The sequence below is a fragment of the Nymphaea colorata genome, chromosome 4 (assembly GCF_008831285.2).
Source record: "Nymphaea colorata isolate Beijing-Zhang1983 chromosome 4, ASM883128v2, whole genome shotgun sequence".
In the NCBI taxonomy this organism is placed as follows: domain Eukaryota; kingdom Viridiplantae; phylum Streptophyta; class Magnoliopsida; order Nymphaeales; family Nymphaeaceae; genus Nymphaea; species Nymphaea colorata.
Genome location: NC_045141.1, coordinates 4,840,399 through 4,912,487, shown reverse-complemented (window position 1 = coordinate 4,912,487; position 72,089 = coordinate 4,840,399). Strand labels below are relative to the sequence as shown.

General features: G+C 37.4%; 1 protein-coding gene across 1 annotated transcript; it reads right to left on the bottom strand.

Annotated features, from left to right (window-relative positions):
• Positions 1-46,372: 46,372 nt before the first annotated feature.
• LOC116252596 (disease resistance protein RPV1-like) lies at positions 46,373-54,468 on the bottom strand. Its single transcript, XM_031626965.1, has 7 exons — positions 54,262-54,468; positions 53,948-54,003; positions 50,288-50,521; positions 48,510-48,961; positions 48,072-48,370; positions 47,131-47,254; positions 46,373-46,743 (listed from the first exon to the last, which is right to left on the bottom strand). The coding sequence occupies exons 1-7, from the start codon at positions 54,466-54,468 to the stop codon at positions 46,373-46,375; spliced, it is 1,743 nt and encodes a 580-aa protein (XP_031482825.1).
• Between the last annotated feature and the right edge of the window lie 17,621 nt (positions 54,469-72,089).

The window sequence follows — 72,089 nt, the reverse complement described above, 5'->3', positions numbered from 1 at the left end:
GAAAGTTTTAATGGGGACTTTACTTTGAGGCAGTGGGTGGCTGAAGCGTTTCGCTTGCAATTTCAGATGTCATCGATGGTCATCTTCTGAAGCAAAATAACAGCGAAACGGTGTCAGATCATGCTGCCGAAGGACATCTTCTGAAGCAAAATAACAGCGGAACTGTTCTATATGAGCTGCTTGTCATGATCATGGAGACGGGGTTGTCATGTTCAAGGAAAGCACCAACTGAGAGAATGGGCATGAAGGAGGTGGTCGCTAGGCTTTAAATGATACGACGGAAGGCTTCCGCTTTGGAAGAATGACAAATATAAACCAATCCTTTATATGTATAAATTGGGATCCTTATTGGATCCCACTTGAATATTGGACCCACAATTTTATTCAGTTATGAAATTGCATGACCAATCTAAATCTGTTTGCTCCAAATTTGTGGATCCAAAATCAGGTGATCAAGTGGCAGCTGAGCTTAGTCCAACCGGATCAAGTCCGGTCTCCAGAATGGAGAATTCCTAGTACCACCAGGAAGCATCTCACATCTCACAAAAATGCACACAGTTCTTCCATGATAAACCAAATGACATAAAATTATTACCCTCTAAAAGCACATTTATGCTTGCCTATGTTTTCACGCCTGATGACTCTAGAATTAAAAAAAAGAAATGAAAAGAAAAGAACAATGTACCTTCCTGCCTGGACGACATCGCCTCCCTGCCTGGACGGCTTCCTTCCTGGCCCGATGGCGAGTGGTCAATTTAAGTATCATATTTGCTAGCATGCATTCTACTTATTCGATTGATTCTAGAACAAAAGTCTCATACTTTTGGGAAGATTTTATGAAGTTTTTGTGCTAGAAGGTTCTTGGATCGACCTAAAAGGATTTTCATTAAAACCTATCAACCTTTGAGTCAATCTTTAACTGAAAACCTCTGATTTCTATTGGCTTGCGATTTCTCCTTTTACAGCAGAAAATCTTGATTTCCAATGCACAATTCAGTTTTCCAAAGATTGAAAATTAGTGATTTTGCTTGAAAACGGTTTAGGTAGAGCTAGAGCGTTTTTGCATCAAGAAACGAGTAGAAGTGCTTCACATTTGATCGGTTTTGGAGAAAATCCAGTGGCTGGTCGGTTATTCTGCTTTTCCTGCAGCAAATCTTTGATTTTCAGTACCAAAATTGGCTTCCCCAGGCCGATTAAATTGAGTTTTTTTTGGCTCCAAAAGGGCTGAGAAGTGAGTTTTGATAGGTTTTCGAAACAAGAATAATCAAAATAACCTAGAACAGGCAGGATTATGAACCAAACCACAAGGCTGCTTTCACCAGCCAGTTTCTTTGAAAAATCGGTGAAAAGATTGAAAACTCCTGCATCAAATTGGCACTATTTTTGTTTATAATTTGCTGTTTTAGTTACTTTTATATATTAACCGTATTCTCCTTTTCAGATATTCATACACTCGGATTTGAATACGAATGAGAGAAGGTCATATCCGAATTTGTATGTGAAATCAGAATTCAAAATCTGGTTCCAATCCGAATGTGACTTTTATATTCATTTATGAATCTGAATCTGAATCTGGATTTGGAACTCAAATCCAGCTGATATTCAACATTTGCACTAATAAGTTTTGGATTTAACATCTGCATTTTTCACTCACGTGGAATCCACTGTTTGTTTGAACAGTGGGTCATATAGAAAAAAGATTTGAGATCTGAGTGGATCTCAGATCCACGGGCAAATAAATTCCTCCTATTGGATGCCAATTCGAGTCGGATATCGGGTAGTCTCCAAATCCTTTGTCACATATGATACTGGAATAAAAAATAATTAGTGATTTGGATTCAAATCTGTCATTGATTCTGAGTTCAAATTCAAAGCAAACCTGAATCCAAAAACTTATGGAACTCCTCTAAATGCTCATCTAACTTTTAGTGGTGCACTAAAAGCACAAGTTTAAATTTCTTTGTTTAACAGCAATTTATGTAATACAAGCAGTTACTTTATTTAAATTTGAGCAAGTTATTGTTAGCTTTTCAATTTATGTTGCAACGTAGAAAAAAAAAACTGGAATCTAGCCTACATAATAGGCTACGGATTTTTTTACTCGAAATAGACTTCAATATTGCTAAATTCTAGTTAGGCTCCGGCCACGAGTCATTACATAAATGACATTGTAGGTGGAAACTGTCTCAAATGAGTTTCATTGGATAACTTGTCTTAAATGAATTGTCCAGTGGAAAACTGAGGCATGGTTTTCAAACAGTGTTAAGACAAAAATTACAATGAGAGAAGCGTGTCCAGGTTCTACTGAAGAGATAAATCATTGTCAGAACTTGAGTCAAAATTTACCATGAGATGTTTTGTCGACCCCTACAATGTATATTCATTCTTGGCAGCTGAGCTCAAAGGTCACTGGAATTGGAACGCCGTCTTCGGTTAGAACAAGAAAACATAATAAAATAAAAAGAAATTTCAAGAAGACTGGAGAATAACTAGTGACATGAACAACCATTTTCACATTAGAAAAGTGGGGAAATCTGCAAAGATGGATGCCAATGGATTCAATTTAAATAAAATATATTCATGGCCGAATTTATATCCAAATTTGAATCAGAATCCACAATCTGAATCTGAATTTTTTTCTCATCCAAAATCAGATTTCATAATTTGAATCTGATCTAAATCCATTTTTTTCATCCAAATCTGAATCTGAAATCAGATGTCACAATCAGGATCCAACCTGAATCCTATTTTTATATTCATATATGAATTTGAATCTGAATCCATATTTTGAACTGAATCTGGCTGATTTACAAACTGTAAGAGCATTGAATATAGAATTTTATTTAAACCTAAGTCCCCTCTGGATCTGATCCGCATTTTTGTATATTTGAATCTGAACTGAATGCGACTAAATATAACTAAATCTGAATCCATTCGAATATTTATGCATATATGAATCTAAATCTAATCGGATGTCATTTCTTAATTTCCAATCCCATCTCATGTTTTAGTTGGTTAGTAAATTTATTTTCTTCATCCAAATGTTTCAGGAGCAGTTGGCTTGGACATTCCATTCAAATCAGACATGTTGACATCCTTAGGTTGAAGCTTCCCCACTCCAACTGACATGTTTCACCATTATAAACAGGGGACAAGTCCATTTGTGTGTGTTATGTGGATAGAGCTGTAAAACGAGTTGAGCCAACTCAAGCTCGACTCGAATTTGCTCTGTTAAGCTCAAGCTTAACTCAAAACTCACGATTATAAACAAGTCAAGTTCGAGTTTCGTAAAATTGATTTGATTGAACTTGAGTAATCCATTTATCTAGGCATTCTTTTGAAAATTTTCAAACTTAAAACCAAAAAAAGAAATCAGGTTAAATGGGGAGTTGGTAAACGAGCTTAAAATAGTCATGCTCGAGCTGTGGCATGGTCTATCAAATCGAGTTCAAGCTGACCTTGTAAAGTTAAACTCGAGCTCGAGCCAAGCTGAACAAAGCTCAAATTTGACTCAGCCCATATATAGCCCTACAAGTGGATCAAGTGTGTGCTGAAGTGGTGTGAGGTACCTGTGTAGTGAGAGTGCTCACGGCATGAGCAAGTGTCAATGATTCACTTCTTAGTTTTAATTTTGACAGCACTCGAGCTGAATGTTTAAACTCTTGGGTGGCTTCTTCCCTCAAAACGGTATAATGAGATCATTCTCCTAAAAGATGTTCCCTTCATCCAACTGACCTCAGAATGGTGACAATTTGTCCCTGTGGAATTTGTCTTGCATAAGTTGTTCTTCCTCATGCTAGGTCAATAGATCGAATAGGCGGCCCCCAGCAGTCAAGTCAAAGGTCCGGGTGCCAAATTACCCAAGTTAGAAAGAGGAAAAAATGCCCTCAAGAATTAGGGAAAAAAAAAACCCTTCACATGGTTATCATGAGTTCAGTGTACCCTCCCAGATTTTAAGAAATGTAAATTAACTTACCCTTTGGAAGTCTAGAAAAAGGTTGAAGTTTCCTCTTTAAATAAATGTAAATTTAAACTTAGAGTGTTCTTTAAAGGTTGAAGTTTAAAGACAAAAATTTCTGACTCCACCACTGCTCTGATTCAGCACCTTGATATGGAGTGCAACTTGTTTTTTTTCTGGCTTCGATGTCCTTTCGACTACAGGTCCTGCTAAATGAAGGAAATTAGTGAGTCATGCTGTCTTAACTGCATGGGTTGGTATTCCATCTTTTTATGTAAACAGAATTAGATACTTGTGCAGGGATTTCGGGTGAGTGGGAGTTTGCTCTCAAGAAATGGATCTGCTGGAGGGTAGGCATTCGAACTGTTATTAAAAGAAGCACAAGGGTAATGCTCTCATTATTTTTCACCTTGATACATCCCTTTTGCAGTACAAAGGGTTGATGTTATGGGAGGAGTTCACCATAGTCTTCATAAGGATGTGATCAAGGCTTTTTGTAAATCGATTCCCTTTAAGGCTGACCAGGAATGTGATCAACCCCCTGAGGCTCTGTTGCAGGGTACTATTTTTCCACGTTTAATTTTTCAGCATTTAATCCAGAAGAACGATACAAAAACGAAAAAGTAAAACTTTACCCTGATGCACAGGATTTCTCCTGTGCATCAAACGGGACCTAAAAGAAGCCAATGCTCTCACTATTTTTTACCTTGCATGTCCATACATCCCTTTGCAGTACAAGAAGTTGATGCTATGAGATGAGTTTTCCATAGCCTTGATAAGGATATGATCAACCACCTAAGGCTCTGTTTCAGGGTCCGCTTGGATTATGATTGCATTTCTCATTCTTTTGTATACTCTCTTCTGCTTCTTCCTACATCATTCGTACTGTTCCCATCGTCGCAAATGGAAAGACTCAACCTGTACCAGGGCTTCTTGTGCTGTGGGATTCTCTCTTACAGAATATGTTTGGATTATTCTTTTTCTCCTCTGATGAACTTGTGTTCTTGGTCGTTGCCCTTATTGTCTCAAACTTGGGAACAAAATTAAGAACTTTTGCATTGGAACATTTCAATCAGTCTTTGAGATTTGAAAACTGTGGTCAATAAAGTGGTTATGACAATACTTTGCAAAAAAAAGGAAAAGAAATTTTGAAAATTTCTGCAAATCAATGGAAAAGTCGAAATTTTGATTTTTTTCCTACATGCTTAAGTTTTCCAAATGTCACATTATTAGCAATTGTTAAACATTTTGGCTTTTTGAAAGTTTAGCAAGTAAAAAGTATAATAATTATATTTTTCTGTTATAACTATGACTGAAATTCCAAATTGATGGGATTCCTTGAAACTTTTGGTGGCCTATCAATTCAGAGCTTTAGATTTAGTGTCTTAGCTCATCTTATCACTTTTGAAAGTCCCTATATTACTTGCAGCAGTGAAATCTTTTTTCCATATTGAAATAAAATGTGATAGATTGGAGCTTCCAATCGTCAAATTTAAAGGTCATGGACATTTCACATCATCCAGACTTTGCATATGACATCTAACAATAATAGATGGCATGAATAAACATGACTTCCTTAAGGATTTCTGTCAAATTTTCGTACCTTTCTTTGACAGTTTAAATTTACATGCACCAAGGTTGATCAGTTGATTACTAAGCTAAATAAAAAGTGAAACTAGATTTATTAAAAAGAACTAGCATTTATACTGTTAACAGCCTCTGCTAGGAATTCGTGAAAATTTATAATCTGCAATTTTTTAATACGAAATATGCCCTATATATATATATATATAACAACACGAAGTTTTAAACGGCAAGGTTATTATTGAGTATAATACGGCGAGCTTAAAAAAATGGAAAAAATATGGTAAATTTTTAAAAGTTTTAAAAAAATAAAAATGAGTGAAAAATAAAATAAGAGAGAAACTAGTAACACAAACATGAAAAGATAAATAGATTTGCAACAAATAAAAAATAGAAATTGAAAAAAAATGTGGCATTAAAAATTTTAAAAAATGAAAAAAGTGAAAAAACATAAAAAAAAACGTTAGAAACGGGTCAAACGTATTTTTTTCATTTTTAACGTTCTTTCCAAAAAAAATGCTGTCTTTCTGGAGTTGTGATTGGATTTGGGAATAGGGATGTTATTATATAAGATTCAAATGAGATAAATCTTGAACTATATCTGTTTTTTTGGATATTCACATATCCACATTCAAATTCTGATTCGAATACAAACAATGAATCTAAAATCGAATATCACAATCTGAATTCGAATTTTGAATCAATTCTAGCTGATTTTCAAAATGTAAGAGCATTTGAATATAAGATTTTTATTTAAAATTAAATCCATTCTGGCTGTGAATCTGAATCCAAATTCAATTGGATATATATGTACATCCAAATCTGAATCTGAATCCAGTCAGATGTCGTTTCTTAAATCTGAATCCAATCCAATTTCTTAATCGGATATTAATTTTTTTTTTCATATCCGTTATTTCTTGAACTGGTTTGGTTAGATATCCAATTAAACTCAGATACATTGACAGCCCTAATTTGGGGGAATTGGCTCTATATGACCCTTCGGCTATCATTGACCATGTCGATTCAATGACAAATTCTAAAGTTCTCTTTGTTGAACTTTCACAGGTTATTTTTCATTTTAATTCTCCATGCTTTCTAACTTGATTTTGTATATGCCAACAATAACAGTATGTAACTGTTCCATATATTTGTCCCAAATATTAGGCAGATTTATGTAATATTATGTTACAACATTCCATGAATCTCTCCTAAATATCGTGGCAGATACATATAACAATAATGTCCTGTTGTGATTACCAGACGACCCCTAGTTCCTGCTTTGTTCCTAGAGCTTCTAGCATGAATCTTTGATCATGGATTCTTTCACTCGGATAACACGTTTAAGATGCCTATTTTGATGTTGGTGTTTGTTGGCTTGCATCATCTACTTATCTTCCACAGGTATATATGATTTTGATAGTTATATAGTGTTATGTGAAATAATTGCTTATTTGTGTGCTTTAACGTATTGATGCTAGATTTTTGTCATTCCAGCAACATAGGGATCCAAATACTAGAATCTGCATGTGATGGTCAGATCAACTCAGTGATTAATTATCATATATATTCTGTATAATCAATCACCAGGTTTGATTACTCGCTTGAAGCAAGATATGAGCATCAAAAATATATGTGAAGCATACTAATTGTGCGATTGAATTTTTATACTTATGTACAGGCCTGAATGTGACAAAAAAAATTTAGGAAGCACTTTGATAAAATTGAAATCCATTTAATTGACTAAAACATCAATACAATATGTTACGAAACGTTGCAAAAAAAAAGCTCATTAAGTTCATCTTCTTTGGTGCTATGGTTTTTTGGGTTTTGCCAAAATCATTAAGCTATGTTAATGCTTCAAGACATGACACCAGTGACTATTAAAATTCCACAATATCTAACAAGATATTATATATCAAGCCAAAATTATTAGTAGTAAGTTAGACAGACCCCACAGTCACTACACACCAGGGACGGAGGCAGGGGTGCCGGCAGGGGCCTTGGCCCCTCACCATCAAATTTTAAAAACTTCAAACATTGATATGTAAATTTCATAAATTTTAGTTTAACTTATAAAAAAATTTGAAAAATCCTATTTTGGCCTCTGTTAAAATTTTGAAACTATAGTTGGGTTCTGACACACAGTCTAACATATACAGCACTGATATGCTTGTGCAAGTAATGTTGATCTTATTTTTCGTGTGAATTTAAATATTTGAGTACTAGTTATGCTATAAGTCGCCTAAGAAATGAATGTCAAATAATATGCTTTTTGGCTTCTTCAGTCTTATGTAGAAATTAATCTCTCTTTTCATCCACTTTAACTGCTAACGTGTTTCTGTGTGTTTTGGCTTGTTTCCTTTTGTGTGCTTTTGAAGGATTGGGTCAATTCTTCGGAAACATCAGTGTGAATACTAGCATTAATCTGCTGTTCTTTCTGCATCGCACAGATTGATTCTGCTTAACAAATGTAGGGGACCTAATCCCCAACAACATAAATTCTACTTTTGACTAACAAGGTAACACAATGAAATGACAGAGAGCATTTCTTTAACTTCTGTTTTGAGAAATTTGGTGGTGGTTCTGCCGTCGACTGCTGAATGTCTGTTTCTTAGTCCTGATCAAGCAGCAACTGGATGCTTTACTTGCCCCAAATTAATCCCGAAGTTCTTTCATGAACTCAAAAGTTCCATCATAACCGAGAAACCATTTCTAAACTAGGTATTATGCATAACCAACAACTTGGTTGAACTGTTAAATTTCCATGGAATTGATGTTTATCCATGCAAATGCCAACGAAATTCCGTTTCTATCTAAGTTTTTGAATTTTGGAGATATGTGAATGGTAATTATGGCTATAACCAGCTGCTTAATATATATATATATATACATATATATATATATATATATATATATATATTTGTGTGTGTATATATATATATGTATGTATATATATACATATATGAAGATAAAGATAAAGATAGCAACTTTTTAAGAAAATATTAAAAACAAGGGAAAACCACGTTTTTTGTTTTGATATTCTTTTCAAAAAAATTATCTTTTTGCCTTATATACAGCAGACTTATTTTTTGTGTTTCATCACTGTTTTTTCAAAAAAAAAATGCATTTTTTATTATTATTATATTTACTACCTAATTTTGGTTGTTATCTCTCACAACCTATATGTAAGTGGTGGTTCTCGTCAGCCATGAAAATGTTTTCAACTACTACGTTGAATAGTTGAATAGTCATCGATGAAACTGCCAACCTACACCATGAAAGGAGGCCCTACAATATAATAATACTACTACTATTATTATTATAAATTCAAAATGAACGGTAGTCTGGGGAGATGAATTTCATATTTTTTAAGGTATAGTTAATTAAAAATATTCAATTGATATTATTTAAAAGTAACACAAATTGACAAAATAAAATACAATAAATCAGACCTGTTTCAGTGCTGCTCAGTTGATGAAAGTAGAATTGTGACGGTAATCACAATATTTGTGCCAATAATGAAATAGTCTCAGACTTTCTTTTGAAGAAATCACCACCTTGAGCTAAGAGATTTTGTCCCTCATTTGAGGAAATTTGAATTCCAACAACTGGGATTGTTGAATAATTGAGCAAGGACTGGATCAGATTAGCTAGAAATATTTTTGGCTTGAATCGGCCGGTTGCTTCAAGTCTTCGCTAAGTCAATTTGATCCAGTCTACCTGTTTTTTTTAAAAAAATTGTTTTAATTAGCTTTTTATACTTTTTAAGAGAATATGATTTTTCATATTTTATGTTGATTCACAAAGAAGTCATTGACATCACCGGATCGGCTGACAACATGGAAGTTGCTTGGCAACTTCATCCACTCGTTTCAAAAGAGCATTTTCACAATGTCGCAATCTGACCATGAAGGCTAGCTGTGTTGAGTGTCCATTGATTCAAAAATCAGATAGGAAATTAATTGTTGACGAATGAGATCGAAGGTGGTCAACTCGACGTGTTGTTTCGTTATGCGTTTCTTACTAGTTAGAAAAGTTTTTTCTTTATTATTAATCAATTTTCATATTCTTTGGTTCATTTTTTTCTGAAAGAAAATTTGAATTTTTAAATTTTATTCTTTTGCTGGTTTGCGTCTAAATCCTTTAGATTATATATTATTTATACAAAATTATATTATACATTGTGCGGGATCTTATTTTACTCTAACGCTGAAACTTAGATGATATTTAAAATTACAATAACTTTAAAGTTATATTTTTTTTCAGTTTAGAAAAGTTTGCAAGTCATGTTTTTCATATTATTCTTTTTGCAACTTCATGTTCACCTATTTCCTTTTTTAAAACCATAAAAAAACTAACAAAAAATATGGATTATAAAACGCCGCTTAGAGCTATTTTCTTTTTCATTAAATACAAAATGATGTTTTATTGTATTTTGGTACTTCTTATTTGTTAGCAATGGAGATGAGGTAATTATAAGGAACAACTATTGGACAGGCAGAGTCATGGTGGTGAAAAAAAATTGAGGGCTATATTGGAGGTTGTGAAGGTTGAAAGGCTGTAGGATGCTATACAGGCAGCCGTCGTTTACATGACAACAAAGATAGTTGGGCATGGGATGTGGAAGGCGCGTGGGGGCACAAAATGTTGGGCATTTGATAATCATATTAATAACTCTCATTCTTTCTCTCTTTCGCTATATATATATATATATATATATATATAATATATATATATATATATATATATATACAAGTGGGACATGAGCATAATTAACTATGACCCCGTCAGAACGTGTGGCTTTATGGAGTTAGTGTTGTCAATGGGTTGGATCTAGCCCAGATCATTAAATCTGAATATTGAAAAATAAAAAAAAGATATAAGTTAGATTGGGTCTCAATTTGGATTAACCCATGTAAATCAGATCCAACCCGGATATAAGAAAATTTGGACTCCTTAAAAACCAAGAACTGGCCATCGTGGTCCGCCTGATTGTGACCTTTGAAAATTCAGCTTTTGAAACGAGTGGATAAAGTTACTAGCCAACCTCCATGTGCTGGTTGATCCTGTGAATTAAACGATTTGGTTGTTAATCAGCACAAAATATGAAAATTATATTCTTTTGAGAAATAAACAAACAACCTATATAGGATAATAAAAAACAATAACTTTTTTTAAAAACAGATGGACAAAATCAAATTGATTAATAAAGAACAACTTCTTTTTGTTTAAACACAGATGGACTAGATCAAACTGATTTAGCATAAATTTGAACGAACCAGCCGATTCAAGTATTTTTTGAAAAAAAAATGCCACACCAAAGAAACACTTTTTTCCATTTTTTTCTTTTTTACCATTTTTTAGACATTTTTTCACACTTTTTTATTGCTAAACTGCTCGTTTCCAACTTCTAATTTTTATTTGTTTCTCATCTATTTATTTTTTTAAATGGCCTACCATTCATCTTATTTTCCTTTACTTTTAAATTTTACCCAATTATTAAAAATTTCCACATTTTTCCTATTTTCTCCATGCTAACCATATTATATGATAGAAAAACCTCGCCATTTAAAAGGTAGAAAGCATATCTATGACTATGGTCGAAATCAGTTTGGGATATCTAGGAAAAAAAAAAGTTCAATTGATAACTTTGATTTGGGATTGAATAGAGTTGAAAGTGGTAAAGGGAAACAAGAAAGAGTCTCATTGATGCAATCATCAGCCATGCCCCTCAATTTGGAAATATGAAGCAATGTGTTCCAAAGCAGTTAAGACCCGAGCCTTCTACCACTTGAAAAAAGAAAAGGACAAATTTTCTGGAAGAGAATCTATACATAAATTGAAGACCTTGAATTCCTGCTCATGCATGTTCTGCATAACAAATTGGATAGGCATGGCAACCACCGGTCGGTCACCTCATCCACTCGTCTTTCTTTTGTGTTTTTCTGCCTTCACCTTGGTTGTGGTTCTCGGCCAAAGGGAGGTGCCCTCCGCCCTTGTTTCTATTAGCAACGTGACTGATCAATTTGCATTGCTATCTTTGAAATCCCTTGTCACTAAAGACTTTCATAACGTGTTATAAAATTGAAATTCCAATATCTCTTTCTGCGAATGGAATGGAGTTTCATGCAGTCGTGGTTCACCAAGGATAGTTGCTCTGAACCTCTCCAGGAAGGCACTTGAATGTACTCTCTCCCCATACATCAGCAATCTCTCCTTCTTATGAGTTCTTAATCTTACAAATGATAGTTTCCATGGTCATCTTCCCATAGATTTTAGTCTCCTCCCTCAGTTAGAAAATCTATCTATAAGAAAAAATAATTTTGAGGGGTTGATCCCACAAACCCTGAGCCATTGCCAAGGTCTCCAAATATTGTCACATCGAGATAACCAATTCTATGGAAGCATTCCGGAGTTCCTAGGCAGTTTGCTGGAACTCAAGTGCATAAACCTTTATGGTAACAGGCTCATGGGCACCATTCCAGTCACTTTTGCCAACATCTCAAAACTGGAGTACCTTAATATTGGTCAAAATCATGTGTATAGGAACATTCCTTCTCAGTTGAGAAGCTTAACCCACTTAACATTCTTTAATGTGGAAATGAACAATCTCACTGGTACACTGCCTGAGAGCTTGTTTAACCTTTCTGCTATTGAGTTTTTGAGTTTCATGACTGTTTGCATCCCAAAATTTTTGGTTGGTTTTGGACTCCTCCAAAAAAATGAGGTTTGTTTTGAAATAAGAAAGAAAGAGACTCGTCCGTCGGTACGAGGATCGACCGTTCCAGTGCCTTTACCGGGAGTAATCAATCCAAGGGCTATGTTCATCATTGATGCATTTCATTTTAACTTAAACATACTTTTGATTCTATATGCGGTGTTGAAAATATTGAAAGTTTGATGTTTCAAACTTTTGAAAAGATTCTTGAAGAGTTATTTGAAAATGTGAAATGTTCTGGGAGAAAAAGTAGAATTAGTAAATATCATTTGAAAAGCTTGTGAAATCATTTTGAAATCACTTTAGTGTTCTCTTAAGACTTCAAATAGGTTTGAGATTTTGCTCTAATTCGGTTACCACTTAGTTAGAGCCTCATCTCATCTTGCTTAAGTTCTTTTGGAGAGGTACTTGTGATCAGAAGTGAAATAAAGTGGGTGGGAATGTATGAATGCATTGATCCTACATGATTAGAAAGAAAAATCATTCATTTCTACCATAACATTCATCTAAGAGCATTCCTACCATAACATTCATCTAAGATTTTTGTTTTGATAAATATCATATATAAGATGGAAAAGTTTTTGAAAATGGAATGAGGTTCTAGACCATCAAGCATGGTTCCAATATTTGGTCATTACTTGGTTTATGGTCTTAATGAAGTTGGTAAATAAAAAGATCATGAGAGAAGAATGTTAAAAAGAAGACAAGAGATAGAATACTCTCATGAAAAGAAAAGGAGAGCGATACAGAAAGACATTCCTATATGTGTATATACTATTACATATACACAAATATGAAAGCTTAAGAGAAAAAGATGTATTGATTTGAAGAGAGATAGAGGATTTAGAGAAAAAGAAAAATATACATACGTATATATGGGTATGTATAAGAAATTTCGTAAGGAAGATATTTGCCTTAAAAAGAAGAATAAAATATTCGAAAGGGAGGAAATAGAGCACATGTGCATACGCATTCATGCATATGAAAATTTATAAAATAAAAAGTGAAAGCATAGAAAGAGAAAGATGGGGGGTTCATCATGTGTGCATAGATGTATATAACATGTATATACATACGTGCCTTCACAAAATGAGAAATCAATGAATAACCTAAAATTATCAACTTCAAGTTTAATGTGGGCCGGAGAGGAGCTTGGACTCATGCAAGAGTCTAAGCTAAGTCTCTAAGGCCGCACTAGAAAGTTTCATTTGAAAATGTTTTGAAAAATATGATTTATATATAAACATAGAATGTTATTACTTAGTTTAGTACAAGGGATATATTTCTTCCACCGTTGGGTATGGAAGAAAACAAGCAATATGATGAGGTACTCGTTAGGGTTCTTAATGGGGTGATTATGAAGGAAACTAGTGCAAAATGACATGCAAATGCATATTAATATGTACATTTTCGTGAGGGTTTTCCCAGGTTGGACATGTCTCAACCTCAAAAATTAATATGAAGATTAAGATAAAGAACCTCAAACCACACTCTCATTGCCACCATACATTCACAAATAAATGGAAAACAAAACAACTATGCATGGATAATATATAGACAATATTCAAAAAAAGAAAGAGAGAGAGAGAGAGAGAGAGAGAACGAGAGAGAGAGAGAGAAAAAGGGAGAGATAGAGAGAACGAGAGAGAGAAAAAGGTTCAACTAGGAGGAAGGGCATAATGTAACTATGAAATGAAAGATCATCTCATCTTTCCATGCTCCCGGTGCACTTGAGCATAGTATCTTGTCTATAAAAAGAGGTTGAGTGCTATCTCCTATGTCAATGAGGAGATGAAGATGAACAGGAAATGAAGAAAGAAAGACAATGCTATATTCAATAAAAGAGAAACATGATTCAATCATGAAATTAAAGATCATCTCATCTTTCCATGCTCCTGGTGCACTTGAGCATAGCCTCTTGTCTCTAAAAAGAGATTGTGTATTATCTCCTTTGGCCAGAAGAAGATGAAGATGAGAAGAAAATGAAGAAAGAAGGACAATGCTATATTCAATAAAGAGAAAAAGATGATTTAATCATGAAATGAAAGATTATCTCACATTTCCATGCTCCCGATGCACTTGAGCTTAGCCTCTTGTCTCTTAAAAGAGGTTGAGTGCTATCTCCTTTGGCCATGGGAGATAAAGATGAGAAGAAAAGAAAATAAGAGGGAAATGAGAGGGATGATGATTACATACCTCTAATGAGAAATGGCTTAAGAAAATGAACAACAATGCTTGAAATGATCTTGGACTTACCTTGAAAGAATCTCCAAGATAATGAAGAGGATGTCTCCAAGAGAGTTGTAGCTTGCTCTAAGTTGGAGAGGAAGAGGAGAAATGGAAAGAGGAAGAGGGAGAGAGAGAGAGCTCAAGAGAAACTTTAAGTCTTGAAGAGAGAATATTCTGGGGTTTCTCCCTAGGGCCACTCTTCCCCAAGAAGGGCGAAGTGGGGGGGATTTATAGGGGATATTGGACCCAAATTTTGATTTTTTTTTTCATTTTATAATATTTTCATCCGAATTTCACATAATTTTGAATTATTTTGAAAAAGAAATGGTTTGAATGAGTATTGATTGCCCATTAGACCTGAAAATCACTTTTTCAAGTGTAGGGAGGGCAAATGCCCACTCAAAATGACCCAAAAAACACCCCTAATAGCTCTTTTTTTTTAAAAAAAAAATTAAGCTCGCGTGTCTAAGAGGTTGCTGCCGCGACAGCACAGTTGGCCGATGCGCACAAGCGTGCGACAGCATTGTCGCGTGCATAAGCACGCTTGCGCAAGTGACAAATTTGTCGCACACGAGCTTGCTCAAGAGCGAGCGCATGTGGTGCGCTCGCTTGCAAGCACACACAGCACTCGCTTGTGTGAGTGCATGGTGTGCTCGCACGCGTGAGCTCTCCCTCCCCCTTTTTTTAAAAAAAATAAAATAAAATAAAATCTAGTAAAATGAAATAAAAATTCTGTTACATAAAAAATATTTTTTATTTAAAATGTAAAAAAAGGTTTTTTGTTGAAAATGGACGGCCGATTCCATTTCGAGTCACTTTGGACTCGTCTTCAAATCCAATTTTCGTTCAGTCGCTCGTTGACTTGTTTGAACATGCAACTTGGGTTTTAAAACACATTTTGGCGTGAGAAATGTGTTTTTAAAACAGAGGGAAGGTCCGTGCACGCGCGACACTCAAATTTTGTCGTTTTGAACTCGATTTGAAATTATGGGTTTGAAATACTCGATTTGGATCTTCCAAATTTTAGCTGTTCCCATATCTTTAGATAAATTTTCAAATGTTCTCATCAACTTATTTGAAAAAATAAGTGTCTTCACCATTTATATTAACATAAAGCCACAATGATATACACCTTGCTATCTCACATTAAACTATAATAAATGCAGAAAAAACCATCTAACTACAAGAAGGTCCAAACTTTGACAACTTATGATATTTGGTAATCCATGGACAAGAATTTTGGAAGTGGAATGGAGGGAGGAAGGGTGTTCGAAAATGGCAGACCTTCTCGGGTTTCTGATAATCGATCACTCCATGGTAAATCCTCGACGAAAAGATCATGGGTGGAATTCTCTGGTTCTCATCATCAAGATTTCAGAAGTGGATGTCGAGCAACTCTCAATTCAGATGATAAATGGAACATCAACAATCAAGATCGCTTCAAGAGTTTGGGAAAAGATGAAGCAGCCCTTTCGTTGGACTGTGATTCGCTGTTCCATTGGAAACTTATAGAAGAATGACATTGCTATCGAAACACGCCTCTGGGATTAAGACATTGCTATTGAAATCAGACTTTCAGACAAGGGATTGACAGAAAAAGTTTGCTATCAACTGACTCTATTTCATAGATTCACTTTTAAGCTGTTTTACACTTTCTTCATTTTTCTTACGATTTTGCATGGAATGAATGAATGGGAAAGCTCGCAATTTCCATTAAACTTTCGTAAAGTGCCCCCAAAAAGAAAAGAAAACAAAATTGAAATTTAGTAAAGGAGTTGAAGGAAGTGAAGATCTATCATTATGTCAGGAGAGCTAAGGAGTGGCAGGGAGAGAATAAGGAAAAAAAATTGGGAAAAAATGATTTAATAAAGGAGAGACCCAGATCAAAAGCAGAACCAGAATTGGGGGATAACAAGTTTCGGTTTCTCCATAGGCAGATGGAAGTTGAAAATGAATGTTAGACCCAGAAAGATTGGAATGTAGAGATTACAGGAGACCAGCAGTTGCGGAGTAACTAGAAGACGAACCAGCTGGTGGGTGGCGAGAAGATAGAGCAGGAGATGGAGAATCAATTGATAACAAAAGAATCAAGGGGAGAACCGTGAGTCCATATCAGGTTTGATTTAAAAAATAAATTTCAGGATTCTTGTTGTTTGGATGGAATGAAAACTAGCAAAGAAATGACTGGTTTGGAGAGTGAGGTTATGGTGAACAACTCACCACCAGGTTTGTCAAGGAGAGAAAATGGAAGAACAGCTGGTAGAAAGTGAAGACAGATTGACAATACTTCCACACAGGGAAACTTGGTTCCAGAGTAATGAAGACAGGTTTGAGGCAGGAAAAGGGGAAACAGAGTCCACACCAAATATATCCAATGACGACACTCTATTACGGAAACATCCAACATTTATTGGCTAATGCAGTTCCATTTTTCTTCACCAGTTTGTCAAGGAGAGAAAATGGAAGAACAGCTGGTAAGAAAGTGAAGACAGATTGACAATACTTCCACACAGGGAAACTTGGTTCCAGAGTAATGAGGACAGGTTTGAGGCAGGAAAAGGGGAAACAGAGTCCACTACACCAAATATATCCAATGACGACACTCTATTACGGAAACATCCAACATTTATTGGCTAATGCAGTTCCATTTTTCTTCATCATTTCCAATAAATGCTTCAATTCTGTGGTCAACTAGAAGTACCAGTCCTCCGGCAGCTCCACACATGGAGTCATTGCTGGGCTCAAGCTCGAGTCGAGCTGTATAAGATCAGCAAAAGGTTGACTCGATAGACCAAAATCGTGGCTTGAGCTCGACTCAAGCTGTACAAGATCAGCAAAAGGTTGACTCAATATACTAAATCGTGGCTTGAGTTTGGCTTGTTTAAGTTCCTTTACCAACTCTTCCTTCAATTTCTTTGTTTTAAATTTGAAAATTAATAGAAAAGCTAAATTAAAAAAAAAAAGAGTCAAATTCATGTAACTTGAACTCGACTCCTTTATAAACTTGCGTTTCAAATCAAGTGTAACTGAACAAGTTTGAGTCGAGCTTGAGTTAGCTTGACTAATTGTACAGCCCTATCTAATCCCAAAGAATTTGGTAAGTTGATAGGAACATTTGAAAGTTATCTAAATATATGGGGATTAGAAGAAAAGACAAGATATTTGCACTGTTGATTAAGACTAAACTTCTGCTAGTTACTAAATAGCTTACGTATAATTACTAAAATGAAAAGACTAAAAGCAGTTTCCATATAAACAAAATAAATTAACTCATTAATTTACATTATCCGCCACTGTGACAACTTGAAATAACATACATACATGGTTAACTATGTACTGACCAGTTATGCCCTTTTATTAATGCATAAAATCATAAAAGATTAAAATCGATGTTGTTTTTACTTAATTATACAATGATTAGGTGAGAAAACATAGGCGAGCGTATAAGTTCGTTTAAAAGGTACTAATTATATATATATATATACATAGTTTTTTATCATGGTAACAACATTTTGGCTTTTATAATACCAAAAGTGGTGTATTTTTGTGAGTTGCCAAATGCTTCCTGGTGGCACTAGGAATTCTCCATTCTGGATCTCGGACTCCATCTGGTTGGATTTCGAACGAAGTCCCATTGCTGACCTGGCCATCGTCATGAAACATCACTAATTGGGCTTGCGAATCCACTTTTATTATGTATGTAAATGGATTTAGTAAGTTCAATTACCACTTGTCCTGATTTTGGATCCATTTTTGGTGCAGAAATTTGCAGCAAACGGGTTTAGATTGGTCATGCATTTTCATAAGTTGAATGAGAATGGGAGTCCATTGTTCCAGTGGGATCCAATAAGAATGTGAAATGATACATATACATATGTTTGTCGGATCTGAACTTGTTTTGAAATTAGGATAGGAGATAAAGACTCAACTGATTTGTTTTCATAGCAGCTAGTGGAAGGCTAATTCCAACCTTATTAGACATATGAGGTGAAGAAAAATGGAACTGCCTTAGCCAATAAATGTTGGGTGTTTCCCCTTTTCCTGCCTCACCCTATCCTCATTACTCTGGACTCATGTTCCACCTTGTGAAAGTATCATCAATCGCCTTCCCTTTCCTACCAGCTGTTCTTCCATTTCTTTGCTAGTTTTCATTCCACTATTTTTTAATGGAGGAGAAAGAATCAAACCTGATGAGGACTCACGGTTCTCCCCTTCGGTTGTTTTTGTTATCAATTGGTTCTCCATCTTCTTCTCTATCTTGTCGTTACTCCGCAATTGATCTGGTCACCTGCAAATCAATCTCTGCATTCCAATCTTTCTGGGTCTAACGTTCATTTTCAACTTCCATCTGCCTATGGAGAAACCGAAACTTGTTATCCCCCAATTCTGGTTCTGCTTTTGATCTGGGTCTCTCTCCTTTATTAACTCCTCATTTGTTCCCAAAATTTTTTCCATATTCCCTCCCCGCCACTCCTTAGATCTCCTGGCATAATGATAGATCTTCACTTCCTTCCACCCATCTTTCTTTGCCACAGCCTCTTGAGAAGAAACCAACAATTGTTTCACTCTACACCGACTTGTCATACGAGTATATATTCGCTATGATAGGCGAGGAAATTTTAATATTACTCACATAGTCAATTTCTTCAAGAACAATTTCTCCCTCTATCAATTCCAATTCAACCTCGGATTTTGGACTGAAATCCATTGCTACCTGCACACAAATTCTGCAAGCCCCATGCTTGACATCAATTGAGTATGGATGTCATCTTCCATCGGTTCTCCCTATAGCGCTCAGGCAATAGCTCGGAATGTGCTTCGATTCAATAAAAATACTGGAAAATTGGGAACCCTAATCCAGATTGGCACTCTCATATTCTCCTCAATAGATAAGGAACACCTTGGATCCCATCTGCTGTCAACCATCACTCTTCCACCCAGTTTCCATTGTCCCCTTCTAAAAACTACCCTGAGTTCGTCCTCACTGTGAACCCTTACAAGAAAAGCATACCTCCCTAAGAAGGAGAACTTAGGGTTTGCATCTTGTCTCCATGAACTTATCAGATCATTAGCAATGTAAGCATAAACAATGCTCTTCTTCTATAAGTCTCCAATGAAACAGCGAATCACAGTCCAACGAAATGGGTACTTCATCTTTTGCAAAACCCCTGAAGCGATCTTGATTATTGGTGTTCTATTTATCATCTGAATTGAGAGTTGCTCAACGTCCACTTCTGAATCTTGATGATGAGAACCACAAATTTCGACCTACAATCTTGTCGTCGAGGATTTACCAGGGAGAGATCGATTATCAGAAACCCGAGAAGGTCCGCCCTTTTCAAACACCCTTCCTCCCTCCATTCAACTTCCAAAATTCTTGTCCATGGATTACCAAATATCACAAGTTGTCAATGTTTGGACCTTCTTTTAGTTAGATAATTTTTTCTGCATATATTATAGTTTAATCACTCAACTACTACGTGTCTAAAGCTCGCAAGCAACAAAATCTGCGTACGCATATGCATCAATTTTCCTTTTCCTAGCTTGCAGGCTGCATTCTGTCTTTTTTCATGTTCGATCAATGCATATAAATGTCTATCTACATGTTCATGTTCATGTGTGCAACCCACTGAATGAGGCTTTCGGTTGCACAAATTGTATCTCATATTTTTGGTGGATTTATGCTGTTTTTTTAACACTTGAATGGAAAAAGTGATTGTCTTAAGCACTATGATGTTTGGTGAGCTTTAGTTTGAATAATTATTCTGACTTTGCTATTGTTTTTTATACATGTAGGATGACAATGTCAACTATGTTTATTTTGAGTGTCAGTGGTGTGAATGTCCAGTGCTACAAAACGGGGTGACCAATCAATGAGTTGAAGCATAATAGTTGTGATAGTACTCTTAAGGCACTAAAAAGCAAAACTTATACCCCTGGGGGACAAGAAATTGATTAGGAGCTTCGGCTCTCTACCGAATCGTAGGTCCACTACACTCACCCAGATGGTCAACGAGCTTTTTACTTGGCAATCGCATTTGGGAATGAACTGGCCAACAAAATGAGTGAGAATGCTGTTATCGCTTTCAATGTTGTTAATTTCAGATAGGGTTGCTTCCTCTCCTGCAGCAGTGAGAACCAAGCCAGGTTCTTTGTCGAACCAGGTCAAATTCAAGGTTCCATTATAAGCCGAATTGCCTAAAGGCCTAGTTTACTATCCTCAAGTGTTTGATCACAAAAAACCTTGACATGTTTTCGATTATTTTCTTAAGATCTCATCCTTCTCCTAGTCCAAGTTTCAACTTGCACACCCACAACCAGCACATAAAAAATATAGTAATTGCATCTTCAAACTAGAAGAAGAGTGACAATAAATAGTGCCTATTGGTAACTGCCTCCTACCCCAGAAATCTAATTGTACATATTGATGTAGTTGAATTATTCTTTTGTCATTCTTCAAGTCTTCTGTCGTATCCTTCTTAGCCCTGCAACCACTTCCTTCATTTCCATTCTCTCATTTGGAGACTCCCTTGAACACGACAAGCCTATCTCCATGATCGTCATCAGCAGCTCATTCCTAGCAGCTGATCGCTAGCTAACTGTACATGTTGAACGACTGATTCAAAATAGGAAAGGGAATATAAGATCTCATTCTTCAGCCATTAACTATCCGATTTTTGAATCAATGGAAGTTGCTAGACCATGATGGCTTGCTGGCTGTACATAAATGGTTGATAAAATTGACTTAGCGAAGACTTGAGGCAGCAACCGGCCGATTCAAGCCAATAATATTTCTAGCTAATCCAATCCAGTCCTTGCTCAACTATTCAACTATGCCTTCATCTAATCAAGCAACGTAGTAGTTGCAAACATTTTCATGACTGACGAGAACCACCACTTACATATAGGTTGTGACAGATGACAACCCACAATTAGGTAGTAAATATAATCATAAAAACCCATCTTTTTTTTTTTGAAAAAACAGTGATAAAACACCGAAAATAAGTCCACTAAATAAAATGGCAAAAGGATATATTTTTCTTTAAAAAGAATATCAAAACAAAAAAACATGGTTTTCCTGTCTTCTTTATTTTTTTTTCAATTTTTTCAATTTTTGAGAAAGTTACCATATTTTTTTTTGCATTTTTTGCTTTTTATTTTTCATGCTCGCCACATTATATGATAGAAAGACCTCCCTGTTTAAAAGTTGACAATTGACAACTCTGGTTTGAAATTAAATAGAGTTGAAAAGCATACATTACCGTACCCACCCACATTTGATTTCTTTGAAAAAATCAAACAAATATTGTCCTCGCGTTTGGAAAGAAAGAGCATCTTCCTTGATTTTTCTTCACGCGCAATGAAATTTTAGATCCATTACCAGACCCACCCACGCTTGATTTCTTTGAAAAAGAAGCCCAAGTCTTTTTCTTTTGTATTGTTTCTGCACAGACTAGGACCCTACAGTTTGCAGCATTGACACGGACTTATGAAAAAAGAGCTTGAGCACAGTTGAACCTCTAGCGGCGAATATCTAATTAGGATCCAATGAAATGCTTGGAGGTAGGTGAGTTGTAAAATATGACAACTATGTGCGTTGGCCTTAATTATCGGTCAAATTTCATAAGATATCTGTCAAATTCAAGGACATGTTAGGTGGGAGAGGCAAGAAAAAGACTCATGCATGAAATGTGAAGCACATTTCCAAAGCAGTAAACCTTCAACTCGTGTTCATGCACGTATGGACTGGCATGGCTATCACCAGTTGCTTTATCTTTATCTTGATTTTTTTATATCTTGCAATGGAGAAATCAGCATTGTTTTAATTAACGCTGATATTCATGGTGATGTTTGCCAAGAATTGACTCAATCCTTCAAAAGCACACAAAAGAAACAAACCCAAACACACAGACACATGTTAGCAGTTAAAGTGCACAAAAAGAGAACTTAATTTCTACGTAAGACTCAAGGAGCCAAGAAACATATTACTTGACAATCATTTCTTTGGTGACTTATAGCATAACCAGTACTCAAATATTTAATCCACGAGATTAATAAGATCGACATTACTTGCACAAGCATATCAGTGCTCTATATATTAGAATGAGTGTGTCAGAGGTGGAACCAGAAATTTTTTCGTTGCAAGGATCGAACTATAGTTTCAAAATTTTAACAGAGACCGAAATAATTTTTTTAATTTTTTTTATATACGTTAAACTAAGATTTATGAAATTTACAAATCAATGTTTGAATTTTTTAAAATTTAGGGTTGGGGGCCAAGGCCCCTGCCGGCACCCCTGCCTCCATGCTTGGTGTGTTATAAATGTGGGTCTGTCTAAGTACTATTAGCAATTTTGGCTTGATATGTAATATCTTGTTAGATGTTGTGGAATTTTAATTTTTAGTGGTATTATATCTCAAAGCATTAACATAGCCTAATGACTTACCCAATAATATAAAGGCAAAAGCCAAAAATCAACAATCGAAAATCATGGCAACAAAAGAACATGAACTTAATGTGCTTTCTTTTGGCAATGTTTCGTAACATAATCTGTTGATGTTTTTAATCAATTAAATGGATTTTAATTTTATCAAAGTGCTTCCTAAATGTTGTTTCTCTCATTCAGGCCTCTACATGAGTATAAAATTTAATCGCCCAATCAGTATGCTCCACATATATTTCTGCTTGCTTCAAGCAAGTAATCAATACTGGTGATTGGTCATACAGATTATAGATGATAATTAATCACTGAGTTGATGTGACCATCACATATGGATTCTAGTATTGGATCCCTATGTTACTGGAATGACAAAAATCTAGCATCCATAAGTTAAAGCACACAAATAAGCAATTATTTCACAGAAGACTGTAAAAATATCACAATCATATATACCTGTGGAAGATAAGTAGCTGATGCAAGCCAACAACCACCAACAAAACAAAAAAAAAAAAATCAAAATATCATTTAAATGCCTTGACTTAAGCATCTCAAACATGTTTTCCAAGTGAAAGAATCCATGATCAATGATGCAAGCTCGCAGCTCTAGGAACAAAGCAGGAACTAGGGGTCGTCTGGTAATCACAACAGTATATTATTGTTTTATGTATCAGACCTAACATTTAGGGCAGATTCATGGAATATTGTAACATAATATTACCTAAATTTGCCTAAGATTTGGGACAAGATCAAGACAAGATATAAGCTTATGCAGAGGCAAGTTACGATGTACGTAGCTTCACCCAGCTCTGTTGGTGGTGAAAAAAAGCCCCGTCAGAGGTAAGGGGTTAAAGGCTTCTCAAGACATTATAGTTCCAAGAAAATGATCAAATAAGATTATTTTGAGTGCTAAACAAAATCAAGTTAGAACGCATGGTAGTCACTGACTGGACATGGTCAATCATAACCGAAAGGTCATATAGAGACAATTCCTCCCAAATTAGGGTTGTCAATATATTTGATTTTAATTGGAAATCCAACCAAACTAGTTCAAAAAATATCGGACATAGAAAAAAATTTAATATCCGATTAAGAAATTGGATCAGATTCAAATTTAAGAAATGGCATCTGACTGGATTCAGATTCAGATTTGGATATATCCAATTGGATTCGGATTCAATCCGGATTGGATTTAATTTTAAATACAAATCTTATATTCAAATAAGCCAGAATTGATTCAAAATTCGAATTCAGATTTTGTTATTGGATTTTAGATGCATTGTTTGTATTGGAATCAGAATTTGAATATAGACATGTGAATATCCAAAAAAACCGATATAGTTCGTGATTTATCCTATTTGAATCTGATATATGTGTCTATGTACGTGTGTATGTGTGTCTATATATATATAACGTATGCATGTATACAGTTTCTTTAGCAGTTAATAAATTTTTGTTATACGTTCGTGTAAACTACGACAACAATGAACCACGCTAAGTAACTTAACTATTGCATCATATGAACACTATATATATGTATATAGAGCAGATTTTCTATTTAAAAATTTGCAGATTGTAAATATTTGACGAACTCCTGGCAGAGGCTGTTGATAGTAGAAATGCTAGTTCTTTTTGATAAATTCTATTTCACTTCTTATTTGGTTTAGTAATCAACTGATCAACCTTGGTCAAAGCATGTAAATTTAAACAGTCAAAGAAAGGAACAAAAATTTGACAGAAGTCATATGCAAAGTCTGGACGATGCGAAATGTACATGACCTTGAAATTTGACGATTAAAAACTCCAATCTGATCACATTCTATTTCACCACGGAAAACAGATTTCACTGCTGCAAGTAACGTAGACTTGTTCGAAAGTGATAAGAAGAGCTAAGACACTAAATCTAATACTCTGAATTGATAGGGCACCAAAAGTTTCAAGGAAGTCCAGTAATTTAGAAATTCAGTCATAGTTGTAACAAGAAAATATAATTATTAAACTTTTTACTTACTAAATTTTCAAAAAACCAAAATGTTTAACAATTGCTAATAATGTGACGTTTGGAAAACTTAAGCATGTAGGAAAAAGATCAAAATTTCGACTTTTCCATGGATTTGCAGAATATCGTCACAACCAATTTGTTGACAAAAGTTTTCAAATCTCAAAGGCTGATTGAAATGTTCCAAAGCAAAAGTTCTTAATTTTTTGTCTCCTATATATGGGCCTAGTTGTTTCCAAGTATGAGACGATAAGGGCAACGATCAAGAACACAAGTTCGTCAGAGGAGAAAAAGAATAATGCAAACATACTCTGTAAAAGAGACCCCCACAACAAAGGAAGCCCTGGTACAGGTTGAGTCTTTCGACTTCGACGATGGAAACAATGTGTATGCTGTAGGAAGAAGCAGAAGAGAGTGTACAAAAGAATGAGGAATGAAATCATAATCCAAGCCGACACTGAACGCTTGATTGCATTCCCGGTCAGGGGTTTGATTGCATTCCCGGTCAGCATTAAAGTGAATCAATTTACAAAAAAACTTGATCACATCCTTATGAAGACTATAGTGAACTCCTCTCATAGCATCAACCCTTTATACTGCAATGAGATGTATTGACATGCAAGGTGAAAAATAATGAGAGCATTACCCTCCAGCCGATCCATTTCTTGAGCCCTGAAGCATCAAATGGAATAGGGAGGCTTCTATTTTCACCTGGGCACTCTGATTTAGCCTCCCACTCACCCAAAAACCCTGCACAAGTATCTAATTCTGTTTACACAAAAAGATGGAATACCAACCCATGCAGTTAAGACAGCATAACTGTCTAATTTCCTTCATTTAGCAGGACCAGCAGTCAAAACATCACCTAAAACATAGAAGCTAGAAAAAACACAAGCTAGCACTCCATATCAAGGTGCAAAATCAGAGCAGTGGTGGAGTCAGAAACTTTTGCCTTTAAAGTTCAACCTTTAAAAAACTGATAGAACCTCGCTGCCGGCGCTATCGCTACCCAAGATCACGCTCAGCAGGGCAGATTGATCTCAACTTTGTGGTCTGCCACAGCTTTTCCTCCTATCCAGGATCAGGGGAGGCAGATGTTCGTTCGTCGGTTGATGGTCGTGCTGCTACTTTGGAAGTCGAACACCAGATCTACTGGCATGCTCCTTCACTGCAGCCTTCCCTGTCGTGATTCCAGCCTCTAAACCTTCATGGGTATGCGAAGGAATGCACCGTGAAACACTTCTTCATGTTGGCTGGGGTGAAGCGTAGGCTGTTGATCACTTGGATGGCTGGAAGCAGCCCCTTGCAATCTTCAACCATGGATTCCTTCGGCCGGTTGGGGAGAAGAAGAAAAGAGTATTGAGGAAAGGAGGAGGATTGATGCTGTCAGATCGAAGAAAGACACCAGCCGTGACTGGTCAAGGGTGAGAAGAAATCCTTCCGGCCGCCACCGGGAAGACTAGTAGACTGGGTGGAGAAGAAGATGGGATGAGAGAGAAGGAGAAGACCCACGTGGGGAGAAGAGAGAGAAAGTCACCAAACTCAATTCTTCACTATCAAACGCATAATTAGGGTTTCACGCCCTTGAGTTTAGATACAAGAGAGTATGTCTCGGTTCACTAACTCCTAACCCGAGACGGCACAAGAACATAAGCAAAAACGATTCTAACACGTCTCAAACTGAGACGGTACAAAAGAGTAAATAAACATAAGCAAAAGGACGCGTGGAATGGATCTGGTTGCGCCCGCTCTCTCCATGGATCTGAAACCTGTCTCACCCTTTAGAAACTTGGCTCTCTCTCTCTCTCTAACTTTCTTAACACACCAAGAAAATTGAATCAGAAGAAAAGAATGACATTGAAATAACATACAAAGATTTTAAGTGGTTTGGAGGAGACAACGTTTTCTTACGTCCACCGTCGCCACACAAAGCAATTTCCACTATCAGAAAAAAATTACAAAGCACAAGCTAAAAATGGCGTTTTCTTTTACATGAGATTAGAGCAAAACCCATAAAAGGAAAAATTACATAAATACCCTTACAAATATTAGGGAAGGCTATCAAGTGTTAAACAACAATGATATGGTAAGTGTGAACAAAAATGATATGTTCCCTTTAGATTTCAAAACAATAAACAGACAGATTGAGCAAATCAAGTCATCCAAAAAAGCCAAAAATGATATCGTTTTTTGAAAAAAAAAATACCAAAATAAAAAGGCACTAAAAAATATAGCATTTTTTTCAATTTTTGCCTCTCATTTAAACATTTTAGGCCTTTTTATTTTTCCCTTTTCAATGTCAAACTGTTTGTATTTTCTGATTTTTATTTGTGGATTATCTAGTTATGTTTTATGTTCTTTCCTAGATTCTATTTTTTCCCTAAATTTTAAGATTTTTTAAATTTCAAAAATTATCATATTTTTCCCCAACTTTTGCAGCTCATTATATTATGGCTAAGAAAAATTCACGATTTAAAAATTTTTGAAGGGGCCAAAGTGATTTTTTTTTTCTTTTTCTAGACTGCCAAAGAGTAAGTTTACATTTCTCAAAATCTGGGAGAGTACACTGAACTCATGATAACCATGTCAAGGGTTTTTTTTTTTTCCAATTCTTAAGGGTATTCGATCTATTGACTTAGCATGAAGAAGAACAACTTATGCAAGACAAGTTCCACAGGGACAAATTGTCACCATTCTGAGGTCAGTTGGATGAAAGGAATATCTTTTAGGAGAACGATCTTATTATATCCTTCCGAGGGAAAAAGCCACCGAAGAGTTTAAACATTGAGCACAGACAGGCAGGGATACAGTGATGGGGTAAACCATTCAACACGAGTGAGTGCTGTCAAAACTAAAATTAAGAAGTGAATCATTAACACTTGCTTATGCCGTGAGTTCACTACACAGGGACCTCACACCACTTCAGCACACACTTGATCCACTTGTAGGGCTATATACGGGCCGAGTCAAAATCGAGCTCGTTCAGCTTGGCTCATGCTCAAGTTTAGCTATGCAAGCTCAGCTTGAACTCCATTTGATAGACCAAGCCAAAGCTCAAGCATGACTCTTTTAAGCTCGTTTACCAACTCCCCATTTGACCTGACTTCTTTTTTTGGTTTTAAGTTTGAAAAATTTCAAAAGAATGCCTAGAATAATGGTTTACTCAAGTTCAATCAAATCAATTTTATGAAACTCGAATTTGACTTGTTTATAATCACTAGTTTTGAGTTAAGCTTGAGATTAACAGAGCAAATTCAAGTCGAGCTTGAGTTGGCTCGACTCGTTTTACAGCTTTATCCACACGACACACACAAATGGACTCGTCCCCTGTTTACAATGGTAAAACATGTCAGTTGGAGTGGGGAAGCTTCAACCTCAGGATGTCAATATGTGTGATTTGACTTGACTAAAAAATTTACTAACCAACTAAAAAATTAGATAAGATTGGAAATCAAGAAATGACATCTGATTAGATTTAGATTCATATATGCATAAATATTCGAACGGATTCAGATTTAGTTATATTCAGTTGAATTCAGTTCAGATTCAAATATACAAAAATATTGGATCAGATCCAGTTGGGACTTAGATTTAAATAAAAATTCTTTATTAAATGCTTTTACAGTTTGTAAATCAGCCAGATTCAGTTCAAAATATGGATTCAGATTCAAATTCATATATGAACATAAAAATAGGATTCTGGTTGGATTCTGATTGTGACATTGATTTCAGATTTAGATTAGGATGAAAAAAATGTATTTAGATCATATTCAAATTATGAAATCTGATTTTGGGTTCAGTTTTGGATGAGGAAAAAAATCACATTCAGATTGTGGAATCTGATTTTGGATCCAAATTTGGATATAATTTTTTAAATTCGTATCCAAACTTGAATCTGAGTATATAAGTATCCGTACGGTCAAGAATATATTTTATTTGAATCGGATCCATTGGCAACTACCCATGCTGATTTTCTCACTTTTCTAATATTTTACATTTTTATTTTTTGTTCTTAGGTCCATCGATTTTCAAGGAAACCATGGTCAGTCGTTCTCTTGAGTCCTCCCAACTCCTCCAAGAGTATCGGTGAGGACTGTTCACGATGTGCTGAATGAGAAGTTGCGGAATAACTTCAGCTTCTCCAAGAGTATCGGCATGCTGGAGCTTGTGGACATTGAGAAATGGTTCCATATTTGGGTGGTCGCCTTTTGGTTTTGCAATAAAAGTTATTCTTGGCATATTCAAAAGCAGGAGAAGATTACTTGAGAAATTCAACTTACAGTCGACTGTGACGCTCATCTTTGATCTTCACAGCACGACCATGCCCAAGAGATGGCGATGGGGCTCGTTAGGCTCAGGGGTTTAATCTGTTGTGAAATAAAGAAAGTTTTTCTGACATTTTTCAAAAGAAGAAGCCTTCTGTGGTATCTTTTAAGCCTGGCGACTACCTCCTTCATGTCCATTCTGACAATTAGAGACTCCCATGAACATGACAGCCTTATGTCCATCATCATCACCAAAAGATCATTCCAAGCAGCTGGTCTTTCAGTTGCGGTACCATTGGTTTCCTTCAGAAGATGGTCATCAATGACGTCTTCGATTGGAACGGGAAGGTCTTCGGCCCCCACTGCCTTTCTTTCTTTCTCTGTCTAAAGCAATGTTCTTTGCAAGTGGGGATGTTAATGGATTGGATTTAAATTGGGTATACTCTTCATCATATCCGTTTCTTCAGGTATTCACATATTGGTGTTTCTTTAGGTATTCATATATTGGTATTCGAATTCAGATTTCATAGACTGGAGAGGTATTATCTCTGAATCTGAATTCAAGATCTGGTTTCACATTCCAAATCCAAATTTTGAACTGTATCTAGTAAAATTTTCAAAAGGTAAGAGCATTGTATATAAGTAATTACTTAAAACTAAATCTGATCTGAATTGGTATCTGATCCGATACTTATATCTATCAGAATCTGAATCAGAAACCAGTCGGATGTTATTTCTTAAATCCGAATACGATCAGTTTCTTAATCAGAGATTAATTTTTTTCCTATATCTGTTTTTTTTTTGGAACGGTTCAATCGGACATGCAATCAAGATGGAAAATGACATTCAAAGTCTATCCATCTTACCAAGTGAATGACGAGGCAATTCCAATTCTTTTGCTTACATCACATGGAAAGGCATGATATCTAGATAAAGGGTAGAAAGAGAGAGAGAACATATAATTAAGTGACAAATTGTCAATGATTTTGCAAAAATTGTCAAAAACAATAAAGGAATACAGAATACGTATAAGAGAAAGGGAGGAAGGGGGTGGTGGGACTCAAAACTCAAAAGAGGAGTTGGAGTTGTGTGTGCCGGCCAGTGCACGCAACAATCATATGCCAAAAGAAAACCGCCACCCAGTAAGAGAATCGATAAGATTTTGCCAGGTAAAAGTTTTTACTTCTATCTTAAGTAGTCATCCTCCAAACGCGTCACAACTTCTCACAATATACGTGGAAAGAATGGTAAGGCAATGAAGAATGTTAAGAGAGCGAGTTCAGGGATCTGTTAGAGCCACAAAGACGGGTATCCTTCGCTTGTTGCGGACCATATCAGCATTTGGCTTGATAACTGCGTCCACCATATACGTGGAAAGAATGGTAAGGCAATGAAGAATGTTAAGAGAGCGAGTTCAGGGATCTGTTAGAGCCACAAAGACGGGTATCCTTCGCTTGTTGCGGACCATATCAGCATTTGGATTGATAACTGCGTCCACCATCACCTAGAATTCCTCCGTCTGAGGCATTATCCTCTTTTCCTCTTCGCTTGGCACCACTTCCCGAGGTGTGCTTAATCCTTGAGCACTCACCCTAGGCCTGCTGGCCTACCCAAATGCACAAGACACAAATCAGTTCCTTGAAAATGTCACTGGTTTCATAGTTTGTCGCCAAGTGTGAATGCTTATCATGCTTCATCATAGGCAGAAATGTATGATTCTAGTCTTGTAATGCATGTTTAAACTTCACGTCAGACATTTCATCCATTTTTAAAGTAGGTTGAGATCGCTGGTTTTTCTGCTAGATCGGTTTGATTCAGTAGGCCTAGTAAAAACAGTGTTTTCTTAAGCCATACCTGCAGAAAAACAGTGTTTTTCTGCTAGATCGCTGGTTTTTCTGCTAGATCGGTTTTAAACTCATTTGAGACAGTTTCCACCTACATTCATGCTTCCCCTCCTTCCTAGAAGCACCCCCAACTTACAATTTTCAGAATTCTATTTTAAAAAAATAATAAAAAAATCTAATACTGAGGTTTTGGCGGCGTCAAAATTCCATATCAAGCTATAAGGTTTCCCACTCAACTTTGGCCTCTTGTTCACTGTCCATTCAATGAACCTGGCATCAATTAATGGCAATATTATTTGATAGAGTCAACAACGACTTTTCTAATGGGCCATTTTTGGACTTCGCCATTTTGAATGATTGCCAGAAGGGCGGTCCCACCTTATTTATGTCAGCACTTGATGCCTTCCTAGGCAGTTATGTCGCCCTACTTATGCAGCTGCACAAGTTGTGTTATATAAAACATTATTATGTGGCTATTTGTCACTAGTGACGCCTTTTTGGACATATATAAAACAATAGTATGTCGCTATTTGTCACTAGTGACGCCTTTTTGGACATACATAAAACATTTGTCACTAACAACTGCCTAGGAAGCCATACAGGTATGACACCATTTCCGAAGTCACTGGTAGTACTGTTGATGACTCCTTATTATCATGCATATCCCAAATAATTGTCATTTCTAATATGATTTTTCACTAAATTAATCCAATCAAATATGTAAATCATGCATTCATTATTTCCCATGTCTTGTAGATATGCTTTAATTGGTTTTGATTTAGATTGTTAAAAAAGTGGTTTTTTTCCATCACGAAGTTCCTTTTTTTTTTTTTGCCTAATTATTTACGGCCATTCAGGTTTTCTCGCTTAATTAAAAAAATTAATCGCTTATATTAACATCTGTTGATTTTTAAGCTACAAAGTGGGTACTTAAAAGTTCTTGCTATGGGTATAAACAGAATTTTACAGGACAAAGCTGTAAAATGTCAAACCATTGGTTTTCTCATACTTCTATTTAACGTCTTATTTGTACAATAGGCAATTACATTTTTAGGTAGATCATTTATAGGTTTTCACTGGAGATCAATATGAATCACTTAGTTCTCATGGAAAATTACACCTTATCTGTAACTTTATATAACCAACTTCCAAAAACATTCATATTTTTCTCTTCAAAATTGTCCTTAAATTACATAGTCCAACTTATTGACTCTTGACATTGAGGACGAATTTGTCCAAGTTACAAAAGAAAGGGGAGGATGGAATAGGATAACTTGACAAACAAGGAGATGAATCTGGATCATAGGCAATAAAGTCAAGACGATTTTACGAGACCGAGCATGTTCGACATAAAACAAATATCTGATACTTTACAGAAAGGCTTTCACTACCAACTTGCAAAAAATAAAATTCAGTTCACTTGGAATGCTTGAATTTCAAATGATAGTGGGATGTTTTTGTGACAAATTATAGAGAAGTGAAGCAAGTATTCATCACAGCGATCGGCCTGCCAATTGCTGCTGGCCCAACCCCAGAAGGTCCCGGCCTCTGCTTCCAAGGCTTGGTCGACTCTTCGTCCATCCCTAATCTCACACATAATTTCAGTAGCGGTGATTCCTGTGCGCAACAGGAGAACTACTTCATCAGACAGTCGATTGTCTTGCCTAGATTATCAAAGCCTTCATGCAGCTATATAGGTGAAAATGGGGGCCCTAAATTTAACTTAGATCCAAGCCCGAACAACTTATACAGATAAAAAACGTAAGGTGTCTCGATGTTCAAAATAATTTTTAATAATAAACTTATCAAAGTTTACTTAATAAAAGCTCAATTACCAAACAAATAAAAGTTCAAAAAATGATCTCAACAAAGGATGACATAAATGCACCAAGTACACTTAAATAATATACTTGCATTATTTGTCAAGATGAAACTTACAAAACTGAGGTACAAGAACTCACCTCAACAAGCTCATGTAGTGAACTATCACCCAAGCAGCCAACATCCCCGCAGTTGAGCACACACTTGAGACTCGCACACTCCAACTCACAAAGTGAGCACACGAACTCACTAAACTCTTGCTCAAGAGAGTCACCACTCTCTTGATAATACACACAAAGGCCAGCACCCCTATTTATAGGGATTGAGAAGGTCGTTGGTGAAGGTTCCACCACTTTACAAAAGGAGGCTTATGATTTTTTGAGATAGTTGGTGATGACTCTTTACAATCTCCCCCTCATTACCAACTCTCTACTCATGACTCTTAACATTTTTCTAAGCTTAGTGAATGTTTGTACTAGTAAAGCCTTTGGTAAAGATGTTAGCAACTTGATCTTATGAAGCGATTGAATGCAACTGAATCTCTCATTTGAGTACATTCTCTCCGCTAAAATGATGTTTCACATTTATATATTCCATTTGAACATGAAAGACATGACTCTCTGCAAGTCTAATTGCACTTTGATTATTACAGTAGAGTCTCATTGCAATTCCACATCTTATTTAATGTCTTTTAAAAGGTCGCATCAACCACACACATTCTTTTGCTGCTCTATACTCTGCTTTTGTTGTAGCCAGTGAAACTATTGGTGGTCTCTTACTACACCATGACATTGCTCTACTTCCAAGACTGGATCTATATCCAATGGTCGATCTTCGAGTCAATAAGTCTTCAACATAATTTGCATCACGATGACCAATGACTTGACAAGTTGATCCTATGTGTGCTTAAGGACTAGTAACAAACTGTTACTGCTACCAAGCACCTTTATGTATGTAATAGGTATAAAGAGATTGGAAAAAAAAAAACAAAGCCATCCTTCTCAAATGGATCGGATGACATTATGAGAGGGCTGGGTAATTCTGGACAGCCAGTCATATCATTATACATAGGTCGCATGTTGTGAGAGCACATATCCAATGAGTTCATTAGGTGGGTGAAAGGGGAGTCATGGGGACCATGCCATGTGGGTCCACAACAAAGAAAAGCTGATTTTTTAGCCTCTTTTTGTTTTAATTAATATGAATATATCTTTCTCTCTCTCTCTCTCTCTCTCTCAAATATAATATAGTAATCACACCCTCTCAAAATGGGCCAGTTCCACCTCCATTAAGAGCATCCCATTTATTTTTAGCATGGATGCTAGTTTAGATGCAATTTCAACAAGACCTTAACTCATTCCATAACATAACAACTCTTTCACATGAGCCGAGGTTAATCAAGGCAATTTCTACATCTCATATGCCAATCTTTACTTTATGTCTCTCATGCCATGTATATTTCTTAAGCAATTGCTATGGAGACTAAGACCATCCCCTAGAGCTCTATTACATGTCTGGTCTGTTTGGATGCACAAGATTCAATCATAAAAGAACTTGAAGTTGAGAAATGATGTAATGGGAGATAATTTGTGCTGAGTCGAAATGTTTGTACAGAATTAGAAGAAAACGATTATCTTCTGCATGTTCCATTTTGAAAACATAGCATACTACTTCACAATCTAGATGACATGCACATTGAAAGGATTGCGTCACAACATCATAGTTAGGCTATTGAACTTGAATAAGAAACCCAAAGATCATTTGAATGCTCGTTAGAAATGAAAGGAATGAACATAAGGCCATCACTTGATAAGCAACATCAGACAGAGTTGCACCTTCTATGTGTTCGCCTACTTGAGTATGCATGTTGTACCCTTTATAACATAACTAGTGGACGATCGAGTTGGTCCTTCATCGGCCATCGACCATTATTTGCATGATCATATCCATCAGTAAGATGAACTTCTTGGTGATTCATGTTCATGATTTCATCTTACTTTAGGTAGTTAAATGAGTCTAGATTCAACACTTGCTGCCTTCATTAGCAACTGCATAAGATTTTATATATACAATATCTCACACATTCGGTATGTTAGCACATTATCTCAAACACGTTGCCTCATACACATTACATATTATGAGACTATTTTAAGCTAATTAAATGCAACAAGCACCTTTCTATGAGTTGAGATATTTGTTTTTTAACTAATTCACCCTTTTTGGAGCCCAAAAGTAGCCAAATTCAGCGGATTGAGATATGTCCAGTGGGGATGGTGATACTCATATATACATACCTATCTTACTAACCTCCAAATCGGACATATACCTAAAGCATAATCTTTATGCATGGCTACCTCATGATTTCCAAAATTAACATGATGCCATGAAACTTCTTGCTAGTGACATAGTTTTATGTGCTTTTGATGATTTTTAATGGAGGAGATGGCGGATGAGTCTGTTTCTATAGGATTGTCTATACTTTCAGGACTAGCAGCAGTTGTAGCAAACATGAATTAGTTGAGTAACAATATTGCATATGATTTTTCAAATTTGGCATCTATTGATGACAATATTATTTGATAGAGTCAACAACGACTTTTCTGATGGGCCATTTAGGAACTTCACCATTCCGAATGATTGCCAAAAGAGAGACCCCACTTGGGAATGAAGAGCAATTAATAGACCCAACAACCACACGGTAAATCAAGTCAGTCTGTTCGTTGTTTAGTAAAAACAAGTGGCCGATCTGTTCATGGTAAGTCAAGTCTTTTATCCTATGTTTGAATGAGAAGCCCAAAAAAAAAAAGAAAAAAGCAAACAAAGACAAGAAAAAAAACGAAAAAACAAAGAACCAAAGGACTCTCAATTCTTCCTGTCTCTTAGTCATGGGTTGTGTCCGGACCTTAGTCATGGCCTGCCGATTGAGCTCTCTCACAATGGCAGGAGAGCTCCTGTCAATGCCTTAGCGCATCTCAGCATCCATGTTGTCATGAAATCTGCAAACTACATATCCATGATTTGATAAAACACGTTGGATCCTAGGAAAGATTCGACCCTCGATCTCAGATCCAAGGCAATACAAGGAAGGGCACATATTTTATACATGGATTTGGACTATATAAACCTCACTCCTTAAGGGTTGCTAATTGTCATTTTCAAAAAGTTTTAATGAAGCCAAATGAATTTTGGCTGCTGTACCACTAACCCACTTTTTCTAAGGGTATAGTATAGTTGATGGTAATTGTCATTTTCAAAAAGCTTTACTGAAGCCAACTGAATTTTGGCTGCCTTATGACTGACCCATTTTATTTGATGGGTGTAGTATAGCTGATCTGATTGACGGGTTGATCAAAGTTCAGTCATCAATTCCATTTTAATGGGTGCTATTTTTTTGTATTGTAAACAGTGGATCCTCTTTCGAGTATCTCCTCTTCATCTGACAAACACTTGTTCCAATGATGCAAACTTTTTGCTCATCTCTGCTGTATGCAAGCCCATTTTGTTGTTCAATTAAAGGCAACATTGAATTCTTCCGTGTATCTATTTGATCATTGAATGCTTGAGCAGGCAAGATGGAAAATAGAGAGAGAAGCGGTCGTGCAAATCATCTCAGCTCACTGACTATATATATATATGTATGTATATATTATGTGTCCTTGTGCTTGCATGTTCTGATCAATAGTTTCAAGAGGACCACGTGAACTAGAAATTACCCATTTTTGAAGATGTCAATAGTAAATTTACATTTTCATTTAATGGATTACATTTTCATGTTCTTGCTTGCAATTATGTGTTGGGAACTTGCAAGGAGTGGAAAACCGTGGATGCATGAAAAGAAAACAATGGAATGTTGGGCACCCAAAAAAGAGTGAAAAACTGTGGATGAAAGGAAAAACTATGGAAAGTTAATGACAATATTCAAACAACCCCTTATGAAAAAGAAAAGTCAGACATCTCCTTTAGGATGAGCCCAAGTTACATTCCGGACGATCTACAGATCATCTTACCTTCTTAACCCTGGCCTCATGAAACTCATGCCTGTCCCCATCTTACCTGCTCAACTCAGGCCCCATGAAAGTTGAATCTCTCAAGATCCACGCTATTGGCTCTCGGGACGCAATCCATATGACGAATCAGCCTAGTCTGACCAGCACATTTCTTAGTTCAAGGCGTTCAAATGGATAAAGGATCATAATGACAACTATTTGCTTGTCAAACCTAGTTTGCATGGGCAACTACTTTTACCGGTGGGTTGCCAATTGTAAAAACGTATCACTTCTTACTGCTGCATACAGTTGCCTAGTAGAGGAACTACATGGTGTGCTAAAGGGAGGTAAAGTGGCTGGTCAAGCTGGAGGGCCCATAAGAGTTTGGTAGTAAGCTCTTCTTATAGATGCCATTTCTTTGAAGTACAAAAGGCATCATACGATACTCTCGAGTTAAACGAAATAACCATAAGTTCACCGCTGTGAACCCAAGACAAGGGCAATGAGTACAGGAAAGGATGTGGGTTCCATTCCACTCACCCAAATCCCAAAATTTCCTTATTATATTGTATTAGTATTTTTAAACATTTGCTACAGATACCAAACATGGAATGGATCCTAGATCCAAATTCCTTCCTTGCATGATCCAGGTTCAAACAAATGCAGGTGTTGAAATAGTGGTTCCAATTTCCAACACGATGCAAGCATTGTGGCTGCAATAAGGAGATTCCTGAAAGGTGGATCATTTGTTTTCTGGTCTTCCAAAGGTGGTCGCACGTCGTGGAAGATATGACTCTTGTCCATCTCATGGTATGATATGCAGTGTGCAGAAAGTGATGCAGTCTATAGAGGGATGAAGTTTGATGTTGCAAGATCGCCATTCATGTCCTTCCTGACTCGCCATTTATAGGTGGATTTTCGTGATCATTATATCATGTTGATTCTTCGTTGTCCCAAGTACTGCTTTACCTTCCCTACTTTTTATTTGGAGGGTAAATAATTAATGTTATTAGATGATTTCTCTCTCTCTCTCTCTATATGTGTGTATGTTTGTGGTATGTCTATAACCTTCGGTTCTTAATTTTCACCAGACTGATTCCATGTCTCCAATACCATTAATTTCATAACATATGATTCTAAGACCAATGGTCTGAAACTTCAAAATATTTAGAGGCGTAATCCACAAGCATACAATATTTAGGTTGAAAATATTAAGATCAATATGGGAACTTGACATGATCTCAACATGAGGTAAGACAAATAAATGAGAGATTGACAAAGTATGATGAAATGTAGAAAAAAAAATGGACTTGTTAAGGAATAATTGATGACCCAATGAAATTATGGAAGAAGTAAAATATAAGGAAAGACACATCATGAATACTGAAACTTGAAAAAAATGTTTGCAATAAAATTAGGGCAAACGGAATGCTTGACATGAGTCAAGCAAAGATTGGTAATTGAGTCAATACTTGGCTCTCATGCTTAGGAATATGAGGCTGGATCAATGAATAAATGAGGAATTGAAAACGTAGATCTTGAAGTGATTCTAAAAAACAGATTTGTTGAATGACAATATTTGAAAAATCAATGTCATTTAGATAGTAGGGTTAAAACATGAGCTTATGATGTGGTCATGCTAGAGATGAATGAAGAGGACATTGATTTAAATGAGAAAGATGTTATGTAAATTTGATCAAAGATTGTAGGAGATGCACATGCAATCATCATACAATGATAAACATCGAACATTTTTGAAAATCACCTTTATCATGCATATATTTAAAAAAGGAGCAAAGGATCCTAATTGAGTTTAGTTTGATCAATTATGATTATCTCATGTAAGATATGCCAATATACTTTAGCCAAGAGGCTTAGTACGAGCATAAAATTCTCCATTAGGCAACTATGGGTAAGGTTTATCCACTTCTTCTTGACCACTCATCAATATACCATAAATTACCACTCATGGTACTAACGAGGGCCTTTCCCGCCAAGGTGTGGTCTAGTTGTAAGGCTTAGTCGTGTGCTACCACCTAAGACCAAGCCCGGCAACATGATGACGGGACAAATAGGTAATGGAAATTTTTGAAATATGAGCAAGCATGCAAAATCGGTTGTCTCTAATGCAATGTTGCCTAAGATAGTGATTAAAATATGTGGAAAAGCAAGCAAACATTGTTTTCAATCAAGCCTTAAATTGAGGAGACTTGTATTTGATCATAAATCTAAGTGAACATGATTGATCCTCCTCAATTAGTCTTATATGTAAGAGAGCAAGCAAAATGGTTCGAACTATGAATTTGATTGTTGGTCATGTCTATTATTCAAAATGAGTAGATTTATACTTTATGTCGCAACTGACCTCTGTTGTAGGAATTTGTCTGTTTTGAACATTAGATGATAGTATACTTAATCCATGCGGGTAATGGTCAACCCAAAGGAGATGATTGCTTGGTCAGGTTTAAGCATATAGGGTAATGAACATGTAATAATTTTCTAGTTTCCAAGTGAATAGTGAGTCAATCCAAAGATGGGCTTGTTATTTGACATGACTAATTATCTATATTCACTGTCGACCAAGAATACCACTTGCAATTATTATTTCAATTTGAAGGTTAGATATTAATATAGCATCGATACTTTTTGATGGGATTTAGGTCATTGTATTTAAATTCATTTATATTTGTTATTTCATTTATGCCATGTATTGATTGTGAGCATGTTTGGTATTTTTGTTCTTTATACAGTGAGTTCTGCTTATATGATATCTGCAAATTTGAGTACTATTCTTGAGTAAAATGGTTCGAATTTTAAGGATTGGAAAGAAACTATTATGATTGTTCTAGGTTGCATGGATTTAGACCTTTGCATTTAGGGAGTCGTTTCGACCTGAGTTAACAGATGAATTTCTCATGAGGATAAACAGAACTTTGAACGGTGGGAGCGCTCAAACTGCATGTGTCTAATGATCATGAAGAAATCAATTCCAGAAAATTTTACGGCTCAATTACTGAAAAGGCTAGTGTCAAGGCATTCCTTGAAGAAATTGAAAAGCGTTTTGCTAAACCGAAATGGCTTACAAATACTCTTTTGAGTAAACTTGTGATGCTGATATAAAGGCAAGGAGAACATATGAGAGCACATTATGGAAATGTCTCATCTTGCTTCAAAACTACAGGCACTAGGTCTGAAATTACTTGAAGACTTCATAGTGCATATGGTTCTCATTTCTCTTCCACCACAGTATAGACAATTTAAAATTAGTTATAACTATCAGAAGGAGAAATAGACTCTTAATGAGTTCATTTCGCACTGTGTGGATGAAGAAGAGAGATTGAAGCATGATAAGATAGAAAGTGCTCACGCATAAAAGTAAGAAAAGAATGAGTATTAAGGAAGTTGCAATTGACAATTCATCCATTAAGAAACAGAAGAAGCATAACGAAGGCAAATGAGGCTGCTTCTTTACAAGGGTGAAGGTCATATGAAGAAGGATTGTACCTAGTATCACGCATGGCGTGAAAGGAAAGGTACACTTCTAGCTTTGGTTTGTTCTGAGGTTAATTAAATTTCAATACCCAGACATACTTGATGGGTAGATTCGGGTGCTAATACTCACATAAGTGTTTTATGCAAGTCTGCCTAAATTGTCAGACGTCTAATGATGCTGAAAGATTCATCTATGTGGATGATGACAAGAAGGCGAAAGTTGAAGCCATAGCAGATTTTCGGTTATTGTTAAAGACTGGTTGTTAATTAAATTTGACAGAAACTTATGTAGTACCGTCTTTTAGATGGAATTTGATTTCTATTTTCTTACTTGGCAAATTTGGTTATTATTGTTTATTTAGAGGAAGTAAATTTAAGTTGTTTCTGCACTCAAATTTGATTGCCACTAGTTCTTTGTCTGGTATCAATAACCTCTATTTGCTTGATATGGTTACTTCATATCATGAAACCTTGCATGTTACGTCTAGTCGTACTAAAAGAAAATTAACCAATGAGAATTATGCTATGTTATGACATAGGCGCTTAAGACATATCTCTGAATGGAGGATCAAACAGCTTATGTCGAATGGAGTTCTCAAATCTCTTGATTTTACAGAGTTTAATGTTTGCATTAAATGTATAAAGGAAAAACAAACAAACATTAAGAAAGCAATTACAAATAGAGCTTCAGACGTCTTAGAACTGATTCATACAGATGTTTGTGGTCCACTCCTTACGGCTTCTTGGAATGAACAACAATATTTTATCACGTTCATAGATGATTATTCTCATTATGGTTACTTGTATTTGATTCATGACAAGTCTCAATCCTTAGACGTTTTCAAATCATTTAAAGCCGAAGTTGAGAATCAATTAGGCAAAATGTTTAAAACCGTTAGATTTGACCATGCTAGTGAATACTATGGTAGATTTGATGGATCAGGTGAACAACGTCCAGGCCCTTTCACCAAGTACCTAGAGGAATGCGGTATAGTCCCTCAATACACCATGCCGGGTTCTCCCAGAATGAATGGTGTAGCTGAGACATGAAATCAGACACTTATGGATATGGTGAGGAGTATGATAAATCATTCTACCTGACCAGAGTCCCTTTGGCGAGAGGAATTAAAGACTGCAGCTTATATTATCAATAGAGTATCATCAAAAGCAGTAATGAAAACCCCATTTGAGTTATGGATAGGCAAAATGTATAATATGAAGTACTTTTATGTTTGGGGATGTCGAGCTGAAGTGAGGCCATATAGGCCAAATGAAAGGAAACTGGACTCTAAGATGGTTAACTGTTATTTTGTTGGATATTCGAAAAGATCAAGGAGTTATAAGTTTTATAATCCAACCAGTAAGTCTTTCTTTGAAATGGTAAATGCCTATTTCTTTGAGGATATTGATTTTGGGGGAGGTGATAAGGTTAGACGTATTGCCTTTGAAGAGGGATCTGTGTCACTCATACAGATGTTGTAAGCAACAGTCAGGTCTTTATTCGTGCCATTGTTCCATCAATAAATTCAAAGAAGGCAATGATGACAGTCTCCTTATTTAAACCACTGAAGAACAAACTCAACAACCTCAAGAAAATCAAGTAGAGGAGCCACTGAAGAGATCTATTAGAGAGAGGAGAAGCACAATTTCAAATGATTTTGTCTATCTCCAAGAACATGATGTTGATATGGGCTTAATGGAAGATGATCCTATCAACTTCCAGCAAGCGGTAAAGAGTCCTAAATCTCATAAGTGGATAGATGTCATGAATGAGGAAATAAAATCCATGATGGATAATGATGTATGGGATGTTGTTCTCTTGCCTGAAGGTGTGAAACCCATTGGCTGTAAATGGATATTTAAAACCAAGAGGGATTCATTAGGAAACATCGAAAGGTATAAGGCAAGTCTTGTCTCAAAGGGCTTTACTCAAAAGGAAGACATTGATTATACAGAGACTCTCTCTAGTTTCGTCGAAAGACTCTTTCAATAGCACAATGGCACTTGTGGCTCATTTTGACTTAGAGCTGCATCAGATGGATGTAAAGACAACATTTCTAAATAGAGACATTGATGAAACGATATATATGGTGCAACCAAAAAGCTTTGTTTTAGGGGATGCAGTCTACAAACTCAAGAAATCCATCTATGGGCTAAAGCAAGCTTCACGTTAGTGGTATTACAAATTCATCAAGTTATAGTTTCATTTGGTTTTGAGACTAATATGGTTGATGAGTGTGTATACCAAAAGTTCAGTGGAGGTAAATCTTTCTGGTCTTATATGTCCATGATATATTGCTAGCAAGTAATAAAGTGAGTATATTACATGAAATTAAGAATTTTTTGTCAACAAAGTTTGACATAAAGGATCTTGGTGATGCATTTTTTGTATTGGGGATCCAGATATTTCGAGATCGTTCTCGAGATATTCTTGGATTATCACAAATGATCTACATTGATAAGGTGCTTCAGCGACTTGACATGAAAGATTGCAAACCAGAGATACTCCAATTGCTAGAGGAGACAAGTTTAATCTCAAACAGTGCCCTAAAAGTAACTCGAATATAAAGAAATGGAAACAATTCTCTATTCATCTGTTGTGGGAAGCCTTATGTATGCTCAAGTTTGTACTCATCTGGATATTGCATTTATCATAGGAATGTTAGGCAAATACTTAAGTAATCCTGGTATGGATCATTGAAAAGTAGCCAAGAGAGTATTGAGATACTTACAAATAACAAAAGATTTTATGCTCAAATACAAGAAGTCAGACCGGTTGGAGATCATTCGGTATTTAGATTCTGACTTTGTTGGGTGCCAAGACAGTAAAAAGTCTACTTCAGGCTATGTATTTCTATTGGTTGGAGGAGCTATCTCATGGAAAAATTTCAAACAAACACTAGTAGCTACTTAAACCATGGCAGCAGAATTCATAGAATGTTACGAGGCATTGAATCATGCTTTGTGGTTGCGAAATTTTGTCACTGGGTTGTGTATTATGAATGGTGTAGAAAGAAAACTAAGGTTATTGTGTGACAATAATTCAGCAGTCATGTACTCTAATAACACCCGCAGTTTGTCAAAGTCGAAGCACATTGACCTTAAGTTTTTGGTTGTCAAAGAGAGGATATAGAATGGTTAGGTGTCTTTAGAGCATATTGGGACAAACTATATGACTGCGGATCCACTTACTAAAAGTTTAACACCTAAGGTCTTTTACGAATATGTTGTTCGTATAGAGGTTTTATCCTTGGATAATGTGCTGGTTTAGTGGAGTTTATATTTTGTTTGCCCTTATGTATAGACACATATTTAGTTTTCTGTAGAATATAGTTTAAAGTTTTTTGGTTTCATTCTGTTTTGTGTTTTTTTATCTCCATAAGGTTTTAAAGTAGGACCAGTTGAGAATAGACATGTTGCAATCACATTACATGTAATTCTCATGCTATACAACCATACCAGATCTACGTCATTGACTATGTCAATATTTGTGATCATTGAAGGTTTAACTGATTTCAATATAGCGAAAGCCGCATTGGTTCTAGGTTCATATGATCATGGGCGAGAATGGTGAAAATGACGTTTAATAAGATAGTAATTAAGAGCTCCTAAGGTTTTATGTAATGTTTGAATGTATAGAGATATATTTGGCTCAAGTGGGAGATTGTAAGGATCATTTGGTGGGCCGGCATATGTCAATGAGGAATTTCAGAGATTATGGCTATCTTAATGTAAATATCTCGTTAAGTAATTGCATTTTGGGATATCACGTCATTTTATATGGTATGGGGTATTTTTATAATCTATAGCTACTTGTACATAATTACGGATTCTTTGATGGGTTGAATCCGAAATTGCTCATATTATAAAAGGTAGTGGTCCCTCGCCGCACAAAGAGAGTTGAAACATCGCTTTCTAGGGTTGTTTTTTCCCATCTGAGAGAAACCACACGTGCTCACACTGACCCTGGAATATCCTACTACGATATCATCGTCCACTTGTTCGGATGGATTCAGGTATGCTTTCACTACAGTTAAATTTTTTATTCAGTGATTTAGCATGAACGAGATCCTGTTTTAGGTCATATTCATTTGTTTGTATATGCATGTGGAAATCTCCCCATCATGAAGCACTCAAAATTTTTTGATGACATACAAATCACAATAGTAACTCTAAACTGAATCTGATTTCGAACAAATTTGACTTCAACACGCCTGCAAATGATCTTCCTCTTATTCATGATCATCGCTTCAGCTCCTAGCGTATCTTTTTCATTCCTCCCAATAGAAGAAAAGGTCATTCCAACCGTCGTCAGATTTGAGGTGTCTGCAAATACCAGAATTGTTGCATGACTGCCAGTCCTCAAACGCTCATGTATTTCGTCTTCCTTTCCAAAGTTGACTTTGTAATCGCTCGATATGGCGGAGCATTCATGCCTCCAATGAATGAAGCATGGCCAGCTAGCCCAAAAGTGAGGGACGTGGTTAGGTTGGAAGACCTGTATGATTTTGGGGCCATAAGCTTGATCTCATTCCCACCCCCATGGTGCTCATCTTCAATCTTCCTGTCACGACCTCCACCATTTTCGCGGCCATCTTCTGCCACCTCCTCTTGAACATTGATGAATATTAAGGCTCCCTGTCTGCTTCCTCTTCAGCCTCAGTTTCATTGTCACAACCTCCGCCGTCTTCGTGGCCATCTTCCGCTGCCAACTCTTCAACCTCGACGCTTCTGACTTACCAAGTGCAAGACCTGAAAAATGCGCACACCTCTTGTGACAGGGCACGCCGATCTTACCCGTCCCATCTTCATTTACCGTTCGGCCTCGGAAGCCTATCCGATATTTCGAACCTCTCAGTAAAGGGATCCAGACGGGACAGAAGAAGTTCTTGACTATAGGACATTGAACTTCAAGTGTGGACTCAAAGACAACATGGTGATCGTCTTCTAGGAGTTGTATATGAATGGGTGATTTGACCTTATTTTACACTAGTCTCTTCATCAGTAGCTCAGGTTTGAGACTGTTTGCTCCGTTTTGAAACATGAAAGACAGCTGCTGGTGGCCGGTAGTAGACCTAAGAGCCAGAATTCCACATATCTTGAATCGACGCAGACGCTCCAATGCTAGTTCCTGCGACAACAAAGAACAATGAACAAGAGACTTTCATCAAGATTGAGCAACTTTGTGTCCCACGGCAGCACCATTAAACTGTTCGTACTACTTGTAAATAAACCAATTGAGGGCTAGCGGTTAATTTGTTAGGCCATACATACCTTGAAAACTTGCTCTTTGAAGTCATTACTGAGGCAGCTGCAACCGATGGAATCGTAGGGTCCTGGCAAGACTAACTCTTCCATGTTTTGAGTGGCATTCTCAATGCCTTGAACATCTTCAAGCAGCTGACAACCACCGAGGCGTAACTTCTCCAAAGATTTCAAGTTTGAAATATCCAGTGTCTTCCCTAAGTCACTTCAGCTACATGCATCAAGTATTAGCAAGGAAGAAAGGAGCAAAGCAACCAACCGGATCCTCTTGCAACCGTTTAATGAAAGTTCTTCAAGTCGAGAAAGGTTGCATATGCACAATGGCAGTTCTGTGATGCACTGACAAGCCTCAAACTTTAAAAATTTGAGGTTCTTAAGTGATCCGATCCACTCGGGCAAAGCTCTGAGGTTCTTGCATCTCAAAGTAAATGACTTTAGGTTTTCAACAAAGCTTTCAGCCATGGCTGCAGGTATCTCTTCGAGGACGGCACAACATAGTGACAATGATTCAATGCTCCCCAATGAGAAGTTCTTATTGATCGGTGTGAGAGATTCACAATCCGCTTCAAAGGTCTCAGGTTCTTTTGATATGGAAGCCAATCTGGTAGGGCCATAAGATTCTTGCATCTCAATGACAACTGCTCAATGTTTTCCACTGCCTCTATGGATTCTGGCAACTCTTTAGCTGTGCCATCAGTGACACAGAGAGATCTTGCTTTCTTCAACAAAGAAGCAGGCAAAACAGTAAGGTAGTTGCATGATGAGATCTCCAATCATTCAATGTCCATGAGATCCACACCGTCTATCTTAATTCCTTTTAGGTCGGTGCCTTCAACATTGAATAATTGCAAAGAATTCAAACTACTAACTGAATCAGGCAAACTCGGCAACCTATCTAACTTCCTCAAATACATCTCACGGAGCTTTATTAGCTGTCCAATTGAAGAAGGTATACTTGTGATTGCCAACTCCTCAAGTTCAAGCGTATTCAACAACTTCAAGTTCCCCAACCGCTCTGGTAGAGATTCAAGTCTTGGGAATTGTTTTATGTGAAGAGTTTGAAGTAAAGTTAATTGACAAATGGCATCGGGCAACTTCTCCAAATTCAGAAATGGTGAGATATTAGGTACTTCAATTTTGTCAACTGTCCAATGGATTCATGAACTTCAGCTAAAGATGCACAGTAGGAGAACTCCAACGTTTCCAGATGTGGCATATTCGAGAAATCCGGCGTTTCTCTTATTGAATGACAAGAAATCACAAGAACTTTCAACACGTTGAAGACCTGCAAAAGAGTTTTATTTCTTGGGTGGGACTCAGGAAAGCAAACATAATTATTTTGAAACGACAGAAAAATGGGAAGAAAAGTAAACCTTCGATGTGCTTTTCCCTAACAAGATATGGAATCATATCGGCTGTTCTTGTAACTGAAGGGAGACGAGATTCTCAAGGTTGCAGCTTGAAAGGGATTCAAATTTCGTCGTTCCCAAGTATAATAGTTTGAGAGGCTCTGGAAGCTTGAAGTTTTTACCTTCTAAGTTCACCTTATTGAGCCAAAGAGCTCTTAGGCTTGTCATCTGTCCAAAGGCTCCAGCACTTAAACATTCTTCCCCAGTCCTGCCAAGACTGATGCCTTCTATGACATCGTTCCTTCGCTGTATAAATGGATGAACAAATTGTAATTATTGTTATATCCTACCCAGCACCAAAGCCAGAAAATTTTCATATTCAAAAGGGAAATCATATACATAATAAACAAAATTTTGAAGATATTAATTAAAAATAAAAGAACCTTGAGGGCGTGGTGTGGGCACACCATCAGCGGAGGGCAGAGGGCTGGTAGAGGCCATGCCATGCTCCCCGCCAAAATTTTAAACGATTCAAAAGTTTATATGTCAAATTCAAAATTTTGCTTTAATGTATATTAAAAATTTAAAATTATATTTCACTGCATGTTAAAAGAAACTATAGTTTGACCCTGCAACAAAAAATTCCTAGCGTCCATCTCGAATACTACAAAAGTTGATTCTTCGTATGCATGTCTTTTCCATGCATATTAAAATATTGAGCATGGTTAAGTGGCATGGGAATTGGCTGTGGCAGTGGGAGGGAAGTGCTTACTGTCAACGATAAGCCGATTATTGATCTGGAAGACGAGAACTGATGAGCAGATAGGCCTAGTTGTTGAGAAGCAAAGACCATGAAACAAGAATGCTCTATACGAGATGTAGAGAGAAGGCACTTACATTTTCCTTTAATGTTTTCAATGCGTGCTCAGCTGTGCATAGCCTGCTCCACATCCAAGGTTTGTATGGTTTGGCTTGTCGAACTACGTCTCTTCCCATGTCCCTTATAAGGTCGTGCATGTCAAGTTTTCCATCTCATGAACCGTAATGAAGCTCTTCTTTTGAAGGGCCTTAATTGCGGATCTTGGTTGCCAATTTAAACTTTCCCAATAACAGATGCTTGTACTTGATCATGGCCAATGAAGATGCATGCGATGTCCAAGAATATCTCTTTCTCAACTCCATACAGTCCATCATAACTTATTTGCAAACATTTCTGGATGTCTTGATCTGGGGTCTGTTGCAGCTTATCCAAATAATCTTTCCATTCATCCCGGTCGCTCTTATCAGAGAGGTACGATCCAAAAACTCTTAGGGCCAATGGCAACCCACCCGTGACTGCAACAACCTTCCATTGTATGTCCTCGTACATGTCCTGTTTCGTACATGTCTTGTTGTTGATGACTGCTCTGAAAAGCATATCTCCTGAAGAGATGGAGTGATTGATCACGATCCAACAGCTCTGGCTTGTATGTACCGCCCCTGTCGACCTTACACAGTGATAGCACACTTTCATCTCTGGTTGTCGTAATTATCCGACTTCCCGATGCAAACGCTGTCTAACCAATTAGAACCAATTGATTCAGATGGTCAACGTCATCCAATACTATTAGAACTTTTTTAGGAGGAATTCTATCTCTGAACAGGCGCTGCCCAGCATCAAGGTTGTGTATTTGTGTGACTCTGTCGTCCATGATCTCTTCCATGAGTTGCTTCATTAGTTGCATCTTTGACAACGCATGTTTCCAAGACTCCCTAATATTTGAAAGAAAGGTGGTTGACCCAAATTTTGGGCACAATTCGTTGAAAACAGCCTTGGCAATGGTTGTTTTCCCAATGCCGCCTGTACCCACAAGTCCAACAATCTTTACACCATTTCTTTCAATTTGCAGCAGCTTCATCATGTCCTTGGTGCGAGAGTCCATTCCAACCGGATTGTCTGCCACAAACAGATGGTCACTGTCTAGATGCCGCTGGAGGTGGTGGACAACTTTCTCCACCAGCATTGCTTCATGCCTGCGAGCAGTCCAAATTAAAATACACCATCAATTTTGCTGCCTGTCCATGTTGGTAGTCACACAGGAGGGAAGAATAATCAATTCAGACGAGCAACATTAATTTCCAAATGATTTACACATCTCTCAAAAAATAACCTCTCTAGTGAAGGACAGTTGGTTGCCTTTTACATCCGCAATATCATCAGTAGAAATGACATTTCTAACATCTGACACCCCCAATCTTTCCCTCAGCGCAACACGTGAATATGGCCCACTAGAAACATGGCCGTGTCTAATGTGCAAGATAATTCTTGTTAATTCTGTGAAAATTCTCTTACGTATGCAAGGACTAATCAAACTCCTATACAATTCTCTAAAAGAATTTTCTACCTTATATTACTTTTTTATGCCAAATAATAAACGAAGAGAAAGTTGGCTCGATAAAATGTCCAAGTTTCGTCCTTGGATATCATATACCCTCGTGTAAAAAACTTATGCAGAATAATTCTACCACTTAATTAAGTTTTATTCAGTAAAGAATGTTATTGAGCACAACAGCCAACCCAAACATCATTAAACATGTATTGAATCTCTCTCAAGGCAAGGGGTACAAGACTAGAAGTAGGACATGTGTAGGCCTAATTACTTGTTGATAAAGGGCAGGAAGAAGAAGGAAGTTAGAGATGCAAGACTACAACGCAACTCGAATCAACAGTGATTCCAAACCCACATTTATAGTGCGCGAATGACGGCGGATAAAAAATCGAGAATATCGGTGAATTACTTTATACAATAATGTCAGTGCATGAAGCTTCTTTGAAAGTCCAGTTTATCTGGACACTTGTACATCAATTAAACTCTATATTCATTCAAAAAGAATGATAGCGGGAACCGAGTCATACAGAAATTGGTAACCGACAACAGTAGGTGTCTAGCTATCATATGGAAACAAAGTACAAAATTAATTCGACCCCGTCCAGGACACGTTCCTATTTGATCCCTCAATAGATTCAGCAGGACCTATGACATGCCCAATTCATACCATACCATTGCATAATTACGTACGGACTGCTACCTATTTATGTTCAAATTCAATTCACAGTGAAGATCACCTTCATTTACACCATGGCTATTGCTTGTTCTCAAATAAGCTTTACCCTTTTCAAAAAATGGGGTAATTAAGAGGAAATTGGAGTTTCTTGAAGCTGATATTTAATTTTGACTACCAGCATGTCTATCCGACGCAGGCACATGACGATTTAAATCAGGAGCGGCTAGCTTTGCTGATCTAATTTTCAGAGAGAGAGAGAGAGAGAGAGAGAGAACAAGATGAGTGGATATATACCAAGTGGCGTCATCCTTGAGGCTGTAGCCTGAAATATTGGCTACTGTCTTGAAGGCATCTCTCCACTTGTCCACTTCTGCTTTGTCCACTTTCTTGTCATTGTGGTATGATTTAAAGGCAGGTTGGAAAGGCCCAGCCTGGTGACGAACATGAGAAGGCTCGACGCCGAAGAAGATGGGAATGATCAGCCTCCCGGCCGAGCACTCGGCAGGTTGGAAAGGCCCAGCCACCGTTCTGTATATTTTTATTTCTATTTCACATCTACAAAACAAATTTTCCCTCCCTGGACTTTGTTTCACACAGTTCTTGTTTGTGAACCTGCATATTTTTGGGTGAAGGCCACTGGTTTCCTATGAGAGAGAGAAAGTACAAAAATAATGGGCGGACAATCCCTCTGGCTACTTGCACACCGCTAATATGGTCTATTTAACCACACCCACCCAATACAATCTATCATACGACTATGATTGACAAAAGTTTGGATGGTTAGAGGATATTATATATATATATATATATATATATATATATATATATATATATATTCATTTTCTCTCTTGTGTGTCGAAGTTCAAGTTCAAACTCAGGTCCAGGGAACTCGAATCCCATTAGCAATTCCGAACCAGGTTTTTATCAAATTGGACTAAACAGTACTTTTGAATACTATTTGGTAATAAGATATTTATTATGTTGGGATTGGATTCAGGCTCGTAGTTGTACAGAAGTATGTTTCTCTCACTGATTTAGGATACCAATTTTCATTAGCTTATATTGGCATGCAACAGATTGAATGGCTTTGTGGACGGTGTGGGGTGCTCATGACTAAATATTGCAAAATGAAAAGAAGGTGATCTGCGACAGGTGATTAGCTTTTGGGAAAGCACATGATCGAATTCAACATGGAACTGCGGATCAAAGGTTTGGCTTCTTTGTGAGGAATCCCGGCCATCGGTGGAGGGGTTTCTCTTTGCTTTTTGCCATCTCTTCTGATTTCACATCAGGTGTCGAGCAAACTCACAAACGGCAAGAATCTCAATCTCTCAGTTTGGTTCCACAGGCCAGCCGATCGAACTCTCTAACAAAGGCAGGAGAGCTCCCACCAATGCTTTACGCGGATCTCAGCAGCCATGTGGATATGAAATCTACAAACCACATATCCATGATCTGATAAAACACGTTGGATTCTAGGATAGATCTGAAGATCCAAGGCAATACAGGGAAGGTCACATATTTTATACATGGATTTGGACTATAAAAACATCACTCCTTAACAGGGTTGCTAATTGTCATTTTCAAAAAGCTTTAATGAAGCCAACTGAATTTTGGCTGCTTTAGGACTGGCCCACCTTTTCTATGGGTGTAGTATAGCTGATGATAATTGTCATTTTCAAAAAGCTTTAATGAAGCCAGCTGACTTTTGGCTGTTTTATGATTTGACTGGCTTTTTCTAATGGCTATAGTATAGCTGATTCGATTGGCAGGTTGATGAAAGTTCAGTCATCAATTCCATTTCAATGGGTGCTATATTTCTGTGTTATATGGATACACTATGTTCTGGTTGAGGGGTATACTACTCTCCACCAAGTCCCAAAGTAGTTCTAGACCTCACGAACAAGAGAAAAGAAGAGAGGCTTTGGCCTCTTTCCGATATCTCCTCTTCATTGACAAACACTTGTTCAAATGAAGCCAACTTTTTGTTCATCTCGACTGTAGACAGCCAACCTTTTTTTCATCTCTGTATTATATATGTATATGCATATACATGTGCTAGCCCATTTTTTGTTCAATTAAAGACAACATTGAATTCTTCCATGTCTCTATTTACTCATTAAATGGTGGAGCATGCAAGAAGGAAGATAGAGAGAGAAGCGGTTGGACAAATCATCTCAGTTCCTTCAAAAGTAAACACCGATTATATATATATATATATATATATATATATATAATTTTTTTTTCTGTGTCCTTGTGCTTGTGTGTGCTGATCAGTAGTTTCAAGAGGACCACATGAACTAGATATTACCCATTTTAGAAGATGTAACTAATACATTTACATTTTCTTTTAATGGATTATGTTGAGGCAAAACGCAGAGCAAGTATGTGTTGGGTACCCGGAAAGGGTGGAAAACCATGGATACATGAAAGGAAAACAAGGGAATGTTGGGCGCCCAAAAAGAGTGAAAAACTGTGGATGAAAGGAAAAACTATGGAAAGTTGATGACAATATTCAAACAACCCCTTACCGAAAAATAAAAACGGACATCACCTTCAGGATGTGCCCAAGTTACGTTCAGGATGATCTACCATTCCATATTTATTTGTAATATGGAAAGGTCTACCTGCCCTTATTTTACCATCTTAACCCTGGCCTCATGAAACCCATGCCTGTCCCAATCTTACCTGCATAATTCAGGGCTCATGAAAGTTGAATCTCTCAAGATCCATGCTATTGGCTCTTGGGTCCCAATCCCTATGACGGACCAGCATAGTCTGACTTACACATTTCTTAGTTCAAGGCATTCAAATAGGTAAAGGATCGTAATGGCAACTATTTTCTTGTCAAACCTAGTTTGCATGGGCACCTACTTTTACCGGTGGGGTTTCCAATTATAAAAACGTACGACTTCTTACTGCTGCCGTGCAGTTGCCCAATAGAGGAGCTACATATAGACTGATGTGTCAAAGGGTATAAAGTGGTTCGTCATGCAGGAAGGCGGATGAGAGCTTGGTTAGTTAGTTTGATTCTTATATATGCTATTTCTTTGAAGTACAAAAGGCATCAAACTGTACTCTCGAGTTAAAGGAAATAAACGTAAGTTCATGAACCCCAAAACAAGGGCAATGAGTAGGATTCTGCCTCTCACCCAGGATGTGGGTTCCTTTCCACTCACCCAAATACCAAAATTTCCTTGTTATATTGTATTAGTGTTTTAAAATATTTGCTACAGCTACCAAACATGGAATGGACCCTAGATCCAAATTCTTTCCTTGCATGATCCAGGTTCAAACATATGCAGGTGTTGAAATAGTGATTCCAATTTCCAAGACGATGCAAGCTTTGTGGATGCAATAAGGAGATTGCTGAAGGGTGGATCATTTGTTTTCTGGTCTTTCAAAGGTGGTCGCATGTCATGGAAGATATGACTCTTGTCCACCTCATGGTATGTTATGCTGTGTGCAGAAAGTGATGCAGTCGATAGAGGGATGAAGTTCGATGTTGCAAGATCGCCATTCATGTCCTTCCTGACTCCGCCTCACCTGTTAATTCACCCATCCTACTATCGGTGGACATGATCATTATGTCATGTCGATTCTTTGATGTCAATACTTTGATGTCTCAACTACTGCTTTACCTTCCTAAATTTTTATTGAGAGGGTAAATAATTAATGTTATTAGATGATTTCTCTCTCTCTCTCTATATATGTGTGTGTTTGTGATATGTTCTCAATTTTCACCGGACTGATTCCATATCTCCAATACCATTATTTTCCTGACATATGATTCTAATACCAATGATCCAAAAATTCAAAATATTTTAGTCCCTAAACTAGGGTAAGAGGTGTAATCCCCAAGAGTACAATATTTAGGTTGAAAAATATTAAGATCATTACGGGATCTTGACATGATCTCACATACGCTGCTCTTTTTGAAATAAATATGGGAACGTTTTGCGCACAAACGAATCAAGACAAAATGTGATTCCGGCCAAACCCCTAACTCTCTGCAACAATAAGAAGTCCATAAGTTAAGCATATTAAGATCAATACTCCAATTATACATCCAAATGTTGAATATAATAAAAGATCAATACTCCAATTATACATCGAAATGTTGAAAATAAAAGAAGATCAATACTCCAATTATGCATCCAAATATTCAAATATAAAAGTGCAGCAGTGGTGTCCGAGGCTACAAATCCCACGCCCCTACTGGTATGGGTTGCCTAGGGGCTGTTCCGGTGGAGGATACAGCCGCTTGCCAGAGGACCATGGATAGAGCCCCTCCACAGCTGCCTGACCCGTCTCTGAGTATTTCCCGAGAGTACTACACCTCCATTCTCTGGCATGGAGACAATAATATTCGTCCCCACTTTCCGGCTTCTGCCATAGCAGTGGTGATCATGGGCAGCTTTCGCTGTTAGGGTTGCTGGTGCAGAATAGCTCATTACAAGCATGCCAGTGGCCATCAAAAGGATATCTTGACAATGCTACCCATTGACAGAGAGTGAGAGGTCAGAGATATCCAACCATTAAAAGGTTGGTCCAGTATACTAAAATGTTCATATATATATATATATATATATATATATATATGCAGAGCTAAGGGTGAGAGTTGAGCTCCTCTGGTCGTGGGAGGGCCATCGAGTCAAGGGTTATGGTAGCCGCACTATGTTTTGGAACGTAGAAGATGACCCATCACAACTTTTGGCACGCAGAATTCCGTTTTAATGTCATCTAGATGAGGCAATTTTTTACAACATATAAGTTTTTCTTATTCTTTTTTTTAATCTTGTAAACCATATGTGATTAAATTCGGCTGGAGATTTACTGTAATGAAAGATGAAACTCGAATCTGAATCTGATTAGTTGCCGGATCCAGTTTCCTTTACTCTTTTCAAATCCAGTTAAATGTTTTGGAACATTAACTAGTCAAACCACACCTGTCCGACTGAAAATTTATAAACCCACCACCAAATTTAAGGGGCAGGGTCCGGTTCATATTTGAAGACAAGTTCGGTGTAAAAAAAAATCCGGCAACAGTACAACTGGAATATCAAATATCACCACCTATATGAAAGCCATATCAAGAGAAGCACGTTGAATTGACTGAACATATAATTCATGAGTGATGATGACCATTGAAGTTGTTTCGCACGCATACGCAAACTGAAACAAAGCCTTCTTTTTAACCTGATAATTTAGAAATTTTCAAGTATATGTATTCAAGTAATGGTATCAATCGTGCAGCATGATTCCTGGCACTAATAATCTGCTTCGTGGCTATCTTGTGCAGTTTGTGCTTAATATTTCTACCATTAGAAGCAGCGGCGGAGCCATGTGTGCATGGTTCATTGTGGGCAACAGCCCTCACGGCCATTGCGGATTCTAAATTGATAATGCGCTGGCTGGACGCCGATCCAACCATATGAGGTAACCTTGTAGACTCTGGTTGCTCTTCTGACCGTTATATTTATTTGTGAAACCAAGCCAAAATTTTCTTTCACCTGTCATATAAGGTAGTTTTTAGAGGCATAACATAGCTGGTAGCACTGGTAGGTCGATCCAAGTCTGGTTGTCATTTTGGTTCATGTGGGTGCTTTTTTTTTATTGCAAATGGTAGATATTCAACAATCTAGTTGACAAGTGTCCTACTTTTCATTTAAATCTTGAAACAACCCTAGATTCTGAGGTAAAGGAAAAAAGGGGAGGGGTTTCACTCGAGATATCAAAGCAACATCTGTAAAAATGAGTAAAAAATAATGGTCGGCCTCCCTTTATAAGCCCTTGAAGATCCCTCACAATCTTCGATACGGGACTAATTTTGTGGGGTGTTACAATCCACCCCCTTAAGGCACATGCGTCCGCGCATGTGGCACTCCAGGTCTGAGTGTTGAACCTGGCTCTGATACCACTATAACAACCCGACCTACTCCCGGGCTCGGGCCCCTGGTTCGACGGATCCCAACCCACCCGCCTAGCAGTTTCGGTTCCAATCCTAAAAACGCTAGGAACCAGGACAATGATCTCATTAATGGCCTCCCTTTATAAGCCCTTGAAGATCCCTCACAATCTTCGATACGGGACTAATTTTATGGGGTGTTACATCACCTCTGTGCAAATCTTCATTGTCTATGCAGGTTTCAAGCCCCGTCCGCAGAGAGCCTCGTAGAGATGGCCAGTGAATCCATTCCGAGTGTCATCTTCTCTAAGCTCAGAAAAATATCAAAATCATGCTGCTCATTGGGAGAGGGGGACAATGCTACTGTTGGCGAGGATGGCTGCTCTACAACCTCTACAGGCTTTGGAATCGGAAGAATAATGGCTGGATCAAATAGCCATGGCGATTGAAGGGCCTCCTCTATGGCATTTTTGATCCACTCAAGGATGGCGGCGACGCAGCCAGCGATGGGGAGGTATCTAAAACTCCTCATTTCTTTGGATACGATTGCAATGGAAAAACTCCTTTAGGGTTGAAGCTGTTGTGGGGTAGAGTGCCTATAAGGAAGACGGAATGGCATGGGGCCAACTAAAAAGTCTTGCTAGGGCTTGTCCTTTTGATTGTTTTTAATGGAGGATGTGGTGGATGAGGCCGTTTCTATTGGATTAGTTGCAGCAAAAAGGAATTAGTTCATAAATGTTGCATATGATTTTCCGAATCTAAAATCATCTAATGACTATTATTTGAGAAGATTCAACACGACTGCTCTAAAGGATCATTTAGGAACTCCACCATTGTTGTAAATGATTGCCAGAAGCAAGATCCCACTTGGACAAGAAGAGCAAGAAAAGCAGTAATAGCGTCAACAACCAGATGTCTCCACAACTAAGGCATAAACAACTAGTCAAGCTCGAGTTCATGAGTCAACTGTTCACCTAAGTATAGCTACTTGCATTCAAAGCAAGGGATGGCTCACTCTTATTTTTTCTTGGGGATGTGAGCACATCTGTGTGTGATCACAAAACTTTTGTTATAACAAAAGAAGTAGAAGCAGGCTGCAAGTTTGAAAGAAATTTCTTCCTTGGATACCATGCTGCATCCTAAACCTTCATAAATTGTGCTTCATAAATGGTGTTAGGTTTTGAATAATTTGGAGACAGATGACATAACTAGATAACACTCCCATTCAAGCAGCGAGATGACATAGACTTTAAGAGGGAGCAGGGATTGCTTGCATTAAAATGTGGCTCACCTACATTCTTGTCGGCAGACGGCAATTAATTAATTTATCGGCTCGTACTCGTCTGGTGCTAGATGTCACGTGACCCACCACTGCCAGTACTGCTTCCAGGAAAAAACTATTTGCATTTAAAAAAAAAGAACATTTTTTGAATTATTGAAAAAATGTCTTTTCATTTTCTTATTTCTTTTTTTTGTCTTTACAAAAGTTTTCTTTTTACTATTAAATATGAGTATTTTCACTGTTAACTATACTGACACACATTAATATTGTTTTATAATTTATGGACTAGCCGTCTAGTCGCCACCTGAACATCGCCCTTGACTTTATTTTCTATCTTCTTTCTCACAAATGTTCACATTAAGCTTGGGCAACCGGCTTGGCCTCGGTCGGTCTGATTTGGTCTCATTAATTTTTACTTTTTATTTTTTATTATTGCTATTTAATAATAATACATATTTTATTATAAAAACTGTATTTTATATTCAAAATTTTTTATTTTATATTTTAAAAATTTTTCTTTTATTTTACTGCATCGGTCTAGGCAAGGCCCCGCCCCGGGCTTGAGTGTCGGGTATTGGGCCCAGGCCAGAGCTCGGATTTGGGCGTCGGGTTGACCCGGGCTTGATTTTTATCTGGCCGGGCCTGCCCGATGCCCTAGTCTAGTTCACATCTGCGAACTTCCTGAATGGCTGCCCAAGGAACTCGTTTCTCACTCAGATTCATTGGCAACACCTTTTATATATAAATTAATGACACCCTTCAGAGAACGATTTACCTATACAAACATGGGTATGAAAAGATTGTACCGTATGAATATGGACTACAACAACAAGCATCAGATCGACGAGGGGAATCGAGTCGACTTTTGGTTGGACTAGTCTAAGACTTGCAACCCATATGTGATTGGGTTGGATTTTTATTAGGATACAGTCAAATATAAAACTCGATTTTGGCGCAGTACATCCTGAACTGGATTAAAATGTCTCATACGCTATACTATATATCTGAATCTAGTTACGATGTCCTTTCTCATGCTACACGGTACATCAAAATAAATAAATCTTTAGCAACACCCATTCCTCATATAATTGAATGTTGTTTTTGACAAAGTTAAATTTTTGGTTTTCATTGTTAAATTTGACTAGGATTTGGATTTGGAATGTGGATTACAGTTTAAAAAGTTAGCATCCAAATTGATTTTTGGATAAGATTCACTTATTTAACAAACATCACCCGATCGAATTTTGAATAAGATTTAGCATCCAATTGTAATTTGGATTATGGATTCAGAAGTAGGGTTTGGATTGGGTTCAGTTGTGAATTTAGAAACTGGATCCATATATATATTCATTGAAATTCAAATTGGAACCTGACCATGCGAACACTTTATACTCTCGATATGGTAAATGGTACATGAGATCCGAATGGTGTTGGAAAAATCAATTGTGGGCCCTAGATATAACTTAGATCCAAACCCAAACTTATGCAGAGAAAATCCAGCCAGAGTGTCGATGTCCAAAATAATTCTTAACAAAATGTACTTAGTAGGAACTTAATAACAACACCAATAAAGTTCACAAAATGAACTCAGTAGCTCATGTAATGAGCTAACCCACTTACAAAAGAAGACACATCTTGCTGTATGCGTATCACCCAAGCAGCTCACGAAATGAGCACACCCACTTTAGCTCGAAGAAGACTCAACCCAACTCACATTGCTCACACACTATGCCCACCTTCCCTATTTATAGGGAGGATTAGTCGGTGGTGGATGTTTCCACCAATTTTCATATTTTTATTTTATACATATTTTTTTTCTTTAATCATTACAGAAGCATCGACTTACAAAGGACACTTTCACCGACTTACAAAAAGGAAGAGGCTCGATGCCTCTTGGGTCATCTCGACTCTTCCAAGAGAGTCAGTGATGACTCTTTACAATCTCCCCCTCATTACCAACTCTCTGCTCACGACTCTTAACATTCTTCAAAACTCGGTGAATGTTTGCACTGGCAAGCCTTTGGTAAATATGTCAGGGACTTGATCTTCTGAAGTGACTGGCTGCAACTGAATCTCTCTTGTTGGAAACTGAGCCCAAGCTTTGGTACGAGTTCCCAGGTCCCGTTATGCTCTAATGTCTTCATTTCATCTTTCATTGTTGCTTGCCATTTCTCAACATCTTTTGCTTCTTCAAAAGAAGCTGGCTCGATCTCCTCCATGACGACAAAATCTGCATCTGCATACTTGGGATTTGGTTTTGGTATTCTTGTTAATCTTTTTAGTGTTATGGGTACTTCTTCTGGCTCAAGTTGTAATGGTCTTTCTTCTTCTACATTTCTTTGTTGAACTGGACTTACTCCTATTCTCCATGGATCTACACGTTCTTTTTGTCTTGGGCTATGAACTTGTTTGTCTAGTCGTCTTGCTTCTATGTCTTGTGGCTCAGACTCTCCTTGATTCATCTCAAATTGTATTTTGTTTCGAACATCTCTCTCAAAAATTGGAGAGTTTGGAAGCACCTTCTTCTCTTTTGACTACCAGGACGATGCTTCATCGAAGATGACGTTGCGAGAAACATGAACTTGTTCTTTGCTAGGATTAGCACATTTCCATCCCTTCCGATATGGATCATATCCAACAAAGACAGACCTCTCTGCCTTCTTGTTGAACTTAGTCCTGTGCTGGTCAGATAGAAAGACATAACATACACAACCAAATACTCTAAAATAATTCACAGACAGCTTCTTTTCATAGAGCATTTCATATAGAGACTTGAAATTATACCTTGGCAATGGTAGTTGATTAATGATGTGTACAGTAGTGCTGATACACTCGGCCCAAAATCTTGGTGGCATGTTCTTTGCATGCATCATGCTTCGGCATGTTTCTGCTATGTGCCGATTCTTTCATTCTGCCACTCCATTTTGTTGTGGGGTATAGGCACATGTAAATTGTCTTCGAATACCATGTTGCCTCATGTATGCCATAAACATGTCAGATCTATATTCGCCACCATTATCGGTGCGTAGACATTGAATTCTATACCCAAGTTCTTTTTGCATCATCTGGTGAAACTCCTTAAACTTTTTAAGTGCTTCAGAATTTTCTTTCATAAAATAGACCCAAATATATCTTGAAAAATCATTAATAAATGTGATAAAATACCACTTACCTCCAATTGATGGGCCTGGTACTTTGCCAAATACATTTTTATGCACATGCTCGAATGGTGCTTTAGCTCTATACTTTGATTCTTTGAATGGTCTCCTATGCACCTTCCATATTGACATCCTGGGTATACTTTGTCTGTTCGTACTTTAAGTTTGGCTGACCAAGTAATTGCCCTTTATTAGATATCTCCCGGAGTTTATTGTATCCAACATGAGCGAGTCCCTCATGCTAGATATCTGCAGTGTCATGCTTTCTTGTTTTGTCAATATATGCCATTTCTGTTGACAAGACATATATTGACTCAACTTTTCTTCCTTCAAATATGGGCATTCCTTGAACATCTTCAATTTTATAAACTTTCACATCATTTGAGCCGAAAAAAACATAGTGTCGTAAAGCTGTAAGTTGTGGCACAGACAACAAGTTCTTAGTCATTCCTGGAACATGATAGACGTTATCTAAAAACCGATCTTTATCGAAGTTGGCTACAACCACTGCTTCTCCAATATGTGCCACTGGGAGTTTTGTGTTGTTAGCAGTAACAACAACTCGATTTCTATCATATTCTTTCATACTTAAGAACTTGTCCTCATCACCAGTCAAATGGTTTGAACATCAAGAATCAGTTATCCAATCAGTTTGATAATTGATCTTCTCTTCTTTTTCTTTTACTGGCTTTGTATGGGCGGAATTACATCTTTTTTGTTTAATTTCTTCTTTAACTTCAATTGAGTATAGACATGAACTTTTCTGTACAGTCTCATTAGCTCCCCTATATTGCTTACTTGTCATAACTGTATTTCCTTCATCTATTTTGACTCTGCAATCACGAGCAAAATGACCCAATTTTTCACATTTGAAACATTTCTTCTTTGGTTTCCACTACTGTGCAGTTTCTCTTTTTTTTTCTATATTTTTCTCTTTCTTTTCATCAATGTTCCTACTTGGAGACCTAATGACTAACTTAGCTGGCCAACGTGATCTCTGATCTTTACTAAACAATGTTTCCTCATTATTTACTTTGAGTGAAAGTCCAACCATTTGGTTCGCTAATGTTTCTTGATTGATCAAGAGATTCTCCAACTCCAATAATGTTGATTGAACTGGCCAGCCTTGAACACCAATTATAAAACTACTAAATTCTAGACAAAGTCTGCGAACAAGAATTCTCCGCATATGGGCCTCACTAATCTTAGACTCAGGGTCAATTTGAGAAATCTCCGTACAAATATTTTTAACCTTCATGAAATATTCCGCTATCGACATACTGCCCTGAGTTAATGTAGCTAACTCATTTTCTAATAGTTGTAGGTGGGCGTCATTTGCTCAAGAAAATAGTGTTGCAAAAGCATCCCATGCTTCTTTAGGAGTCGTAACGTCATGCATATGCTCTAATAAATCTTTCAATTGATACCTTAATTGCAAATAGAGTTTTTCTTGCTTTAATCATCCATTTCTTTTTAGCTTCCTCATCGATAGGAATATTTGTATCTGATCCTAAAACTATCTCCCATAATTCATGCCCTAAAAAATACGACTCCATACAAGATTTCCAATAGCCATAATTGCTATTGTTAAGCTTTTCAATATTATTTAATGCAACCGCTAATGCCGGCATAATTTCAGAATATAGTTGGCCCAATTAATCTCACTAGTAAATCAGCCCTTAAACTAAACCTCGCTCTGATACAACTTGTTGGAAAAACCAAATGTGGGCCCTAGATATAACTTAGATCCAAACATGAACTTATGCAGAGAAAATTCAGCAGTGTCGATGTCCAAAATAATTCTTAACAAAATATACTTAGTAGGAACTTAATAACAACACCAATAAAGTTCACAAAATGAACTCACTAGTTCATGTAATGAGCTACCCCACTTACAAAAGAAGATACACCTTGCTGTACTCGTATCACCCAAGTAGCTCACGAAGTGAGCACACCACTTTAGCTCAAAGAAGACTCAACCCAACTCACAATGCTCACACACTATGCCCACCTTCCCTATTTATAGGGAGGATTAGTCGGTGGTGGATATTTCCACCGATTTCTACATTTTTATTTTATACATATTTTTTTTCTTTAATCATTACAGAAGCACCGACTTACAAAGGAGACTTTCACTGACTTACAAAAAGGAAGAGGCTCGTTGCCTCTTGGGTCATCTCGACTCTTCCAAGAGAGTCGGTGATGACTCTTTACAAATGGGACCTACTTATATGCCTACAGCTGACAGCTTGCTAGATCTATCTCTTCTCCTCTTGTGTGTGTATTTATTTTCCTTTGCCGTTTTTCATACTTGGTGTATGACAATACGTACTGCCTTTTGATAACAAATTTTTATTTTGCCAGATCTCTTTCCTCTCCTTGTTTTTTTTTTTCTTTCTCTACGTCTGAGTAATAGTTTTCGGAAAACTTTTCACCAATTTTGACAATAGCTGATGCTTTTTCGATATTTGAAACCTTTTTAGAAATATTAATTTGCTTTCTAGGTATTCGATGGGCATCTTGTCACCCTGTGATTTCTGCCACTTGATGATACATCATAAGCACCAATATATTTACAACATGTGACTTTGTAAGAACGGTGATATGGAAGCTCAAAACCATTAATTTAGGCCCAAAATATTCATCCGAAGGAGATCCACAGGGTGAAGAATCACCATGAATGGGTTATTCTAAATCTTGATTCCTATAGCCATGCACCTCTAACCAAAACTCGACGTGGAATCAACGGTGAAGCCAAACATGATTTCAGAAGCGCATACACGTAGTTTCTTACATTGACTACGATAAAGCATGTTTAATTTGATCATCACTACTCTCAGTAAACACAATTGCTGACAAAAAGAAGTGCACTTCCAGTTGTTAGAAATTGGATAAATTAAATGATAAGGAAGCATCCCCGGCCGGCGGTGGTGGAGGCCGCACAATAAAACTGTGGTGCGGATTGGAAACAGGCATTGGAGGAGAAGCATATGCCTGCTTGCTAGAAAACAGTGAATCTTTCGCTGCCACGGTCGCCAAATCTCCACATGAGCACTGAAGGTCTGTGTTCCTGTTTCTGTCATGGCGGATGGTGCAGTAGGCAGGTTCCTCCATTGTGGTTGTTGCTGCAGAACAGTTCATTACAAGTATGGCCATGGCTGCCAGTAGGGCTACCTTGAGGTATAACCCATTGTGTGTCTGTGTGTGGAAGACAGATAAGAAAGAGAGGCAGGGAGGGAGAGAGAGACAGAGGTTTGGCTGGTTCAAGTGGACAGAAAGATCAAACTCAAGCGCTCATGCATATGCATATAACGAAGCGTGAGAGAGAGTCCAATAACATTTATAGTGATCAACATAGGTTCTTCCACACTTATATTATGTAGATATTATATAGGCTATGATTGAATCCCTTGGAGATCCGAAGCTGACTTCAAATTCATGTTCCTTCTGAAGACCAACCACGTATGGTGGGGAAGGATTTGAACTTTGACCACAGCAAACATGTGGTAGCGTTGGATGTGAATCCAAGTAGTCCATATTGTCGTTTGACATTTTCATCGTTGTTCCTTTTAGCAATCATTCTTGTCGTTTGACATTTTCAAATTTGTCCTGATCTCTTCTTCGGCCTTATTCCAAAATTCAAAACTCCGTGCGTCTGGTGGTTTTAGACTAATGGCTCAATGAAGCATACTATTTTTCTTTTTTCTTGGTCTCCATAGCTTTTAAATATTAGTAGTTCATGATGCCTAGTGTTGAAGTCGAAATTAAGATTATATCATGACCATGAATCACCAACAAAACGTATGGCCACTCATATAATAACCACATTTACATCATTGATGTCGACCAGCTCGGCCACTCCTGTCCAAAAGCACTAACCAACAACCCGAACTGACCTATGCAGTCGTTATTGACTCTATCAATTATTCTTGATTAATTCCCATATTCTTCTGTCAATGGTCCACATTGAGAAACTTCCTAAGCGGTTCACTAGGAAAGTATTCGTCTCTGGACTCTATCAGATAATGTCATTCATTGGAGCCAGATTCGGTAAACTTAGTAACTTACTACAACTGGAATTACATTAGTTATGAAAGGGAAGATAATCTCAGGGAAATGGCCTCATCTAACATCTCATCTTCCAATAAAAATTACAAATTAAGAGCTAGCACAGATAATTTATGGTACATTCAAGAACGACAATGGCATCTTGGTTTTCGACATCGTGAGGAGGTCATGCCCTGATGCCAAATCATTCTATGTTCAATAACACAGATAGATGATGACACCTTCGCTTTGTGTAATTATTTCTATTTCACAACTGCAGCCTGTGTGCGAGGAATATGGTCAGTTGCAACGCACCAGAAAAATGCGCTGTAGAATGTCATGACTAAAGGAAATGAAGTCACATTTCTGTAATGCAATGTGGGTCTGCGTTACCAAAATGAGGGAATGAACATTGACCATTCATCATCGCTGGGGAGGAGGCAGGAGCCATGTCGCCTTCAGACTTTTAAAAATTCAAATTTTGATATGTAAAATTTGAAAATTTTTAATTTAACTTATATTTTAAAAAATGTAAACGATTATATTTCAGCTCTTGTTAAAAAAATATACTTTGGCCAATAAGCATCTGTGGACCCGCTCTTAGGTATTCCCGCTTCTTCTTCACTTTGTTGTTGCCTTTTCATATTCGTAGCTTGCATTTGTCGTCGACGAAGCCAGTGGCCACCGATTGTCAAATAATCATCACTAGTTGTCATCGCCAGTGCCAGTGGCAGCCGATCATAAAAAAAATTGTCCTCATTCACTGTCAGTAGTAGCACTATTTGCTGCTCGCAAGAAACCGTACGTCTTCCTGTCCTTTTGTGTATATGCTGTATGGGCACTATGCGTGTGTTGCAAATCTGATCCTCATTTGTTTCACGGACATTTTGTGGGAAAAAGAGGCATATATTTGCTTCAATTGAGTGAGAGAGCTTCAATTGATCCCCATTTGCTATAGAAAAAGGTGCAAACTGGTGATCAGGGTTGTCCCAGTTTGCAACCTAACAATCCAATAAGTACTTGGAAAGTGGACAAAGGGGTCCTAATTTCCAACTTTTGATGGCTGGAGTGTCTGTTCGTTTCAACATTAATTTATCTCTTGCATTAATTACTTGAATTCACATGCATTGTTAATCAACAGTGCTAATTTTTTATCAATGCTGTTCATCAAAAAAGTGTTGATATTATTAAGGCACTGTTCTACCAAGGTGTTATATAAGCATGATTCAACGTTTTAACCATGATCTGTTGGAAGATCCAAGAAGGTTACGCAGGCCATCATTAATTCTGAATAGAATGATAGAAATTTCAGATGTTGGACTTATGTTTTTCCTTAAACTTAACAAAAGAGATTGAGCACAGCTAGGGAGTGTTCTGGAGGATTTTTTACCATGAATTGTTGATAAGAACAGTAAAATTGCTTTCAGAAGGAGTTTGGTGACAGTCTCCTGCTAAATATGTGAACATGTGGTACTCTTGAAATTCAAAAATTAATTTTTCTAAGTCACTGTATCTGAGATTGAAGTTATTTGGATGGTTTTTGAGGCACATTATTGTTAAAGCTCCAAGGATGTGCTACCACTGAGCCAAAAGATTTACATGCTCCATGTGTATATGAGGCATCCTGATGCATACAAAGGACATCTATGGTTTGAACTGAAACCACTTGTTTTGTAGGATAGAAGGAAATGTAGTTTTCATAATTATATGTACTTGATGAAGTGCTTTAAAACTCCGCCATCTCTTTCATTTGATAATGATTCCATGAGGAATTAGGAAGGTGAAAATGTGGGTGCTAATGAACTTGTGATTTTCTCAGCATGATTTGTGTAGATACACTGTGATCTTCCTTCGGAATGGCACGGATCATTGTCTTCCACCATTTCTACAGACTTATTGGTCTCCAGCGATTCTTCTGCCACAAAAGTACGATGGTACCAAATGAAAGTTTACAAGTCTACAATTATAGTGCGGAGGTTTGAGGACCATCCAGTAGACATGGATATTTTGTGGCAGTGGCCTATCTTATTAACAATGAGCATACAAATATTCTTAACTTGGTTACCTAAGGTATAACAAAACGAATGCTGCTTTTATGAAGCCGGTTTTTGTGATATTGAGAAGGGTTCCTGTTTGCACAGTAAGTTTGTAAAAAGGGAACATACCATGAAAGGAAGCATAACATTGAGAACTTTGCTATTTCCTATAGGAAATGAGAAACAAGAAAGTAACGACTCAAGAGGATGAGAATGAGTAACTCTCTTGCATCTCTCTTGCAAGAGTATACCTTGTATTATATGTTGTAATTTGTGATCAGTTACATAACGTTACAGCTATACAATGTTACAACATTGGAACATATATGGTAATAATTCAAAATTCTTTCTATAGTTTGACAGGATCCTTCACTCGATAATCTCTAATTGATTTACCCGATAATCACTGATTGATAACGTTCATCTGTTGCATGTCTTCTTGTCATATCTTTCCTTAACATGCTCCCTCAAGCTGAACGTTGGTTCAACCACATTTAGCTTGTCTCTAAACAAGTTGAACGAACTAGTGCTAAGAGCTTTCGTCATTCCATCAGCCAGTTGCTCAGCAGATCATATGAATTGAACTTGGATATTTCCTTGATTTACATGGTCTCGAACGAAATGAAAATCCACTTCCACATGTTTAGTTCGAGCATGAAAAACTGGATTGGCTGCAAGATATAATGCTCCAATGTTGTCACACCAAAGAACGGGTGAAGATGATAAATTTATCCCCAATTCTTTGAGAAGTGATTTAGCCAAAGAAGTTCAGCAGCTGCACACGCTAAAGATTTGTATTCAGCTTCAGTGCTAGATCTAGCAACAATTCGTGGTTTCCTAGATGCCCAAGATATGATATTATCTCCTAAGAATACAACAAATCCACTTGTAAAGGCACAAAGTTGTAATGCTGATGATGGTTTGAGATGGAATCCATAATGCTGGTTCCACTAAAGTAACACATGATGTGTTTAACCATTATCCAATGACTCACCATAGGAGAGTGCATAAATTGGCAAGCTCGATTGACAGCAAACACTATGTCTGGTCTAGTAATAGTGGCATATTGTAATGCTCCCACCACTCTTCGATATAAGGAAGGATCATAAAAATCGTTGGAGATGACTCACTGTCTTTATTAGTACTGATCGGTGAAACAGTAGGCTTAGTCTTGGTGATATTAGCTCGTTTGATGATATTTGAGATATAGGATTGTTGACATAGATATATTGAATGTGTTGTCCATGTGACTTTGATCCCAAGAAAATATGATAAGAGTCGAAGACCTTTCATTGAAAATGTATCTTGTAGTTGTCGTATAACCCAGTCAACAAGAGATGGGGACGATCCAGTAAGAATTATACCGTCAACATAAATGAGCATATAAAGTTTCACAGTGCCTTTGGAATAAATAAATAGTGACACATCAGATTGTGAGGTGAAGAAACCAAGCTTTTGGAGATGACAATTGAGCCGATGATTCCAAGCTCGAGGAGCTTGTTTGAGACCACAGATGGCTTTTTCCAGTTTGCATACGTAAGTAGGATGTTCTTGATCTTCAAATCCTTCAGGTTGAGTCATATAGACATCCTCATCAAGATAGCCACTAAGAAACGCATTGTCAAAATCAAGTTGACGAAGAGGCCACCATATTGCACGGCTAAAGATAGTAAAACCCGAATAGTAATGGGTTTTACTATTGGACTGAATGTTTCGAGTAGTCGATGCCTTCTTCTTGTTGGAAACCACGAGCAACAAGTTGTGCCTTATGTCTGGCTTTGGTCCCATCAACATTTCGTTTGATTTTGTACACCCATTTTGAGCTAATGACATGAAGACTAGGGCGTGTGGGAATGATATGTGTGATTTTGTTTGAGTGCCTTGATCTCATGTTTCATAGCTTGTTGCCAGTCACTATGTTTAATCGCTTCTTTAAACGAGGTTGGTTCCTTCTGATCTAGCATAACACAAAAAGTTTTTGGTACCAAGGAACCGGTCATCGACCTTGTGACCATAGGATGAGTATGATGTGAAGGTCGAGATGAATTTTCAGCAAGCTTTTGTACAGTTCCATTTACAACCTCCTGTGTGTGTTCATGGCCAGCCAAATTTTGTATGGGTGAAGTGGATGGATCGGGGAGACCATTATGAAAACATGATGTAACGAGAGGTGATAAGGGCTTGGTTGCTCTGATATGGACCTATTTGCAGCTTGACTTTGTGAAAGAGAGATGGGCATGTCATGGCAATCATGATGTGAAGCTGAAAAGTCAGTGACGTGTGGTATGAGAGAACTTTGTTGTCTACATGGTACTGATGCATGATTGAATGGTGAAAGAGTGCTATCTTGATATGCTGGCTCAACTAGTGGAGGTCCCATGTCATTAGAGTGGCTATGTTCAAGATTAATCTTTGTACCTTGATCAAGTTGAACATTGGGCATCCATAGTGAAGGATCAAAAATTGACGGTGACTGCACGTTATGCAAACTTTCATAAAAAATCACATGTCGAGAGACAAGAGTCCTTTGAAGTGTGGCATCATAACGAATATACCCTTTATGTCTGCTTGCATAGCCAAGAAAAATGCACCGAGTGGTCTTTTGTTGAAATTTGGTGCTGTTAGATAAAGTGAGAAGTGGATAACATATTGACCCAAAAACTCGTAGGTGAGTGTAATCAGGTATCCTGTCAAACAACAACTGAAATGAAGTCTTTCGTTTGAGCTTGAGAGTCGGCAACCGATTAATGATGTATACTGCAGTCCTAAAGGATTCAACCCAAAATTTGTAGTCAAGCCCTGAATCATGCAACGTACTCAAGCTAGTTTCTACAACATGCTGTTCTTTCTTTCAACTAAGTCATTTTGTTCAGGCATATAAGGACATGAAAATCGATGGAGAATTCCATGTTCTTCACAAAATGATTTTAATGCCTTGTTGCAAAATTCACTGCCATTGTCTGATTGAATGGTAGCAATAGTCGAATTCAATTGTTTCTCCACCAAGACTTTAAAATTGCGAACACAATTGACTACTTCAGATTTTGTCTTTAGTGGAAATATCCATGAATAGCGAGAAAAATTATCAACTATCAGAAGGAAATATTTGAAACCATCCTTCGAGAATACAGGAGCCAGTCCCCAAACATCCATGTGTAACAAGAACTCGAGAAGCATGAAAATCGGAAGAAGGAAATGATAGTTTATGCATTTTGCCAACAAGACAAGATTCACAAACATCTCTTCTAGATGAAGAGTTTATTGAAATTAAACAACTAGAATTTAAAAGATTCACAATCCTTTTATTCGCATGTCCTAACCGGCGGTGCCATAGCTCATAAGAGGTTGTATTATTCTGGCGTGAAAACCAACTGCTGAAGGCTGTTCTTTCTTGATTCTCGCTAGCCCTCTTAAGCATAATGGAATAAAGTCCATTACGCTTCTTTGGTCCCCGAAGAATAATATTGTTTGTTGGCCGATCCTTGATCACAAAATCATACGGTGAGAACTCAAAGATACAGTCATTGTCAGTAGTAAATTTTCTGACTGATAACAAATTGTGAGCAATAGTGGGGGCGTGAAGAGTATTCTTGAGTTTAAAAGAATTTCCATCAACATCAACTAAGAGATCACCAGTATGCTTAATAAAAAGGCGAGAACCATTACCAATCATGACGTTCTCTTGCCCATCCTGAGGAGCTTGTTGAGCATCATATCATTTGTTTGCTACAATATGATATGTAGCACCTATATCTGGGTACCAATATTCATTTAATGAATGTTGCAGACTCATGGCAGAGTAGGCTTGAGGAATGTCGTAGCATGTACGAGCTGAGTGCCCCTTCCATCCACAAAATTGGCAAACAATAGGAGGATGTTGATATTGTGTGTTAGTTGTATCATATTGTTGTTGTGGATGGAGCTGATTGCCATGCCCTTGAAACATATTTCCACGGCCACCATGATTTCTTCCTCCTCGGCCTTGACGTTGCCCACGAAAAACATTGAACGCAGTGTGGTTGATAACCTGCGATGCTGGCTAAACGACTTCAGTCAAAGTCGACTTAAGTAAGGCAAGCCATTTTTCTTGATTGAGCAGAAGATCAAACAGTTCAGAAAATGAAAGTTTTGATGATGATGGACCAGTAAGCATGGTTATAAAACTCTCATATTCTGATGACAATCCATTAAGAGTAACTTGTACTAGATCTTGATCAGAAATTTCTTGACCAGTAGTGGATAAACTATCTGAAAGAAATCTGATTTTATCTAAATAAGCTTGCATAGACATACTTCCCTTCTTGATCAAAAGCAACTCCTTATGCAGCAACATGATTCTCAGAGGGGACTAAGAACCATATGATTTCTCAAGGGTCGACCATGCATCATAGGCAGTTTTGGTGCGCATAATCTGCCCCAACACAGCTTTCGTGACCATTGCCATGATCCAGTTTAATGCAAGACGATCCATTTTTCTCCATGCAACAAATTCTGGATTCACTTCAGTTGTGCCATCCTTTGTTATCTCCTTCGGTGGTTCGACTTGAGTGTCATCAATGAACTGAAGAAGATCTGGAGAGTCCATTACAGACTCTAGTTGACTTCGCCATAACAGGTAGTTATCTCGGTTAAGTTTGACCGAGACCAGTGCAGCAGCAGCATTCCACTGAATAGGCATAGTGGCAGCCATGATACTCAAACACTACCAAAAGTTACAGAGAACATTAAGGAGTCGAGAGTCGAAAACAGGGTTATGCAAAAACCGAGTAGCACACCGCAGCAAAGAAGGAAGCGAGAAGGAACGAGAGGAGATAGCACCGGCTGATTTTGGTGGCGTGCGAGAAGGGAGCAAGATGGAGCGAGAGGAGATAGTGCCAGCTGATTCAAGAATATCAGTTGGGTGCGGCCAATTTCCCCCATTCCACATGCTAAACTAGCGCCGGCCGTTTTTCCCCTTTTTGCACATGCTGAACAGGGGACCCGCAGATAGGCGACCAGAAACCACCTGATTCCGGCCAACTTCGATACTGAGTCCGGTTGAGCACTGATCCGACAGAAAGAGGACTTCTTAATGATGCTTCCTGTGCAGCCACAAGGGGTTCTGCTGAGTAAGGAGACTGCGCCGAGTTTTTGAGATGAAAGGCGGAAGTTGATTGCCCCTGTTTTACAAAAGACGCAGTAGGAGAGGCGGCCTGAAAACGGAAGGTTCCAGCCGGCTCAGGCAATGGTTTCAGACAACATTGGTTCCTTGGAACTGCAACAAACAAGGGATGTTGCCTGAGCAGCGTGAGGACCAGCGGATGCTGACACCCAACGTGTGGGATGAACATGAATGTTGTGTTTCCTGTTTCAAGCATCGAAGAAAAAGAAGCTGCAGGCCGAAAAAACAGAAGGTTGCGGCGGAGAGTTTTGGTCAAAAATGGGCTTCCTGAAACCACAACTACAGAGGATGAAATTTGAGCAGTAAGAGGACCAACAAACGTGGTGCCTTTGCTGATGTACAGGTGAATAGGGCACTCAAAATAACTATAGCTGGACGAAGGGGCAACCAGAAAAGGGGAGCACCAAGAACGACGTAGATGCTCTGTTACCATATAGGAAATGAGAAACGAGAAAGTAACGACTCAAGAGGATGAGAATGAGTAACTCTCTTGCATCTCTCTTG

Coding starts and splice junctions, on each gene's coding strand:
- LOC116252596 (XM_031626965.1), bottom strand. CDS start 54,468: ATGGCCACTGGCATGCTTGTAATGAGCTATTCTGCACCAGCAACCCTA. Junction 50,522..53,947: donor GATTCGTTTGTGCGCAAAAC/GTTCCCATATTT, acceptor AAAAATATACAG/AACGGTGGCTGGGCCTTTCC. Junction 48,962..50,287: donor CTCAAGGATGACGCCACTTG/GTATATATCCAC, acceptor GACTGCTCGCAG/GCATGAAGCAATGCTGGTGG.